Source organism: Catharus ustulatus, assembly GCF_009819885.2.
Source record: "Catharus ustulatus isolate bCatUst1 chromosome Z unlocalized genomic scaffold, bCatUst1.pri.v2 scaffold_26_arrow_ctg1, whole genome shotgun sequence".
Classification (NCBI taxonomy): Eukaryota; Metazoa; Chordata; class Aves; order Passeriformes; family Turdidae; genus Catharus; species Catharus ustulatus.
Genome location: NW_024879445.1, coordinates 2,777,031 through 2,849,119, shown reverse-complemented (window position 1 = coordinate 2,849,119; position 72,089 = coordinate 2,777,031). Strand labels below are relative to the sequence as shown.

The following is a 72,089-nucleotide window of genomic DNA, read 5'->3' as shown; positions in this document are numbered from 1 at the left end:
ATATTAACTTACTAAAGTGATGATTGTGTATTACCTGATGAAATCTCAGCATGGAAATTGAAAGATTGTCCTTGCAACTTGTAATCAACGCAACATTGTGCCAAAATGTGAAACCTCTTCTTTATTTTTTGTATAGTGAAGAAATAGTTTCCAAGCTGCTCACAGAAAGAGTAATGGATTTACCTTATAGGTAATTATATTTTTCTTTCTGACAATATCTAAGTTTCTTATCCTCTTATTAGCATACTTTCTGATCAGTTTGTGCTAAATAATATTCTGAGATTAGCTAGTTGGTCATCATCCTTGTCCTCCTGACAGTAAGCCCATGGGTGAGAATTTACATTGAGAAATGAAAATTTGAGGGGCTGCTAAATTTTTATTTTTAAATGTTTTTCTTTTTTTCAATAAGGAAAATAACCCTAATTACATCATGCTTTCTGCACTGCTTCCATTGCTGGAGCAGTGACTTTGTCTCCCATACAAAAATTTTGTCTACATTTTTAGTAGCTTATTCCTGAGACAAAGTATCTAAAAGAATCCCCAAGATAAAGTGCTCTGCTATAGCTTCAGTCTTCCCCCCATTTTGGTTTTGTAACACCTAAAGCTCTTATGAGGAGAACAGAACTAATGCAGAAGTCCCCCAAAGGTGAGTTGTACCTCAATATTTATTTCAGTTATTTATGGTAATAGTGCCATTTTCCTTTTCTTTTGTTTCCAAGAGGCTAGCTTTAATATTTCAGAACTGCTGGATGAAAAAATCAATTGACATCTCATGATGCTGCAAGTTACAGAAAAATAAAATGTGAGATGAGAAGAAGAAACCCAGACTGATGTTTCAGGGTGTTACCTATGCCAAATCAGGAAATTCACTGCTTCTGGGGAAAAAGTAAATATGTTTCTATGTGCTGAGCCAGCAGCAGAAATTTGCATGGTGAAACAACAGGTTTTTGATCATGCAGATCAGACCAAGCTTCTTCTGTCCAATTAGGAATGTTTATAGCCCTTAAAAATACTACTACTACTACTACTAATAATAATAACAATACTAATAATATATGACATTTATTTTTGTCTTTCTGATATCCTGATGATCTGGGACATATTTTGTTGTTTGGAACTCTGTTAGTGAATAAAATAAGAAGACTCCACAAAGTCTTTTCCATCAAGTGCATGTTTTTCATGTAACAAGTATTTATGACCTCTCCCTTTCAGATCTAAGCTAATGTGGTTATTGTGGGTAACCAGAATAATTTTTCAACAAAAATTGGCATATCAAAGACCAGTCATACCACTTAAAAAAATCTTCAAGGAGGCAAAGCTTGCCCTGCTATTTGATGGGAGCTGAGCAGGGATTTAGAAGCAGCCACTGGTAGGTTATACTTGATTTTCCATTTAATCAGATTGTACTGGAAAAAAAATGAAAAAAAGATGAGCACAAATAAATCCAGGCCATTAAAGAAGCAGCGTGCAGTCTTACCAAGGAATCTGGTTCTTTAATGCTTTTCTCAAAGGGTGGTCTTACCCTAAATAGATACATAATTATCATTTTTCATGTCCTTTATGCTGCTACAGACTCTCAAAAAAAGTGTATTTTTTCTGTGAACAGTGCCACTATGAATGAGCTAATCTGCTTGATGTCAGCAGCTATCAGGGCCTCCTTCTACACTGAAAAGGAAACCAAGTTGTTTTCCAAGGTCCTCTTCACTGCCTCTTTTACCTGATCAAAGAAAAGTGGCCCTTGGGTCTTGCTTTAACAGTGTGTCCTCTCGAGTAATCTCAGACTCAGTAATCTCCAACTTCAAGGTTTTCTTGCTGCCTAAAGCACTTTTATTGGTACTTAACCTAAACAAGTTCACATGGGCTGTGTAATCCCTCTGTTAGTGGTTATGTATGTCAAGTTACTGATATGAAAGTCTCTGGTTTCAAGTAAAACTGCCAATTCTGAAAGGAGTTGAAAGAAGTCAGTGGCACAATTGCATAAAAATACTAAATTAATTACAAAATTTTGCATCATCAACACTGAAAATTTTTACCTTAATATCCATGAATATTTAATTGCTTCTTGTGAATGATTATTCAGAAATTAAAGTGATAGCTACACTCTGGACTGGGTGTTTTAAAAGTGTGAGAAGAATCCAGTCAAAGCCTTGAGATCTTGACAGAACATTAGGGAATGTTCTGGAGGAACCTGGGAGAAGTGAGGAGGATGTTGGTGCTGCCATCATGGAGTGCAGAGAATTTACATTTTTGATTCATAACTGATGTCACCAAAGGAGAAAAAAACCCCTTTAATTTCTGTAGAGCTTAGTTTATTGTAAAAAGAGGTAAAATGGACTGGAGGACTCTGTTGAAGGGGATAATTTGTAATTGTGCTTTACTGGCTATTATGATTACAAGTCTAATTAAAACACTTAAATATGACACGTGCAATTTATTAGTGAGGCTTGAGAAAGTCAGGTAACAATGCTACTGAGTGAAATACAGGGCACAGCATAACTGCATGCTATGAAGGGGAATGGGGATGGAATTTAGTAGAAACCCTTTTGATTTGTATACATTAGATTGAAGTTAAAGGGCGTTTTTTTCTCAGATAATTTTGTTTTTTATTTTCTTCATGTCTTCAATCAGTATTTTGCTGCTGCACTTGGCAAGCACTCTATTTTAGAATGTAAGACTAGAGTCATGTGGAAATGGGGAACCAGTGTTGTCCTTCAGGCTTTGTACTTTCAATTTATTTTTCCTCGTGTTTTTAAAAAAAATATTTGTAGAACCTGGAGTGTAGTGTTCTTTCAAAGGCTCAAAACAGTGATATTGACTAATTACAAAGGAGATTATTTGGGTAGTGTTCCATTCTGCCTTGGAGCAGGAAGCTCTGGAAACCTCTTGAGGAATTGTTGAGTGTGAGTGGTGTGGAAAAAAGAAAAAAAAAGGAAAGATTTTGTTGTTGCTTATCTCAGCTGAACTGAACTGAGGCTCTGCAACTTCTGAGATTTGTTTTTGTTTTCTGCAGGTCCTCTTGGCATTTGGCTGTACCTGTGGAAAGAGCAGTGCAGGCCTTTTAGAGGACTCATTAAAGCTTAATCCAAGGAAAGTTCTCATTAAACAGAATTCTAAAGAAAGCTCCTGCCCCTGAAGTGAGCATGTTTCTCCAGGACTGTTCATCATGCCCAGAAAACCTTAGCTCTGAAGCAGTGCTGTCCTAAACACTTGGGTTCAGCTAACAATTTCAGCTATGGAGTTCCTCAATTCTGTTTTTTTTTTTTTTTTTTTTACCTTGCTGAGGGCCCTTGCTTTTCAGCAGAGGAGAGATTGCTCCTTGCTGGGAAGTGCTGGGCTGTGTTTGCTGTGTTCTCCCCTGTGCTGCATCTGGGCTCTAATTGCCTACACTCCGTTTTTGTTCAGCCTTTCCATTATTCATTAATACTTTGTTTACTCTGTAATGACTCTTTTAGGGTCCTCCGTGCATCTGGGATGCATTTGCCAACACAATGACAGTTGTTGAGATTTTGTGAGAGCGTTCCACACAGATTTTTGTCTTCTTTGGTTGCCTAAGAAGGTTATCTGCTAATTCAGTAAAGCAACAAAATAAGAAGATCTTGGATAAAGCCAGGTATGGGACTATGAGAAGATTTCTGGTTTGCTGGCATGTTACCTTCACTTCAAAATTGGTAATTTTACTTTGTTTGTGGAAGAGCAGGAGTAATCAGGGAGATAAATGATGACAAGTGTGTAACTGCAGGACAGTAGTATATCTTGTGATGAGGTGCTCTAGTCCATCTGAAGTTTATAGCTTTTGTTGTCTGTTCTTATTTTGTTTTGTTCTGTTCAAAGAAAGGCCTTAAAAATTCATCCAAAATGAGAGGGGGAAGAAGGGGATATGAATTAGTGATGGGGAATAACACATGAATTTTTCACAATATTTGTGGAACACTGTTCAAGGAGTTTTTATAAATATTGCAGTACTGGTAAAACTTTAGTGGAAAGTAATCCATGGGTTTTCAGAAGGCTGTGACATGGAAATGTTTCCTGTCAGACTTCTGTTTGCTGGGTTTTATTTCAACTTTTATCAGTGTAATTCACTTTCATGCATGCACTTTTATTTTATTAAGTTTTCTGGAACCTGTGGTGCACCTGTTGTCCTGGAAGTGTATTTGTTTTTACAGTTATCTTTCTTTTTGGATAAAAAGGGTTCCTGTCATTTTCACACTCTTAGAATGTGGTGAGAATTGCAGGCCACCTAAAGAGAATGCACCTTCTGCTTGTTCAAATGTGTTATTAATAATCAGGTCACTGTCTTTGGAACAGACCAAATGCAACCAAAACAATAAACTCAAAATAGCTTCTGAGTGCCTACAGTGTGAAGAGCAGCTTTGCATTGTTACACAGCTACAGGGACATTATTTCCTCATCTTTCATCTAATTTTCTTCCCATCTGCAGATTAAACATCTGCCAGTTGCTGTTTAAATGACATGGGTAATATCCTGACTCTTGAAATCAAAATTCCCATTAATTACTGTGGGACCAGGAAAGCTCTGTAAATGCATCTCCCCTCTTCCTGTGCTCTCCCTTCCCTACTTCAGCACATTTCCCATTCCACTGTCGCTTCCTTGCAGACAGTTCATCTCCTTTCTGCCTTTGATTGATTGATTTACCTCAATCAATGTTAATTTTGCTTCCTTCACATGTTCAGCTGTGCTCCTTGTCTACGCTTTTCACTTTCTCAACGCTCTCACTGCTCTGTGTCTGAGAAAAAGGAAGGGGGGATAAAAGAAAGGCTGAGAGAAGGAAGAGGAAAGGGCACAGTAAACTCTGTTTCCCTGCTATTTGATCTGTCCTGACTCATAAGGCTGTGTCTGGTTTGGAAAATCAGAGGAGTTTTCTCGCCTAAAAAAGCAGATTTTTTCATGAAAACAACATATATAGCCTTGCCAACACACTTGAAAAAGTAGAACCTTCAAAGCAGAGTCATTTTGATACTATCAAAGCCATTATGAGATAAATTTCTATAATAAATGAACTTTTATAAATAATTCTTGCCTGATGTTATGTTTGTTTAGCTCATAACAGAGGAGGGATTCTCAGCCCGAGAGCTGTGATCCTGCAGAATGCTCCAGCAAGTGGGGAAAATTCAGTTTGGAACATGGATTTGGAAACTCTGCAGTCATTTAAGTTCTGAAAACCCAGCTGACAGGGTGTGAGTGTTTCTGGGGGGCTGCATGGATTGATCAATTAGGGACAGATGAGATCAGTCTTTCCAAATGGATGCCTCAGGAATGTGTGTGATAGAATACCACTGTGATTAAAGCATCCAGGGATATAATCACCTAACCAGCTTCCAGAAATTTATCACAGATGGTTTGAAGTCAAGAGGGATTCCTATCTTGTCTCTTTATATTCATGTCTCATTCAGACATCTCTCAGAAGCGTTAGGGTATTTTAGCAAAAACCACTGTGAGATTAAAACCAACAAGTTTCACTGCTTTCTGTGGCTTTTTCTTTTTTTTTTTTTTAATATATGAAATTCAATTAAGTTTTCAACAGACTTGCAGCATGCTACCACATCATGTGGGCTGCTTCACTTTTACAACTCGAGGAGGAAGCTCAGTTTGGGTTTTTACATGGAGATTGTTTCTCTGTGTAAGACTTTCACATGTCAGGTGTGAAAGCAAGGTCAGTTACATCTCATTTTCATAGGTTATTTCTGGCATTACTGACAGAATCTGGTAATTTCTAAGAGATCTGGAAAGCAGAGAGTTTTGTATATTTTAAGTCTTTGTGTCCTTAAAATTACATATTCTTTACACAGGAATTCTTCCTTGTAAGATTTCATTGGAAGATGCAACCAATTTTATATTCTCAGAAGCAGGAAGAAAAGAGGAACTCCTTGCTGGTTATGTGCCAGCAATTTCCATTCCTTTGTGTTCCCTGATAAAAGGGATCAAGCTGCTGTGGAATTCCAGCTTTAGCAGGTATTAGCACTATTAGTGGTCTATATGCTGCCTGTTGTACAGCCCTACATCAAAATGCCATCTGATAAAGAGAAATAACTTGTGCCACAGAGGCTCTGCACCACATTTTTTAGTGGAGAAACTGAAATATTTGCCTATATTAGCTGAAGGTTTTATAAACGTGTGGGGCAATCTGAATTCATACATTCAAGTTAAAACAGAGAAAGTGTAAAAAAAAAATGTTAAGAAGTCTGAATTTGGTAAAAAATAAGGGGGATAAAACAGAAAAATTAATATTTTTTAAAAATTCGGTAATGTGGGAGGGGATTTGGTGATAAAATTGGTCTGTTGTCTCCTCTCCATCCCCTTGTAACTCCAACCAAGGCAGTTCATTTTCCAGGACAGTTTGGAATGTACAGGGCAGTGCCAGCCTCTAAAGATCAAATGCATGGATTAACATTTGGCTGGACCTTTGAAAACATAAAAAGATGTAGGTATTATCCTGTACCTTCTGGTAGCAGCTGCATAAAAGGGGAGGCAACAGAAGCTGAGCCCCTGAGCTGCTTTGCAAAGGCAGGTGAGCAGAAGAGGTTCAAAACCCAGGGCAGAGCCCAGGCTCTCTGGAGGAGGGATCTGGTATTTGAAAAGAGCAGGATCAGCCTTGATCACCCTGGGAACTCCTTTTCTACACCCAGGGTGTGCAAGCCACGTTCCCCCCTGGCTGTGAGGATGGATTCCCTCCCTGCCAGCCCTCTCCGACCTTTCCAGCATCGCTGGCTCTTCCACTGGTAGGAATCATCCCCTGTGAAGCACATGAAATGTTAAACGAAATGAAATGTGAGTGGCAGGTGGCAGACTGAGCTGGGGAAGGGCAGAGCAGGCACAGAGCAGAAGAGATGTTCTCAGAGCCTTCACTTGGTTGCTAAGGAAACTGTTCAAAGAGTCATTCCTAGCTAGACTGGCATCGAGATATTTGCTGGCAGACATGCCATCATTTTCAACTTATCTCCATCTGTGTTTGCTTTCTTCTAAGGGGAAAAGAAAAAGGAAAAGAAGGCACACAACAAAATTCACTTGGTTTTCTTGGACGTGTGTTTTTTCATGGATGTGATCTCAGTGTGGGGGAACTCTGGTGCTGCTTCAGAGGGACCTGAATCTTTATTTGACTCTGATTAACCTATCTTCTATGATATTTTGCATCCTATTAAGAGATAAATTACCTTAATGCCACATGAAATTTGAGTCTTAAACAAGATGCCGCCTTCATGCAAGCATGAAATCTCCCTCTGGGTCCAGAGAACTGGTCAGCAACTTGCAGTAAACATGTGCCTATTGATTTATGGCACACTGGAAAGTTTTCTGGGGGCCCAGACCATCCAAAATAAAGTTTTATGATGGAATTATCAGTATCTTGTCAGCCAACAAGGCCACCACCACTACTGCAGAATGAGGACTGTGTTGTTGCAGTGCCTAAATTTATGTCCTGCTCTTGGTGCATTTTCTCTGCATTTTTCATAGTGATATTTGCTTTCCTCTTTCTGCTTATCCTTAAAATGTCTGTTTGAAACATTTGAAATGGAGGTATAAAAATAACTAGGGTAATGTATTTTGTTCTTCCTACTGAAAATGCACCTTATAAATGCAGTGATTGGCAGGGGGTGGTAGTTTCCTGAGGATTTTGTGCTTACTGAGGTAAATGGCAAAACTCTAGTGCACAATATTTGGCATTCAACTACTTTTAAGTGTTGGTATTTTTGGCTGGAGTTTGCTTAGGAAGGAACCTCAGCTGGGCCTCTCTGAAAATCTCAGCTTACATGAACAGTGTTGAATAGTTCTTTCATTATTTGAAGCAATAAAGAAGACATCAACTCGCTAACAGAAATGTGGACCTTTTCCAACAACTCCTCTCCTTGGCTTCCCTTGGAATAGCTGTCAGAGCTGGGTCTGTGGTTTTAAACCAACCTAAGCTGGCTTTCTCTGCTTATATCTGTATGGTGTGCAGTCATGTCCTTGTGAATGAATATTTAGTGTCCTGAATGGAAGTACAAATGTTAGAAAAACAAGTTTTTAATGTGTGTTGCTTACGTAGAGAATTTAGACGCTGTCAGGAATTTTTTTACGTGCGTGCTACTGGCAAGAAACAGTGAGTGGTGAAGCCAAACATTTCCTGAAAATGCAAATACCTTGGGTGAAGCTTTCTGGGAAGGCCTTTCAGGGCTGCAGAGAGAAAAAAAATGGAAAGGTTCAGTTCAGAGATTTGTGCTGCCCCTGGCCCAGTGATTCAGCTCAGGTGGGGAAAACTTGTGTTCATTGTAGTGTTCTGTCTGATGACAGGTTTAAGAGTATGCAATCCTTCTTTTCTAATTCTGTGAAAGCAGTGAGTTGGAAACAGATGTTCTACCCTGCTGATTCCTGCCATTTTATAGATCTCTTTCATCTTAACTGGGAAACCCTCATTTTGTTGTGGGATTTACACACAGAAGAAAATTCAGAAGGAGAAAGAGATAGGGACTAAAATATCGGTGCTAGGGGGCAGAATTCTTCTTTGTGTTTCTATTTTGGCAGTTCAGTTGCACTTCTGCCTGGCTGGCAATTTTATAAGGAGTCAGGTGTGGGAGTATTTCTCATCTCCCAGGTCTAAATATATGGAATCTTCATGTCATGAATGTAAACTTCCTGGGCATTTGATCATTTTTGTTGATTTTCTTCCACCCTTTTAATATAATGAAATCTAGATGCCTGCCTAGGGAGAGACAGAGTGTGCAAAATCCATGATATGCTCAAATTATTCAGGACCTGAGCACTGACAGCACCTGTGGAGTCCTTAACTTTTTGTCTGTGCTTTGTTGAGATCAGGATGCATAACTCAAGTTTAAGACAGTGTCAGACCAGTTATAGACACTGCAATAACTAACCCTGAAGTCCATTTATGGATTTATTGCTAAGACAGTTAGGACTCTTGGAAATGCCACTGCATCTTTCAAATCAATCTAAAATTACATTCCCATGACATTTCATGGATCTGGTAACATTTACAATGTTATAAAGCATAAAGAACTTTACCTTTGCAAGTATGGAATCTTCCAGAATTGTTTTATTGTATTACAGACAGAGAGACAGAGATTTTCCTGTTTAAAAGCAATTTTTTGGGGGGACTATGCATTTCCTAGCTCTTCTTCTAATTAATCTTCTTAATAATCATTTCAGCTTTGAGGCATTTCACTATGTTTACCAATAACTTGGAAGTGTTCATTCACAATAAATAGAGTCTATAATTTGAGTTGTCTTCCACACTGAATCTCTTTACGTGTCAAATAAATGCTGCACAAACGTGGAATCCATGGGCATGGCTCTCTCCTTGGGCACAGCAGTTGTCATTTATCTGGCACACAAGAGCACAAGCCAAAAGGGGATTTTACTGAAGGCCAGCTGGTGGTCACAGCAGCTCACAGCTCCCAATGTTTGGCTGTGGTCACTTCAGCAGATACAGATCCACCCTCCTTTTCATTCCCTGAGGAGTTAAATTCTGGTCAAGGATCTAATATCTGCAATTTAATATTTCATATTGCACGTGCTTAAAAATCCCAGTCAGGAAGGGTATTTTGATTTTCATCTCATTCTCCTCCTTCCAACGCTGAAACCTCCTTGATGCTGGCATGTTTTGTTTGACTGCCTGTCTGCTGCTCCTGTCAGTAATTGGGTGGGGGACACCAGAAAATGAAGAGATGCAATTGTAAAGCAATCTGCAAAGCAAACTATGCAGTGGGACGTGTGTGTGAATGATTATATATTTACATTATTCCAGAGCTAATGCTTTAGCTGCTGCCTTGTTTTCTCAGTACCTGAGTGTTCCATGGCTGTTAATAACACAAGAAGAAAAATCCTGTCAATATGCAGAATTGTAGCATTTGAACTCAGGAGGACTAATGAAGTGCCAAGCCAAACATGCTGTTGCAGATAGATTGACGGTGTGCAGTTATTTTACACATTTTTGAACGGAGATCTCTAACCAGCAGAAGCTGTATAAAAACTCTCAACTCTATTTGCATGTTCACGTTTGGTTATGTAAGTAAATAGACTTTGTTACCCCTTAATTCAAAACCAGTCATTCCTCATGTTTGCTCTCCTTTCCTCTGTTTAGTCACTTACTTGACTTTATTTAAAACATGGAATTTCTGAAATCCCAGAGGGAGACACTGTTGTTTGTAAGTGCATAATAAAAAGTGACTCTCCTTTTTTTGAAGCAAAGAATTGTCAGTCAAAAGCAGAGGCGGAGGAGTCCACTTTGCCTCAATGAAATTTCCTTTTCTTTTTAACACAACAGATTTAAAACTAATCAATATTTTAACTTCAGTGAAAATTTGAGGAGCTGGAGAACATTATTTTTAAATTTAATTTTTTTTTTTTTCCTGTTTCAGACAAAATAGAGAACATGTTTAGGGGAACATCAGCAGGGAGGTGACACACCATCTGGATTTTAGGGTCAGGAATTACTTCTGCTTTTACACACCACAGACAGCAGCTTCACTGTGTCTTGAATCCCAACAGGAACGGAGCAAGCACTAAAGGGAGGTCTGGTAGAAAGGCTGTGGAGAAAGGAAAGAGAAGGTTTTGTGTCAAGCAGAAAATAAAACCAGACTGGAGGAGTTTATGGAGTAGGAGAGAACAGAGATGTATCCTTGTGTGTGGGGACAAAATCCAGCTGCAGATCCAGAGGATGGCAGCTGATTGTCCTTGTGACAACCACAAAACCTGTGGAGGAACTGGAGAATTTAAAGAAATTGATATAACTGAAGGTGACAATATCATGTTCTTTCCCTTTCCTTACCCCAGGACATGCCAGCATTTGCCTCAACCCCAAATTTATTTGATAAAATGTAGGATTTTCAAGAATCCAGCAGCTCTCTTGGCACCCCCCACATCCTGAATTCCTGAGCAGTGATATTCTGGAGATCAGCTCTGCAGTTCATTGCCTGAGCCCTGCACAGCTGCATGTCAGACACACTGTGCAGTCAGCTTGTGTATGAGCAGCAAACCTGATGCATTCTCCAAGGAATTGCTCCACTGCCATATGTTCACACCTATTTGTCAAAAAAGAAAAAAAATCATGAATAACCCATGGATTGAGAGTCATTCAGGAGAGATCCCAATGCAGAGGAGAGGATTAGTAATGGACTTGTTAGCCAGAGTCTGAAGAAGGGGGCAGTGTATGAAGAAAAGAGTTCAACTGGTCTGTTTCACTTTGCTTCCAGGAATTATTGATTGAGAAGGAGAGGGGGACAGTGAGGATGAATTTGTTTGGGAATTTATTTGTTTTTGGTTTTTTGGTTATTTTTTCATGGTGGATTTTTTAATTTGTACCTATCTATCTGTCTCTGTATCTATAGTCTCTCTATCTGTATCTGTATCTGTATCTGTATCTGTATCTGTATCTGTATCTGTATCTATCTCTATCTCTATCATCTCTATCTCTATCTCTATCTCTATCTATCTCTATCTCTATCTCTATCTCTCTCTATCTCTATCTCTATCTCTATCTCTATCTCTATCTCTATCTCTATCTCTATCTATCTCTATCTCTATCTCTATCTCTATCTATCTCTATCTCTATCTCTATCTCTCTATCATCTATCTCTATTATCTATATCTATATAATCTATGTATATATACATCTTTATTAAGATAAATGCAAGAAGTAAGTTTTCTGTGTTGAGTGAGGTATTTACAAATCTAACACTTCAATGAAGCATTAAAAACCACACTCCTAGTTTGAGAGAAAGGGCAGATTTGGAGATGTGGAGGCACAGGAAGAGTGCAGGGATTAGGTTATAGAGGAAGGGGAAGAGGGTTTGGGGACCCCAAATGTGGAGAAACTCACATGTGGAAGCATGAAAATGTCATGAGGAAAAAGTTTGAGAAATCAAAGAATGTAGCAATTGAAAATACATCATTATTTCCTTCCCTGTAAGGCTTTGACCTGGACTGATAATTGGCAGACTGTTAATATTTCAGTTATTTTTACAATTCTTTCCTGGTTTTAAAATTATTTATGTGAATTACCACTGCTCCCCAATTCAGTCCTAATTCCTAAAATCAGTCCTAATTTTTCTTCAGGGAGATTGAATGCAGGAGATTTTCTCTACAGCTCTCCTTCCAGGATGTGAGATTTGGTTTACTTTACCACTTCTACCAAAACAAATGGTCCCTATGTGTTGCTAGAATGAAAAGGTGTTAAACTCTCTATTTGGGGAGAAAAATAGAACTTTTTGATATGGGAGGTTGATTCTGCTCAGGTTTTGCCAGGACCAAAGCTTTCCTTGTCCTGTCTCAAATAAATTTTTTTAAATTAAGGTCATTCAAAACGGCAGAGGGCTGTCAGAACCAGATTGTCCCATCAGTATTTTACTGCCATAGGCTCTAGTGTGAGAGAAAATATATCTGCCAATGAAGCTGATTGGATTTAAACAAACCAACATGCTCACATGCTTTTTTAGATCTGCTTTTATTTTTTCTGGATCTAAATCTCTGAGGAAATATAGTCCAGCTTCTGCTCTGATGTCAATCAGTCCCCAAACCTCTTCTTGAGATCTGCAGCCATGGAGCAGCTTTTTCCCATTTATTCCAGTGCTTTTCTTTATACTACAATTCAGAAACTTCTGTGCTGCAACATTGGGCCAATACTTTCCAGCCCATTTGCTGCAGACATGGAAGAAAAACTGTTCTCTTTTTTTAATTCTGCTTCTTAAACTCTTGAAGATTTTATCTTATCTTTACACCCCCCTCAATCCTGGAAGCTTTTTCATGTTGAAATTCTTCTTGGCAAACTTTGCCTGAAAATAGGGCTTTCTGTAAGGTCTGCAGGCAGAAAAATCTCTTTGGTTTTGCCCAGAACTGGAACTGCAGCTCCCTCATCTGCCACGACCGCTGATAAAAGTTTCTGTGCTGGAGTTCTGCACTTCTGCAACTACGGTGTTCAATTCAATTCAGAGAGTTAGATTGGATATAAATAAATCACAATTACAGCTTCAATTCTGCCTCTTTTCAATTGGAAAAGTTCTAGTGGTCTCATCTGGTTGATGGAAACATATTGGATTACGAGGCAATTCTCCCACTTTCCTGGAAACATGTTGTCCTCGATTAAATAATGAATTGTTTTATCAAATGTTTTCAGCCTAATAGCTTTGACATTCCTTGTACCCACTTCAAAAACCTTTTAAAAATGAACTCCTAGATCGAAATTGCTTTGTGGTCTTCAAATAAATTACATTTTGATGATGATACGCACCTGGTGGGTCTCTATGACTCATGTGCAGAAGAGATGAGGAATAAAGGGATTTTAAAGAGCAAACAAGTTCGAGATGGAACTTTAATGTTAGTCTATAACTCATACGAATAATTGAATTTAATGGGCATAACATACCTTTGTTATAAAGAACTCTGAAGTACTAACCAATCAGTAGAAATTCCTGGAATCAGTGCCAAGGCTGGAAAACGAGAGGAAACTGTTCTAGCTAGCAGAATTGGACTGTAATTTGTCTTTGATGGTTAAACATGCTCATGGACGATGCTTTTTTACCCTTTAAGAAATTGTAGTGTCATTGTGTTCTGCAGAAACTTCCCCCTGATTCAAAGTATAAGTAAAACCTAAAATCTGACCATTAAAAATAGATAATTGTGATCTGAAATGGAAGTTTTCAGAAAGAAACCAATATTAAAGCCATGTTCCAAATAATAATACTGAAAGAGGATAAATATCTTTACCACAGGATGTGCCCATAGCTTCAGCTTGAACTCTCCAGCAATAACTCCATTGGCATTCTGCAAAAGTTGAGCTTTTAAATGCATTTTTTGTGTGGGGAAACTTAAGGACTCATTTCAAACCCCCTCTGAAGTTGACTGTATTACAGTCTATCTTCATTTAATGGAAAATTAAATTGAAATTCAAGAAAATCCCAAAGTCCAAGGCCATGGTTTGTTTATTTCTCAGTGCATTTCCTAGTTATTTGTCATCTGGAAATCAATGGGAAAGAGCATGTCAAATGAAAGGACACATTTCCTTTTATGACAAATCCATCTGATGAGGATCAGGAAAGGCCATCTGCCATTTCAGCTTTCAGAAATGGGATTTCTGTCAATCATCACTGCAACAGATGGGTGTTCTCCCTTGCTTTAAAATATGATTTTTATGTTTCTTGTGTTGGGGTAAAGAGGGTGCACTGAGGATCGACGAGTTTGATTTGATCTTTAATAAAATGGCAAGAAACACTCTGAAACAGGTTATTTCCCCACCATATTTTGCACTGCTGATTTGTCAGAGTGGCATTGATATTGTTTCTTTCATCACTTCAGAGGAGGAGGAGGAACATTTCCTGAAGATTTGGTGCAGCTGAACAGCTCTGTGTCCTGTCAAGCTTGATATTGGTTTGGGATCATGCACTGTTGGCTGTTGGGCTCTCCTCTGGAAGGAAGAAGAGTGTAATACTTCGTGTCTGGGATGAATTTTAAAATTTTGTTTAGTATCTCAAATTCACAGAGAAGTAAGTGTTTATTTTTCCCCTTCATTAATCACATTTTATTCTGGTAAATATAACATGGAGTGAGTTTCTAAAGGCAAGTGAAGAAAATACAAAGAAGCAACATAAGAAATTTCTTTTTCCTGATTTAATTTCTTTTTTTCTCATGTCCACCTGTGGGGAAAATATGTTAACATCTCTTAATTAACTCTGAAACACGCTAGTGCCAAAGTAATTAAATGTATTACTGACCACTCATTTCTCCCACAGTCCACAGTCAAGAAATGAGGAACAAACTTGTGGCATAGGAAAAAAAAAAATCTAGGTCAGAACATTTCTCAGTGTTTCATATATATACATATTCATAAAATATATAAAATTATGAAAATTGTGTCTATAATTTTATCATCCTGTTTAGAGTTAATAAAAATGTATGAATACCTTAGTGCAAAACTGTTATTCAATATTTAAGAATTTTAAAAAATCATTGAAGTACATAATGTAATATGAAGAAGTTTAGTTGCCTAGATCTATGATAAGGTTTTAATAACAATAGAGATTATAATTTGACGGCTTATTTTCAGGAAGGGTATGTAGCTCAGTTGCCTCGAGTGGCAAACTTGATAAATTCTGTTTAATTTTCTCATTGTCACGATTTCCCTAAAAATGACACAACCACAGTGAAAGCCACCTGGATTGTCCACAAACAGAGCAAAGGTTCAAACTTGTTGTGAAATTTAAATCTGGGTTCCTGAAAGCTCCTAAAGAGACTTCTTCAGCTGTCCAGGGATTTCCATCTGGAACAGAAATCCTATTTGAAGCAGCTTCCTTCCTGTTTTAGTGGAGTGGTAGGGCAGAGAAAAAGCAGTTTCCATAAGGAGAAACTTAGGACAACCTGGTAAATACCTTGTGTGCCCACACAAGAGACAATTAGGGAAGAGCTATCAGTGAAAGGACAGATGGTGACACAGATTTCCACAGGAAGCTGAAGGAAAAGGCATGAGGAATGCCAAGTCTGTGCAAGTAAATTAAATATACCTTGGAAAATCTGTTTCTAAGGAGAAAAGTTGTGGAATTGCTCACATCATGGCTAGGCAATTGTTTTAGTCTCCAAGGCAGGCAGTATTTCCTTTGTGGTTTCCTGTAGTTCGCAGCCCTAAACAGGTCCTATGGTATTGTTTAATTGAATTTTTATTGTTCCTGTAACTGAAAAGGGGAAGAGAGGGAAAATGGGTGGCTACAAGCATGATTTACATGACATTTTAATTATAGATGTCAATGGACTTTCTGGAATTCAGACCTTTTATCTGTTTTTTAACATCATGAAGGCAGGTGATGTCATTAAGTAATGCTTATTATATTGCCATTATCTTAGGGACTTCAATGCATCTCTTTGGACTGTCAAATTTGAATGATCCATTTCAGTAATGAAATTCAGTAATACCCTTAAACCAGCAATTGCTTGTGTTGCAAGTGATGGAGTCTTTGGAAATTGTTAATTAATAATTTTGCTCATTTAGCTCTCTATTGTCTTCTTTTTACAGGCTAGAAATACTCAAAGGTAGAAGAGAATAAATTTCTCCTTTTGTAGCTTAATCCTGAATTTCAGACAGGATTTGGCACTTTGAGACACTTATTTCTGGAAAATATCCTTAGACACACGTCTGTTCTTCTAAAGTTATATTTTACACAGGCATAGAAACAGCATCAGGTAAAGACAAAATTCTTTATTCCCTTAACAAAAGAAACATAGCTTCCTTGCTAGTCTTAATTAAAACAAAGGGGAATTCATGATATAACTCCCTCCTTCTTTAGAAGTTAATTTTCACACCTTTCCAACAGTGTAATTAAATACCTATTTTTTTAAATTCATGTTTTAAAAATAAAATAATCAGATTGGTTTCTTAATAATCTGTTGTTCCCTGAGTCTCGGGCTGATATTTATCAAACAATTCTTATAGCTTTGATTTCACTGAATGAAATGCTTTCAGTGCTTTGACACTCCTAAACTGTAAAGAAGATTAAAAAGCTGAGTAGTATAAATTATTATAGCTTTTTACTAATAAAATATGCACACTCCATCTTTTCACTTTATGGATTACATATATTTCTATATCTATCTATCTATCTATCTATCTATCTATCTTTCTATCTATCTATCTATCTATCTATCTATCTATTTATCTATCTATCTATCTATCTATCTAACTTTTATATATATAAAAATAGATATAATATACTTACATGCATATATAAATACATAAAATGAATGTAATTTCCTCAGAAAAATTGATTGTATCTTATCCCCAAAAGGCTGAAAAATGAGTAAACTACCCTTAATTCAGAGTGATTACCATTATTATTTTTTGCAAATTAGAGATTAACATATTTAGAGTGAATGCTTTTTCTACCCTTATATTTTTTTAAGATTCCTTTTGTTCTTAGCAATTTGGAGTAAGGTCAAAATAACCATACTTTGTAAAATTGAGAAGATAATTTTTAAAAGAGTAAACTAAGATTTTTGGGCTCCCCTGCTTCTCGTATTTGATTATTTTAAATTCTATACGCTATGAAATAGTTACAAACTGTTGCTGGTCTGTTCAGTATGTGTAAGTAGGTGTCAGCACTTGTTCATAAAAACTGAACTTGTGTTGGCAGTTTTTGATTAGATTCCATGCATGCTGTTGAAGCAAATTTCAGTGTGTAATTTCAAAGTTAGATCAACACTCAGCCCTCTGGAGAATCCCTCTCACAGCAGAGATCATCTGCTGTGATCATCAGCTCACTAGGAAAATACAACTGCTAGAATCAAATTTCTACTGAGGCTGTGATCTTCACAGAATCTGGAATTCATTCCCATGAATATCATCTGCTTAAAATTTAGTATTTGCCAGTATTGTCTCTTGTAGAGTAAGAAATGCACGTGTAGGATGTTCATATGAAAAGAACAAGCACATGTAAGTAAACAATTGACAGGAATTTATGTGTTCATTTGTGCAAAGGTTGAAGAAATTGTAAGACAATCACCCAGCCTTTCCTTTTTGCTGAATATTTATTATGCTGAAAAAATTTTTTTAGAGTAAAGTCTGCTCTGGGTAACGTATATTTAATAGATTCTCAAAGTCTGAAGAGGTCATTAACTCATATATTATTACCTTTTGTGAGTTTTATGCATTTCTTGTTCTTCTCTAAATTGAATGATGAAATTGAAAATTTGGGTAAGGTGTCTTTCAGAGACATTAAATTTTGAACTAGGAACACCTGGAGGAGGAGACGTTCTGACTCCAGCTTGGAGCTGAACACCAGTTCCTGAAAAATGTTTCCAGAAGGACACACATTGTAAGGTTTTTCTAAATTGTATTATTCAATTGTCACTTTCCTGAGGCTCTTGCAGCCCTTTCTGCCACAGTTACAGGGACTGGTATCCAATTTGGAATCCAATTGCTGTTCTGCCTAGGTACTTCCTCTTTTGGAAAGCTGGCACAGATTTTCCCCAGGAAACCAAGATTTCAGTAACAATTGATCTGACAGAGCTTTTCCCAGGATTAAAAGTTTGGGCAATCTATTAGGTAATATCTAATGAGAGCTCATGGATTAATAATGATCTTGTATTTAACATGATATCAGTAATTTTGGTAAAGAAATGGGGTGTGGTATTATATTTGTTGCTGCCTGAATATTGTGGTGTGACCTTCTGCTTCCTGTAGCCATGAAGGTTTTTGAAATGAAAGATTTTTTCCCCTGGTCTGATCTGACATTCTTAAGGTGTACATCCCACTCCCTCAAAAACCCAACCCTACCAACCAATCAACTCTAACAAACCCTGCTACCTCCCTGAAAAACCTCAAAACTCCAACAAACAGCAAGAGAGAAAGAGAGAAGGAGGGAAAGATGGAGAAAAAGAAAGGGAGAAAGAGAGAAAGGAAGGAAGGAAGGAGGGAAGGATTCCAGGAAGGAAGGAAGGATTCCAGGAAGGAAGGATTCCAGGAAGGAAGGAAGGATTCCAGGAAGGAAGGAAGGAAGGATTCCAGGAAGGAAGGATTCCAGGAAGGAAGGATTCCAGGAAGGAAGGAAGGAAGGATTCCAGGAAGGAAAGAAAAGAAAGGATTTTCCAACCCTCCATAGAAAAATCCCCAAACAAAACCTAAGCTAAAATTATTTCCTGTGTGTGGTACTATTCCTCTGTGAGCAATGAAATAGAAAGAAATGTGATCCTCCAGTGCAAACAGCGTATTTGCACTTGATGTCTGACTCAGGGACTTAAACCATCAGCACAGCATCTGAGACCTGACTTGAAAGACATTCAAGCTATAATTTCCTGCACTAGAAAATTAGATATGCCACCTGTACATGGCTATTCAAACACTTTAATGGGTTTACCAAGATGTTATTTGAAGCCTGAAGATATTCTTTATGTATCTTGATGTGAAGTTCATCACCTTTCAAGCAATATGTGCCTCCTGTATGATTTATTTCAGTATTCTGCTACCTTTGTCAGATTAATGCTTCACCTTCCTTTTTTTCCCCACCATATTAAGTAGCTATAGAGTCAAAAAGAATCCTCTCCATTGCAGTGGTTATGTTGGAGAACATTTGTTTGTTTTCCTCAAACGCAAATAAATTCATATGTAGATTTTAGTACACTTTTTAAAATTCTAAGGTCAACTGCAAGCAAGCTAGATGAAAAATACCAAAAGTATCTTTCTGTAAAAAAACCCCAAAAAACAAACAAACAAACAAAACAACAACAACAACAACAACAACAACAAAAAACCACAAAAAAACCAAACAAAAAAACCCCAAAAAAACCCCAAAAAAAACCCAAAAAAATGCAACCTTGCTGGGAGAAAGAAGGGTTCAGAAAGAAGGAGAGCTTGCAATAAAATTTATTTATTTTAGCAGGTGTCACCCTGGACCTCTCTGAAACATGTTGGTGAATATGTAGGAACTAATTTACACATCGTAAATGAGATTGAAGGAAGCACTTTATTATAAAGGTAAACATAATTCCCCACAGCTGCTCAAGAACAAACCTCACAGATTCTTTCTATAGATTCTCAATCCTGCTGCTGCTCAGAAAAATCACAAATTTCAGCTTGATATGCTTTTCTTCTTAAAATAAAATTACAGAAAATTGACATTATCTCAGACTGCAATTTAATAATTGCCATAATAAATATCCAATTTTGGTTGCCAGAGGATGATTATTGATCTCTTATGATACACTTCAGTCTAATATTTTTGTGTATCTTTAATGCTCAAAATACCCTTGAATGATTGAAGCACATCCCCTTGTTAATGAGCTTCCAGTTAAGAGCAAATTTTCAGATTTAACTGAAACCTTGTTAGATTGTAAGGAAAGAATAAATGTGTTACCAAAGGAAGCAAAAGTGCAAACCTTCCCACCTCCTGGAAGGAACACCAACACACCAGGTGTCTGATAAAGTGAGAAAATTGGCCATTAAACACTTGCCTCAATTATTCCTCCATGGCTCTAATAACCACAGAAAAATTATTAACCTACAATGATTTTTCAAGAAGTGCACATAGTTATAATTAAACAAATATTTCATTTTCCAGGATCTTGTCAGAAGACACAGTTCACAGCAATCATTGGGTTTAATCATCTCATCCATGACTCCTGCTCTGAGCAGCAGAAACGATTAGATAATTTCTGTTTTGTTATTCCTTGTTTTTTGTACACTGTTTTCTGAATAATGAAAAACTGACGTCATAACTGTGCAGGATTGATCAGGAGAAGATTCTCTTTGTCCAGATTGTCCAAAGTAGTTTCCCATGTATGCCAATTTTCATTAAAGCTGTTTTAGAAGTCCCTGGAAGTCAGAGAAATTCCTCACTTTCTTGCCAAAGTGATTTTCTTAAACATTTGCATTCTATGAGTAATACTTGAAACCTTAGGCAAAATGTTACTGAAATATTTACAATAATTCAACTTTGAGCAGGATAGGACTTGTTTTCTATTCACATTTCTTTTGTTGCAAAGGGTTGTTTCTCTCTCCTTTCTCCTTTTTTTCCCCTAATTTATTTATGGTAAAAAGGATCACATTGTTAATTGTCTATCCTTGGTGTATTCCTGAGAGCTGTTTAAACCTGCATAAATCTGCTTGGTTTGAAGAATTGAATTAAATTGATTTAAATACAGGCTGTGGTAAGACACTCCATTGGAATGGTGCTCTTTCAGGAATCTTGAAAAGCGATTTAGTAGACCCCAGATGTGTGTTAATGAGAAATTAAGGGTAAAAGAAAGAAGGGATTCCATGAAAGGGTTACTTAGAACATGGCAGCTCACACTGTACACACTTTGATAATTATCTCAGAAAGGTTTGAATGACCTTGATGTTTGTTAGCAGGAAGAATAAACACACAGTATTTTGTTATATTGCAGTGCTCCTGGTTAAAAATACCACTTAATGTTAAGTTTCAAGAATATAAACTTGGTAATGGGATAATGCTTGCTGAGAAAGGTTTTGCCAACTGATTTCAGCAGCTAATAAGAATTAAATTTTAATGTGCTAATTAATGTGGCAACGAGCAACTTAGCAAGTAAATAGTCAAAGTAGAGAAAATGCAGAGTTTTTTTGTTCTGGAGGATCTCTCACGTTATGTTTCTGAATACCAGGCCTCACACTTTAGCTAGCTGGCTTAACAAAACAACATCAGTACCTGAATAAAGAGAAGAAACTTTAGAATGACTCCAAGATTTTTTGTTTATGATTTTTGCCTGGCCTATTTTTGTTAATCCTTGCTGATAGAAATGTACCTGTTTGATTTTTATTTAGTAAAATTGTACTATTCAGTAAAAATTCTGATTTACAATATATACAGGAGGCTGTGTTTGGCCAAATTTGTTCCTCCCCAGGGAAAAGTCCTGGTAGACACTGATGGTCACCCTGGTTGTGTCTGAGAAGAGACTGCAAGAGAGAAATGTTCAAAATTGGGTAACACCATAGTCTGATCTTCCTCAGAGTAAGTAAAGAACAAGTACAGAAACACTGCTGCAACAAAACCTGCAGTTAAATTTGAGCAAAACTCATCACTTCGAGGTCTAATCTGTTACAAATATTTTGTAACTTTCTTTGACAATTCGGTAAACTTAGAAAAAAAACCCCAAAAAGCTTTAAGCTTTCAGTCAGCAAAATCTCCCTTTGATTATTTATATCTGAAGAAAGCTCCCTGAATCTTAAAAATTGCCTTGTGATGGCTAGGCCTCAAAAAAAAAACCCCAAAAAACATGTGTAGGAGGCACAGAGGTGCAATAGCTTACACACCTAATGTTGTGCTGTCAAGTGAATATTATCAAGAGCAACCCTTTAGCCATTTAGAGGGTGGAGGAAATGCTTCAAAGGCAAATAGCTGTCAGGCTGGGTGCAATATTAGTCAGAATATGAAACTGCAGCAGCAGTCACGGTCTTACTTACCAGTGTGGAAGCAGGGCAAGCTCCCCTCAGTATCCTGGGGAGTGAATTATGTCCCTTTTCCATCTCCCTGAACCCTCTGGCCCCAGCTCCTGCAGATGACAATGCATGTGAATATGAAAAACCTAAAATCCAGGTTCAAAATTCACCCCACGTTTCTTCAGAAGAGGATATGCGTTTGATAAACTACTGCAAGAAGTGGTTGGATTTTTTGTTTATCCTGGTTTATCTTTCCTTTTGTCCCCACTTTAGCAGCTTTACCTGTGCCAGGGCTGCACATTCTGGTAGATTGATTATCTCCACAACACAGCAGCACATCTGTTCAATCCCTTTCTCCTAATTTCAGCTCAAGTGAGCGAGGAGAGCACTTTAATTCCAGCAGCAATCCAGTTTTAATTGAGAATGGCTGACTTGTGGCAAAGTTTGGTTTTTTTATCCCCTCTTATGATCCTCCTCATGCTCTATTCTTACTCTCACATGTGAAGATTTATGAGGGGCTTTGGTGTCTGCCTGGGTCCACCACGCTCCATCACCTGTTGAAGGCGGTGCTGTCTGATAGGGCATGATGTATGTTTGTATTGAAAACCCAGCAGCTGCACTCAGACAGATAAAAAGGGTAGAGAGGAGGAAGTTTTAGCTAAGAATCAATATGGATATGCAAAGGGAAAGGAAAAAAAAAAATCTTATTGCTGCTTTTGTGTCCCTAGTAGCTGCCTTGCTTTGTCCTTTCTTTAAGTCCTGAGAGCTCTGCTGTGAGGTGTTAGCATATTCCTGGCTTTATGGATTCTATGAGAATTTTGAATATTTCCTTTCCCCCTTTACCCACTGTATTTGGGAAATCTTATTCAATTGCTTGGTGTAAAAAGGAGCAGATTTTCTCCACCAGTAGGTGATTTTCCAAACTACATTCCTGAGTTTTCTCACAAGAAGTTTCATTTGTTATGTGTCAGTTCTGAGGTGAAAAAAGCAATGATAAGTAAGTTAAAAATATTTTATTAACCAAAATGTTAAAAACAAAATGTTTCTGGTTACTCAGCAGATTGCTGACACAGTGTGAGGTGTGAGGGAGGTATGACCTGGATGCAGGAGGGCTTGAGTACAAGCCTCACTAATCAGAAATGTTGGTATTAATAATTTATATCACTGTTAATAAGTCTTATTTTCTTATTTTTGTAGACTTAGTTATGGACTGAAAACTGACAGTGTGTGAGGGGTCTGTAAAACATGCTATTAGGAAGTTCTTGAGAGAGCTGTCTCCACCAATTTTTGTTCCATTCAAGGACAAGAAGTGGTAAATATCTGCAAAGAGACAGGTGGAGACCCACAAAATCAATGAGACAGCATTTGTGAGAATTAGAGATGATGGTCTTAAAAGCTTCATGCCTCTCTATTTAAACAAAAAAGGAAAGTTTTAATCTAAAGGAGCTTGATGTTTCTGGAGTACAAGATAAAAGACTTGAGAGGAAGAAGAGAAGATCTTTTAGAACAATCTGTCTCACTTGGGCATTGAAATCTGTTATCAAGAGTAGCTTGCAGGCCATAATCAATAGCAGGAGAAAATAAGAGGTAAAGAGCCTTGAATATCAGAGCAGGTAAAAATATATTAGCTTAGACATGGAGAGCAGGTTCACCGGTAGAAACTGAGATGAGAAATAAAGCTGAAATTCCAAACGGCAGCAGAGGATATTCAATCAACTTAAAAGCAAAAGGAAATGAGATGGTAATTGAAATGGCACAGGAATTATCTGCTTGATAGAGTCTATTTGGATTTCCAAAAAGACTTTACACAGAGCCCTTGATCAAAGACTTTAGGAAAACTAAGAAGCCTCGGTGTAAGAAAGAAGGTCCATGAATAGATGGGTAAATGCTAAAAAGGTAAGAAACAAAGTGCAGGGAGAAATAACCAGTTCTTTCAGCAGAGAGAGGTCATCTGAGCTCTCCAGAGCTCTGCACTGGAAGATTTTTTTATTTATAAGAAATTACCTGCAAAAGGAGAAGAGCAGTGAAGGAACCAAATTTTGTGATGGTATTGTTAGCTGGAAATGTGAAGACAGGGCAGAGCACGAAACATTACAGGAAAACCTTATAAAACAGTGTGACTGGTAATAAAGTGTCTGGTAATTCCATGCACATAAATATAAAACACTGTGAATGGTGACAAAGACACCTAATTTCACATGCAGAAAGAGAGTTGTTACTGCTTGGTAGCAATATTTTGGGATTATGATAGACAGCTCCATGAATGCTAAAGCAGTGATGAGGGGAAAAACAAATCTAGTGCTAAGAGACATTAGGAGAGGAATAGAGAGCACACCAGCATCACTTGGCATTACAGGAATGGGATGGGCTTACAAATCCAATACACGTTGACCTGGAGCACATAGAAGAACTTGGAAAGTTTTTATTGCTGGTGACCAGAACGATTAAATGTTCATTTTCAGGTAATGGCTGAGTAGCCTAGGGTTCTCCAATCTGAAAAATTAACAAATGCAGAGAGATTTACCCGGCCCATAAAAGTTTGTGTGGCACTGAGAAAGCTGTGTGTGATTTGACCATTTTGTCCACTCCAAGTGCCATCTGACCCAGTGTGCTTCCAACAGGAGCCAGTAGGAGAAAATTAGGGAAGGCCATAAAAATAAACCAAATGTAATGATGTTAATTTTGCAGTCTCCAGACCTGTGGCTGCAAATCTGGAGCCAGAGATGACATCTGTGCAGTTCAAAGCACTGTGGGAGAGAAGAAAAAGTAGAAGGGAGTGAGGGAAAAAAAAAATTCTCACTTGAATAATTCTAAAGAATCAGATGAACAAATCCCTTTGTACCCACAGATTCTACATTTTTTTTTTAATTTTTGGAAATGTGCATAATTTAGTAAAATTCAAATACTGAAGCATGCATAATTTGGTTCAGAGTAATGACAACTTTTTCCTACATAGACCAGAGGAGAATTCACTCTATGGCAGGAATGTGAAGGAGGAAAAACCTTTGCAAAACTTTGGCTGAGTTTGGGGATACCCTTCAGAGCCTTCAAATTGTTTGTTTCTTTTGGGGCACATGTGAAGGCTGCTTTCAGCAAAATCAGCTTTTCCACGGGATGACAGCCTTTTTTTTTCATGGGATAAATTTCTGCAGCCAATACTAGGATTATTCCTTCTTTCTGGCCCTCACTTTGGCCCAGACTTAATTAAGATGCATTTCAGTGGATACTGGTTTACTACATAAATGCAAAAATCCTGAATATATCGAGTGACCCCTAAAATTTATATTTTAATGGCTTTATGAATGATGCTCCAAGGAAATCAGTGTTCTGAATTGTTAGTAAAATGCCAAAACCTGAGTGGGCACTGCTAAATTTATCTTCAGAAAATCCACCACAACTTTTCCACAGAGACCTTACCTGTGTTTCTTTTCACAAGGAAAATATGTATATATAATTTATTATCATTTCATTATGAACCTAAAATGTGTCTGCAAGCTGAATGGTTCCACTCAGACATCCACAATTCATGTAAGTTACCATATATCTCCATTCTACACAGAAGCACAAATCTTACAGTCTCAAATGCTTTTAGAAAAGCATCCTTTAAATATTGTTTTGAGCAAATAAAACTTAATTTCAAACTGTTGAACCTGCATGTGCTGTAAACATATGAGGTGAGATCTTATATATTTGTAATTGTAGCAGTTTTGGTTTGCTAATTTGAGTTTCCTGGCCAACACGCCAAGTGTGTAGTGGGTTTAGTGCTGGCCGAATGCCACTGCACCCACCAGAAATTATTTACTCATTTCCTGCTGTAAGATATGGATTGGGAGAAAGAGGGGAAAACAGGCTCAAAATTTTAAAGGGTATAAAGAAAAATTTCATTAACAAAATTAAAAGATAAATGATAAGAAAATCAGAATAAACCTTCAGAACACTCCTCTTCCCCCCACACCCCCTTTTCCTTCCCAGTGACAACATAATGAGACAAAACCTGGAACTTTTAGTCAGTTTACTACCTGTAAAATAATCTCTCTTCAGTCTACTTAGAGAGAAGAGTCTGTCTTGCCATGCCATGGAGACTTCTTCACAAGAATCACTTCTCTCATGGCTTTTAATTTCCATGACCAGCACTCCCATCTTTTGCAGCCTTCCCACAGCTGCATTCATGGACCATGTCAAACTTATGGGGTACTACTTTAAGCTGTTCTAGCATAAAAACAAAAAAATCTTTTTATCCATCTCTGGGAACAGAGGTTTTCTTCATTTATTCCTGGTGTGAAGTTTCTCATCTATCTCTGTTTAAATTTCTCATTGGTTCATAGCAACATCTACTTGCCTCAACACTGGTGTCTTGTGTTAGAATGCTACATCCCCCCAATGCATTTTTATGAGTTCCAGAGGAAAAAGAAGGTCTGATATATCAAATATATCTTCACCATAGCCTCACAAAAAAGAATTTGAGGTATCTAAGGCATCTCCTAAATCCCCTCCCATCTAGAATCTGATGCCTTCTGCACTGACTTGAGTCCCGTGTTGTTGTCTTTATGTGTCTTCACCCTTTCTTTTTTTCTGATTTGGGAGATAATTGGTGATCATAAGTCGCCTTGGGACAGCTCTTGTTCCCTGCACTCGTCCCAGTCAGGGACTGCTGGGGAATGCTTAACCTTTTTTTGGGAGGGCTCTGGCTCTGTGAGTTCTTCTAAGTTGGAGAAATCCCGGTAGCTCCCAGAATCTTCTTGGGACAGCTCTTTCTCAAGACTTTAATCCCAATCACAGAGCTCCTGGGAGCTCCTGGCATCTCCTGGGGACAGCTGTGGCTCAGCACAGGCTTCCCCTTGGGACATTTCCTGGTGGCCACCCACGTGTCCTGGGGACAGCACTTGGTAACTGCAGCCTTCCCCTGGGGACAATTCCTGGGAGCTGCCAGAATCTCCCGGGGACAGCTGTGGGTCAGCACAGGCTTCCCCTGGAGTCCCCTGCAGGTCTTGATACATTTCTCTTTGGGAGAACTCCAGCTCTTCCTCAATGTCAAAGCTGACAAACAAAATGTCGCCATGCAAGGCCCCCCTCCTCCCTCTCCTTGCCTCAACCGAGTCCCTCTCGGCCTCCTCCTGCTGCTCACAACAGCCATGGGCTCTCAGTGGGCTGGGCGAGGGCCTGGGGCCCTGGGAGTTGGGGTTTGCCTGGTTCTGCTCCATGTCTGATGTTCTGTGGCACACACAGGTCTTGGGACACAGCCACTGTCCTGGCACTGGGCAGCTCAGGGCTCTGCAGTGGCCCTGAAATCCCCTGAGCTGGGCCAGGGACAAGGGACTTTGGGTGTCCTGTGTCACCAAGGGCCTTGACACAACGGGCCTTTGTCACCAAGGACCCTGACATGACGGGCCTGTGTCACCAAGGGCCCTGACACAATGGGTGTGTATTACCAAGGGCCCTGACATGATGGACTTGTGTCACCAAGGGCCTTGGCACAACGGGCCTGTGTCACCAAGGGCCCTGACACAATGTCCTGTGTCACCAAGGGCCCTGACATGACGGGCCTGTGTCACCAAGGGCCCTGACACAATGTCCTGTGTCACCAAGGGCCCTGACATGACGGGCCTGTGTCACCAAGGGCCCTGACAAACAACGGGCCTGTGTCACCAAGGGCCCTGACAAAATGTCCTGTGTCACCAAGGGCCCTGACATGACGGGCCTGTGTCACCAAGGACCTTGACACAACGGGCCTGTGTCACCAAGGGCCCTGACACAACGGGCCTGTGTCACCAAGGGCCACCCCAGCAGCCCTTTAGCAGCCAAAGCCACTGGGAGCGGCCTGGAGCAGCTCCTGAGGGCCCTGGGGGCTGCAGCTCCTTGTTGTGAAATGATCAGGAATGGCTGTTCCAGGGAAGGGACAAAGGACACCATGTGTCAGTCGTGTGGGGTTTATTGAACTGTTCATGTCAAAGACAAGGGGGGAGAGAGAGAGACAAAGAAAAGACAGAAAGAAAGATGAGGATGTCTAGTCACTGCTGACTCTGGGCAGATTAATCCTGACTGGAAGTGAAAGCCAAGAAATTCGATTGTGCAGCTAATCTTAGGATAGGCTCCTATAATATCCAAGGAACATTGTAAAGAAAATATACTATTTGGAAAAACCGTATCTATATATTCAGTTATCTTGAGATACAGTTCAGCAGTGCTGTTTCCTAAAATGATTTGATAGCTGCACTGATTTCCTTTATTCCTACTGATGTCATTAAGGAAAAGAGGTAAAACCATAATTTTTTCTGACTTTCGTGTATAGATCACTCAAATATATTTTCCTATTGGACCAGTAACTGTGAAGACCTTAACATGGAATATATTTCCAGTTTTGGGTGCTGCCCTCAGGAATGAGATGAAACCAAATAGTGAAATTTTAGAAGGAGCAAATGAAAGGATCAAAAAATCCGAATTTTGATGTAAGGTTGAGGTTAGACAGAAAAATTTTCACATCTGTCAGAAGGAAGAGAAAGGAATGTGTTGTTTTTCCTGTCCCTGCTAACATAGGAAGCAAGGAACTGTGACTTGGAGAAGGAGAGTTTAATACAGACACTCAAAAATTAATGAAAAACTGCAGCAGACTGATTAAGAAATGTTGTTTATGTTTCAGTTTCAGAAGTCTTTATTTACACATTAAATTGAGCAATAACTGAGGGGAAGTGGATGATCTTCACAACCTCAGCAAGGTGTGCTCTACCTTTTCCTCTGTGTTATTTTTGGGTTATGCTGCATTATTCTCTTCTGGTTTTTCACCTTTCGTGACAGTCTAAAATCTAAAGTCAAATTGCCTCTTCCTCCACAGGGCAAACATGTATTGATTTAGTTAAGCTTGGTTTGAAATAGTTATTGGTTTACGTTTTTAGCTGAACCGTGTTCCAGACCTCTTATCACCTATTGTTTTTTCCTTTTTTTCTTTTTTTTTTAAAGAAGGAATTCAGACTAATTAGGTCAAGTCCTTCAGGTCTGTTTCCACTGAGCTTTTCAGTTTTTTAAGTGGAAGAGCTCTCTACTTCTGGCTTTTCATATTGAAAGCTTGTTGAGTTTTTTTGAAGAACAAATTCAGATGCCCTGAGAGACAAATATGGGATTACAAAACTGTCCTGGTTAGACCTCTAATGCTTCAAGCATGCTTAATTTCCATTTCTAGGTGATTTAGTCTTGCATCAGATTCTTCAAAGGAATCCTATTTGATTTTCAGCTTGGACATAGAGATTATATTTCATCTTTATACCATTACTAGCCACCCTTTATGTAAAATAAGGAAAACACTACTGATATATGAACATGTTTCAAGAAAATGAGATTTTAAAAAAAGCTGTAATTTAGAACTTCTGATCTTTGAATATTTTTTTGGATATTTATACTTAAAAGCAAATAATTTAATAAAATAAGCCTTGGCAGGCAAAGCTTATTCCTAACAGCAGTACTCCAAAGATGGAGCTTTAAAAAAGGAGGAGAAAGAGCATAAAAAATTGCCCCTGACAATACTTTTCTAAGTCTCCTTTTAGATATTCCACCTTCAACTCGGTGCTGATACATGTATTCTAACAATAACAGCAAACCTTTACTCTCAGAATGGTATTTTTATTTTTTGGCTCCCCAGTGCGGTTCAAAAAATAAAGATCCTTATAAACTTTAAGATTTGTTGGTTGCATTTTGTCAACCTGAAAGGAGTTTAACAGCCCATTCCTGGAAAAAAATGGTCGTGTCAAGGATTCCCGGGGCACATGGAAATAAGAAACTTATTCCATATTTGTCATCCACATTCCTTCAAATAACTGACTGTTGTTTCTCCAAAATGATGTGAGAGTACAGGGAGAAGATGCAGTGAATTATGTTCAGGTGTTCACTGTGCTAATATCCAAACACAGAACATTATATTTCATTTCCATTGTGTTGGATCTAACCTAAAGCTCTGAAGTAGTTGCAGTAAATAATCTATTTTCCTTTTATCTCTCAAGTACTAAAAATTTATTTGGAAATGTGATGTACAAATCTTTGCAAACTTAATCTGTGGCTAACATTATCTGGCACTCAAAATCAGAACAAAACTGTTTATTTCCGCTGAACAGATTGCCCAATCTGAATTGTTACTTACAAAGAGCATCATAAGAAACTTCCAGAAATGTGGAACTGCTTTCTAATTTACACAGAACTCTTCACAACCTCCAAAAATAATGTCACTTGCTGTATTGACTTTTAAAAATTCCTATTCTCCAAAATTAACCTCCTCTGAACCAACATTGGTGGTAAATAGAATGAAATTTACTCAAATCCTTAAGTTAGGCTGCAGAAAGAAATAAATTAAGAGTAAATAACACGGGCTAATAGAACTCTTAACAGAGGAATGACATTACTGCCACCCTTTCCTTAGTAAAATAACCTGTGAAGTAGTATCTCCTAGAGGTAACTGGAAATATCCAATGTTTGAAACTTGCTGAAATAAAATTTCAGTTTTGCTCTAGGGTTCAAATTTTCCATTAGAAAAGCTTAAATAATTTGCTTAAGGAGAATTGAACATATTTTCATCAGTGTTTATTATTCTTTCAAGACCTGATGGTATTTAGTAAGGATGCAGTTTAAGGATATATTTACAGTCTGCTGATTTATATCTAAGTTTTGTTGGACTTACAAAGCATACTTTTAACTCTTCAATTAACTAGCAAAAAGAGAAAATGGAGTGGGCTTTCTGTGCAAAGTTGAGACATATTAAAAGAAGTAGGGGTGAGATTTGCAAATTACAACTTCCATAAGGCTCAACTTCCGCACAGAAAAGGAAAACTGGTTCTCAGCAAAGCAGCAGCAAACCAGACTTAGTTAAGCAAGTCACATTTCTGGAACTTCATGCAAATTTTGAAGAATTTATGAACTCCTTCTGTTGACATTACAAAATCAAAACAATGTCTATGGAATTATGGTCTTTCCTGGGAAGAAAATTCATTTTTGTGAGCCCCCTTCTCCCTTTCTCTCTCCTTGCTCTGCACCCAAACTGGGTTATTTTTTCACCTTCTCTCTGTGGTTTATGATTCTGATGCCATGAATTGTCCAGAAGAATGTATTCCTTGGAAAGAAGAGCCCTATTCTGACATGAGGGAGATGAATTTAAATTTAAATGCTACAAACTTGGTAGGACTGAAATAAAGGCAATATGAATGGGAGAAATTAAATGCCAGTTTTCATCTCCGTGCATGCCTCAAAACATCTAAATGCAGCTTATGTAGGGAGGCTTATTGCCTTTGTTTTAATTGTCTCCTCTTCCACCACTCTTATTTTGGGTATTTTTCCCCTCATTAATATAAACAAATTGCTAATCAAGTGGCCACCAGCAATCTTTTATTATATCACTCATCAAGCCCAGGAAAATTGGTTCCCTTGATGACGTGACATAATCACCTAAAAAACAATCTGGAGGAAGTTTTGTAGTTATCTGTTCCCATAGCTAAGAAATGTATTTCTTTCAGAGAGCAGAGCTTCGCACCTGTTTACTTTCTCAATTTTTATTTCTTAGAGTACTCCCTCCAGCATTGTCCTCCAGCTTGCTCACAGGCTTCTGTGCACCTACAAACCCATTTTCCTCCCATATTCCCCACCATGGTTATTTTTAAGAGTTAATTAAACCCTGTGAGATCAGGCTTTGGTGGGGTTTTGCAGAGAGGCTCCACGCAGAGGAGCTTTTTAGGGAGAAGATGCAGGAGGTGAGTGCAGAGAGCTTTCAGATCCCTGTTATCCTGCCTATGGAATGCTCTGGGAGTGTTTCTGTTTTTCTGGTGATATGGTTGTTTACCCTGCAGTGCCCTGCAGTCCCTGGGCAGTTTGTGGCTGCTGCTAAAACAAAGGTGGGAGAAGTTTGTGAGCTGCTCAGGTGTGATAACAGGATGGGAGTGAAAAGAAAGGTGATCTGTATTTACATTTGTTTTGCTGCTGTTTAAGACTCTTCTAATCCTTACTCATAGGAATAGTGCAAGTGTTAGAAATATTTGCTGCATGATATTTGTTGGCTATAGAAAGTTTCATAATGAAAATATTGTCTAGTAACAATATTTCTCACCACATCATTAATTTTAGGCTGAAATATGCATTGATCTCAAAAGGGATAAAATTTCTTTTCAATCTGTGAATGTACAGAGCAGGTATAAGTGATTATGACTTCAAAGTGGAATTCAGAATTATTTATTTCTGTGATGTCTATAATAAATACCACTACAAAAAGAATATTTTTTTCTATAAGTGAAAGAAGAGGAAAGTTTGCCTCTCTTCTAGCCATTTTCTTCAATCAGTGCACAGAATATTCAGTGAAATTACAATTAATTAATTTACAGACAATTCTTATCAAACAACACATTTTTAACAACTCCAGGGACTACTATGACATAGACAGGTCTTCCCTTCTAACTTGTTGTGCTGTTTTTAACTTTTCCAGGATAAAATAAAATTCTTCTGATAAACTAAAATTCTTCTGTCAGAGTAACAGGCATTTGATTATCTTCAGCCAGGGCGATTTGCCAGCTGCTCTTTCCCTGGATGATTTTTTTTCAATTGTCCTTTCAAACTGTCTTAGAAGCCAGGGAAAGAAAACCTCAAAAATTGTCATAAATGAAATTAATGGCTTTATTCCCTTGTCAGTAGAAATTGGAACATGAATAGTTGGGATCTCTAGGGTGAAATCCAACATTCACTGTGAAAACAAAAGCATTTTACAATTTAATGTACAATGTGGGCAGGAGTCAGGACAATTCACTTTTTTCTTTGGGTCTGCAAAGAAAATCAGGAGAAAATTTCAACATACAGTTTGTTTTTTTGTTCTTTTCGGTGGAGAATCCCTTCTGCAGCAGGAGAATGGAGGAGAAAGATGGTGTTGAAAATAAAATTTTGGCAAAACTAGTAGCAAAACCATTGTGGAGCTGGTGGCCTCAAAGATAGTCTTATAGGAGAAGCAGGAAATTTATATTAGAGAGGCTGCTATGCATTTTACATCTTCAGCTGGAGTTGAACTAGTTGCTGATTAAATACTGTTATTGCCAACACCATCCTTGCCTTACTATATATGTGACAAAATCTGACTTCTTGCTATTGGAAATAGTCCACTTGTCAGAGGAAGGACCACTTACCACAATGCATGAATATTTTTACATGTTTTGAGACCCTATAAATGAAAATTCCAGCTCAAATCTACTTTGATGTTTCTCAAGCAGAGTGGAATAATTGGGGAAAAAATATTCATGAACAGTTCTTTATTCATGACATCTCTGGGATCTTACTGATGTTAACATTCAAAGTAAATATTGAGTGGAAGTGTTAAAATTTATGTTCATAAATGTTTACCTTTCTGAGGAAAGGATCTGAGGTTCTCATCATCTCACATGAACATTAATGATGGTCTAAATGACCCAGGTTTTTAATCCCCATCTGTCAGCTCATAGTTTCAATGTAGGGCTAAAAAAGAAAGAAAATTAAAAGAAAAGAAATTTGGTGCAGAGTGTTATTTCAGTATATAAAATAAAGTAAATTCTAAGTAGAAATTTTCAAAAGACAATTGTATTGTTGCTTCATATACTTTATTTTTTTAAAGTTTTCCTTAGACACTGAAAGTTTAATTTTTTGAGGATTTAACCTCAAAGCTAAGTGTATACTGATCAAAAAGGAAGTGCATTTTTTGGGAAGAACTAACTTTGTTAATACAGAAATGATGAAACAGAACAAATAGCAAGAAACACAGACCCACAGAATGTTTTGGGTTGGAAGGAACATTAAAGACCATCTAGTGCCACCCCTCTAAATCCTGAAATGAGCTGATTTTCTCTTTATATCTGGTCCTGTTGTATGAATTAGTTTAGACACAAACTGTATTTAGCCTGAAAGATGTGAGAAGAAGAAGATTACAGAGCAGAAGAGAGGGAAGGTGATGTTTCATTCCTAGGTTTGCTGTCTAAGGAAGCAAAAGATAACTGAACTACCTCAGCAAGGAGTGGAAATGCCCAAGAATGAGATTAGTAGGAATTAATGTGTCTTGGGAGTTATCAGATTACCAACTCCCCACTGGAAAACAAAACAATCCCCAAAAATCTCAGGCAATATGTCTGGATGGAGACAACTCTGTGTTTCAGATGGTGGAGGACTGTGGCATCTCCCTGTCAGGTCAGAGCTGATGGAAAATGGGAAAGAGGGAGAGGAATTTGTGTGGGAGTGAGGATGAAACACAAGCACTTGTTTATTTTCAGGAAAGGTACTTTGTGGTTACAGTGGGATACAGGAAAAATGGCATTCAGTGCAGCTAAATTAGTAGGAGGAATCTCACAAAAAAATAGTGAAAATGTGGCATTTCAGATGAGATGGAAGATGTTTGAAATATGCACAATTCCAAAAGTTCCCTGTACAATTGAAAATTAAGTTGCATAATCATCCTGGCTGCATCGAGATTGCTTTAGTGAAGGCCAGAGAGAGACATAAATATGTTTATAAATATATTAAGAGAAGAAATATATTGACATTATTTTTATCTCCCAGCACTTTGGATTTGCCTAAATTGTGAAGAAGTCAAGAATTCCTCATAGTTTAAACACTAAAATTTAAAACAGGACACTTTCATTTTTTTTTTGTTTTGTTTTGTTCTGTTTTTTCCTTTCCCCTGAAGATTTTTCAAGTACATTACCTATGCATTCAGAGTGGGTTTATTTACAACCACTTTATTTAAATATCATATGGGAGTCCAACAAAATTTAAATTGCATTACAGTTGTTGTGTTACTTTTATGGTAGATTAAATGACCTTTTCAAAGAGATACATGAAAGTGGTTTGATATCATGTGGTATGGATAGATCCATGCTCTAATCCCCAAAGTATTTACACATCAATTTTTAGTCATTTGCTGAGATATCTCCCTGGGTATTAAACTTAGGACAGTTTGTCCTCTTTTAAACCATTTTTTTAAAGACAAAGAGTATCTATGCCCTTTTTCAATTTTCCAGGCTCATTCGTTTCCCATTACTTCTCACATATGATCATCAATAATTCAGAAATTGTGTCAAAATAAATATCACCAGATCCTCTGACCTGAGTGAGTTCAATCTAACCACATATCCTTTGATCTGTGTTTTCCTTTTTCTGATTTAAAAAAAAACAACCCTAAGCTGCTAAGAGGGTCCTGAATACACTTGACTTTTTTCAGTGTCCTTTTTTTTTCTCATTTTCCCAAGCAGTTCACCATTGTTTTCCTTTCTCTTTCTTTCTTGCCTCTGCTATTTCTTGGTATTTGTCCTTGATTTTCTGAGCCTTCTCTCCATTCCATCATAGTCTTTCAGATTAAACCCAGTGTGACTGTGCTGTAATCTCAATTTTCATTCATTGCCTTTTTGAGATCCATTTTAGATTTTTGGAGGGACAAAAATGAACAATTTTCAAAATTCTTATAAGATTGATTTCTATTTACATCCTAAGGTGGTATCATTTGTGGACCAATGACTGTGAACCTTGTAGACTGCCTGATTATTTTTATATATACGTACATATAATATACAAACACACAGAACAATCTGGTACACCTATTTTTTACTCTTCTTATTTTATCTGAAGCGTCTTTGTTGCAATTTTCTTTTTAATGAGATAGCAGCTGAGAGATGCCTTTTTCCCTTCATTTTAATTTAACTGCACATTAGCCAGGCTAGGGGTAGGAAGGGGAATCTCAAAAAGCAGAGTAAATTCTGGAGTTAGTGCCCTTTTACAATTTTAGGATAACTTAAAATAGGAGATATTTAGAAGATTCTGAGCTATGTGGACTGAAATTTTCAATTTTTCCAGGCTAGGATGCCACATGCCTTATCACTTAATGATCACTGCCCTCAAAGGTGAAAATCCAGAGCTATATTTTAGTCAAAAACTGATGCCAGCATTAATCTAATGCAGAAAATTAAATCCATTCTGGCCCTAGGATGCAGAAATATGTCAATAGTTGAAGTGCTTTACAAGAACAGCATTTTAAGTTTAAGTGTGCAGCCTATGATGAGTTTTGCCTTGTGTATGCTTGTGGCAGAATACAGTGAAGAAATATGACAGTGACACAGAGCAGCAGCAGTGTCTGGGGCCAATTTCTGTCTTTTTTTAAATTTTTATTTTTTTTCCTTTCCCCCCAGGAAATGGAATGTGGCATCTGATATAATGCATGCAAATTATACCCTCAAACCATATTGTCTGGTTCTTCTGCTCCTGCAATAAAAATTTGCTAAAGAAAGACTAACTTCCAATCTGGTTTGGTAAAACAGGCAATTACATTCAAGTTACATTAAGAATTGAATGTGTAGGAGTATGATAAGAAGATTTAATGACCTACAGCATATAATTAAAAGGAAAAAAATAAAGGAGCATCTCTACACGCTCCTTATTCTCAAAGGTAGTTATCCAACAGCGCTTAATTCCGTCCCATGCCACTTACCAAGATAAATGTTTGTTATCTTTGCATTCAAATCATCCAGCCTTCTCAGGCATGCAGAGAGCAGCTCTTCCCTTCTTATCCCCAGTGCCTTTGCCTGCAAACTGCATGTTCCACAAACGCTTCCAGCTTCATTTGAGAAGAAAACCTTATTTGAATCTTCACCACTTGTAGGACGGATTTTTTTTTTCTTTTCTCTGCAGCTGTGTGAACTATGATTTTTGATTTAAAAAATAAAAATTAAATTATTTTTAAGAAGGAATTCAGTGGAGAGTTCCAAGTGCCTGAGGTGTTTTAATTGCTCTGGAATATCAGGTACCTTGCACAGGAAGGAACAGAGGGAAAGCCTCAGGCGAACCATGCCACTGAGGAGCAGAAGGTGAAGTTCAAGTCAAACATACTACATAATAAAAAATAAAATTTAATCCCTGTATCCAGAAGGCACTGTCTTCACCAAAACACAATTTCTGTCAGAATTTCAATGTTATCAGTAGCACCAACTGCACCTGCTGACAATTTTTGCATTCATAAACAAGCAAGAAAAATGAGACAATGTTTTTTGAGTTCCTGTCCTATTTCCTGAATATTTTTTTAAAAAATTCTGACCTCAATTAGAATGAAGAGGGTGGCAAAAGGTTCTGTGTCTTTTTGGTCATGTCTGGCATGAGCTTCTGTCTCCACTTGGGGCTAAATAATCAGCCCTGAAATTGGGAGGAGGGTGAGATCAGTCTCAACAGAAAACTGAGATAAATCTTGGAAAATTTCCATGTGTGTGTCAATTCTCAGCCCCCTCAGTTAACCTGGCAGCCAACACCTGACAAGACCCTGAACCACAGTTTGGGGAAGGATTTTCAGGTCCCTTTAAAATGGCCATTTGCTTATTTTTCACTTTCAAGTTTTCTTTTTTTTACCAGCTCTGTTTCCAGTCTTTCATCGAGATCCTGGCTGTTTATGTGATGAACCTGCTTTCATTTTAATTCTGTCTCCTTAAACCCCTGTGATTTTCACACACATAAGGTAATCACATTTACTAAAGAGGAACACTGAAAATCAAGGGATAGCTCTTTGTGTTATAATCCTAGATAAATGAGATCTTCCAGAGAAATGTTAGAGGTCAGCTATTACAATGTACTAGGCAAAGCAGCATATTATTTCCCAGCCTTTATTTCAGAAGTGACTGAATTATTTTGATTAGTTTTCTCTAGTAAGGCACAGTCTTGAAATGTCATGTTAAAGGTCTTGACATAAGCAGGAGGGAAAAGAAAAAGACCTGTAAACTAGAATCTGTAACTACAAGCTTTTATGTTAGGCAACCTTTATTTTGAAACATTTTGCATTGTTACTCAAATATGAATAAAATTTTGGATGAGTCATTTTCTGATGTCTTTGAGTTCTTTTTATCCTTGTATTTGAACCAGTGTTATGCATTTGTTTTGTTCCCTATGCCTAGAGAAAGAAAAATCTTTTTGCTCTAAGTAAAGAAATCAGAATCATACAATGTTCATATGAAGATTTAAGGATACTTGACTTGGTGAAGAAATTTTTTCAGAAGGGATTTTTCAAAAAATTGATTGTGAATGTAGGAGCAGCAGGTAGTAGACAATATTAATGTACTTCAGATTTACCATAATAAGGAAAATATTGCAAGAACCTGTGTGTTTTTTCAATTTAGATTGTACCTGAGATTCCTGCACCCCTTTACTATCTGCTGATGAATGAAGCTGGATACTAACTCAGAGAGGTTCACTGGTCACAGCTTTCCAGCAGGAAAACAGGAACCTCTCTGCTCATCCTTTTCTCATTTTCCAAATAGGAAGAAGAAAGAAAGTGGAAAAGCATCAATATGTGAAGCTGTAACATTTCCCTTCTTCTTTTTTTTTTCTTTTTTTTTTTTTCCTGTACTACTGCTCTAGATAACCAGAGGTTATCTTGAATCTCAGTTTTATTTTCATCCCTGTCCACTGCCACCACCACCCCCCTAAAAAAACCCAAAAAACTTTCAAAAACTTACATGAAATTAAAGTTAACGGAGAGGAACTGATATCATGTACATGACCATGTACTTTTACAAGTACAGAATGCTTCTAAAATTAAATGACTGTACTAATTAAAGGTGTTTTACAGACATGCAGCTAATTCTGTAGTTTGGAAGACTAGCATATGCTTCAAGCCCTTATCTCTCAAAAATGTTGTTCAGTTGTGTATTTTTAATGAATTTTTTCTTTTTGCTCTAGTTATATATTGTTATATATTGTTATATTCTATGCAGAAGGTGATATGTTCCTGACCTTGTTTATTGCTGTTATTTGTGTAAACATTTGGTGATCTACAAGCATCAGAATTACTGAAGTGTAATGAAAAATAAGGATCTGTTTCTTACTATAATTGACTGCAATCTACTAAACTAATTTTTTTTTTAATATTCCTTTATCCAGCCTCTAATTTATTTATCAAATTTATTTATTCTGTTCCTTTCTGGCACTTTCAGCTGAGCAGTACTCTATTGTGTAAATCTTTTTTTAGTTTAGCCCACATTGGGCACAGGTGACAAGTGACAATTTTTTGCCTCTGAAATCCAGAAATGCTGTCTTCTGCTAATGATAGCATTCTGAAAAATCCAAAACTTCCTAAGTGCTGTGATTTAAAATGCAGTAACCCTAATTTACCATCTGTATATTTTTGTTATTAAATCATGCAGGTGTAAAACTTTTTCAGTCCCATGCCACTTGTGGAAACAAAACTCTGTGTAACCTTTCAGGATTTGCACAGATTGAAAGCAAGAAATACTAGCCATGCTGAAATTTGTAGGAAGCAAAGAATTTAATTCCACTTGGAACTCCAAACTGTGGTTTAGGGAGCATAAAGGTAAAGCATTTTTTTCTGTCTAAAGTAGGGATTGGAAACTCCTTGACTATGCAGAAATGGATTATTAAGAGGAACAAGCCATGGGCACCATAAATAGCCAGGGGCTCTTGGGGAACTGGGGAACCCTACACACCCTGTTTGCCTGTTGAAAATGAGATGGGGCTCAAAAAGAGTGGCCAGGAGGTGAGACAGGTGTCAATACAGCATTGACTGTAAGTGCAAGGCCTGGAAAAAGAGCTTTAGGTTCAGATTTATGTGGGGAAGAAATCAAAGCTGAATATGATTAATGGAATCCCAGTTCAAATTTCCCTGTCTGAAAGGAGCAGGGCATGACTTGGGGCTAGCCATACTGGAAGTGTTTGTTTGTTAAGTCTACAATGTACGTGCTTATGAGATAATTACTTAATAATGTGCTGTCATTTAATTTAGCAATTTCTGCAAACAAAGCTGCTGATATCTTGATAAAGAACAAAAAAAAAAAATAAAAGCCCACCAAAGAAGTACAAGCCCCCTGAAGGGAGTAGAAATTAGTCAACAGGAATTAGTGAAGAGAGACAATGCTAAATGACAGTGAGGATATATCTGACATACCAGCTTTTTATGTTTTCCTCCCTTGTCACTTTTTTTTTTCCCCTCATGTCTTCCTCATGCTGCTCTGTCACCACCTTGCACTTGAATGCTGGCAGTGAGGTGTCATTATCTTTTCTAGCTCTATTCTCATTCTCAAGTCCTTCCCTTTATTCCCATTGTTCCAGGGAATTTCAAAATTACTGACAAAAAAAAAAAAAAAGAAAGAAAGAAAGTAAAAAAAGAATCTAGCTATAAGAAGCTGTTAATAAAAAAGAATGGCAAAAAAAAAATCTCAAACATGTTACTCTTGAGCAGAGTGAAAAGGTATGTTTGAAAATACAATGTGAAATAAAGAATTTCTGGTTCTTCTAAATGAACACAATTACTAGAAAAAAAATTTTAAATTTGCCTCAAAAAACTCAGAGAGAATTCTGTGCAGTTTTTAGATTTATTTTCATTTTTGGGTGATAGATCTAAAGACACGAACTCAGAAAAAACCAAATGCCTTTGAGGGAAAAGAGGTTGCACAGCTAAAAATTGAGTGCTTTGGGGTTCACAAAATCGCTCCTGTAAACCCAAAGATAAAAATGTGTATTTTTGTTAGTTTTACAGTAAAGGAGAATTCTCTACAGGTTTTAAATAAAATATGAGTGACTCATTTTCCTCCTTAGTTACTGCAGCTTTAAAGGAATGTGGTGCCAGTGATCAGCCTTGTGCCTGGAAATGCTGGGAATACAATGCAAGTTGTAAGGATTCCACAATTCTCCAATTCTGTGCCTTCATGATTCTTTGATTCTAGGGTTCTACGATGCTCTGTAATTTAATGATTCCATAATTCTCTTATTATATGCCTCTATTATTCTATGACACTATGACTCCCTCATTCTGTGATTGAATTACTCAATTTTTCTACCATTCTCTGATATTATTATTCTATTCTTCAATCATCCTGTGATTCAATATTTCTGCGTCCACAATTCCATGACTCCGAGCTACTGCAATTCTATGATTCCCTGATTCTATTATTTAATTATTCAATTATTCTATGATTCTATAATTGTATGGTTTTTTTGGATCTATTGATTCCATGACTTTATTACTGAATTATTCTATTTATCTGAGTGTAGGTTTCCTTGCTTCTATGCCGCAATTTTTCTATGGTTTCCTCATTCTTTGATTGCATTATTCTTTGATGTAATGATTTTGTCACTCCACAATTCCATGATCCCATGACTCTATGATTCCATTGTTTTTATGATTGATTGTATGATGCATGATTCCATGATTCTTTGATCCCATGACTCTATGATGCACTGATTCTATAAATCTGTACGTGTTGCAATGAATCCATGACTCTGTGACCCTTAAATTCCCTGAGTCTGTGATTCCTTGCATCCATGATTCCGTGATTCTGTATGTCTGTGATACAATGATTACATGTTTTCATGACTCCACAATTCCCTGATTGTATATTGGGTTATTTTCTGATTTTGTGATTGTGTGATCCAATAATTCTTTGATTCCCTGACTTAATGATGCAAATATTCCACGATTCTATGGTTACATGAGTACGTGGCTCAGAGACTCCATGATTTTATGATTTTTTGACTAAATGATTCCACAATCCTCTGATACCATGATTCTATGATTGCTTGATTTTATGGTTTCATGTTTCTGCGACTTTTATGATTCCCTGAGTCTATGATTCCAAGATTCTCTGATTCCATCACCCCTTAACTGATCCTGTACAGTTTCAGCACTTTACCTGATAAATCCTGCAAATTTAAAAAAAATCAAAGTCTGTGTTTTTCACCACATTAAAAAGTTGTTCTGAAAAGAAAAATGTCATTAGAAAGAATGTATGTACATCTATATTTTTTTTTCAGGTGAAATCTGCTTCTGTGCTGCTGCTGACCCTGAGAAACTCTTAAAAACGAACAAAGCTGATGTAACTCCCTGTAACATGCAGGGGAAGTTTAAGTTCAAGCAGAGTTGAGAAATAGTGTTAGCTCGCTTTGATGGCTACATCCTGAAAGGTGAAATCCAGTTTTGAAAAATTTATATGGCACTTTGATGCTGCAATCCTGGAAAGGTGGGGGTTACAGAGGCACAATGAAAACACATTTTCTTCAGTGTCTGGCAGTTTGTTCCAGGGCTTGGGAGTCAGGGTGTGAGCACAGTGGAGGTTTAACATGAATGTGGAGAATCCATGGTCAGAAAAGAGAGTCCAAAATGATTTATGGGAACATTGCCCCTCTGTGGGGAGCCCAAAGGTAAAGGAGCAAAGGTGCTGTGTGAACACTGTCCTTGCAAAACTCATTTCTGGAACTGGGGGAAGCAGGAACTATAACACCACAGACTAAAAACAGAGATGATTTTTAACTTTTCCCCACTTTTAACATAAAAATGTTCTCCTAAAGCACATGGTCTGCCTGGGCAAAGTCCTGAACGGTTGGAAAAGAATGGGCTTCCCTAAATCAGAAAAGGACATAGAGCTCATTACAAATTACTGTAATTTCACGATTATAAGCCGCACCTGATTATAAGTCGCACATCTGGGTGTCGGCAACTGTCTTGGGTTACAATACAGAGTGTGATAAAAGGTATCTGTTCTATCACCATCTGTTGAGGGTGGGGCAGTGATCCTTATCTCTGTGGGAGATATTCTGCTAATGGGCATCCATTGAAACCAGGCAGGGCATTGTTCTTTATCTTTTCACAGCCCATCCTTCCTCCAGCCAGTCATTTTCTGCTCATGGCCATTGAGTCCCACTGTGGCACTGATAAAATTACTGCATCCCATTGGGAGTTGCTCCAGCCAGGGGGAAGAGCCCAACATTTCTTACCAAGATAAAAACAGAGGGTTTGGGACACTAAGGGAGCCCCTTTCTCCACTGGATTTTCAAAGGAAAACCGGATTTCTCCACATCACCACTGGAGCTCTGGAGGGAAACTGCACCTTGTACAGGAGCACTGCTCCAGCTGAGCCACATCTGTCACTGCAGGAGGATGCAGCCACCATGGAATGGGACTGCTGCCAACACCCTGCCTGACGGGTGTCAGGCTGTACTCTGACTGTGTCAGGGTGTGGGGTTTGTTCTTTGTAGTACTGTATTTCTATTTTAATTTCCCTAGTAAAGAACTGTTATTCCTAATTCCCATATCTTTGCCTGAGAGCCCCTTGATTTCAAAATTATAATAACTTGGAGGGAGGGGGGTTTACATTCTCCATTTCAAAGAGAAGCTCCTGCCTTTCTCAGCAGACACCTGTCCTCCAAACTAAAACAGCAACTTTTCGTTCTTTGTCCATACATAAGCCGCACCTGATTATAAGCCGCACTTTGGGTTCGGACCAAAATTTTAGTCAAAATGGTGGTCAAAAGCAAGCAGGAGATACTTTGCAAACCTGAGCCTCAGGGCTTTAAAAAAAAAAAAAAAAAGAAAAAAAATCCATTTAATGAATGTAGACACCTTCAGAGCTTTGTAAAAGCTGACCTGAAGATGTGAACGGTTGTGTATAATGCACAAATATTTTTTTTACAAAACAGAGGTACACACGCTTGCAACAGAATGAGGTTAAAATTAAAAAAAAAATACACAAATGTGGGTGCTAAATATCTCTAAGTGACTGGTTGAAAACCCTCTGGTCCATTATTTGAAAACTATTATAGTTAGAGGTTTTTTTATTATAAGTTTGAAATACATTATTTTCTTTGATAATTTTCATGGAAGATGTTATCATGCTGCTCATGAGGAGTCCATACTCACATTCCCCCAGGGTGATTTTTTGGCTCACAGAAATCATATTTTCTCGTGGAAATGTAAGATATCCAAGAAATATATATTTATTTTTATATTTATTATATTTATATATATCCAAGTAATATATATATTTGGCCTGTTATAATGGATTCTAGAATGTATTACTGTTCTAAAGCAAATGCAAGATGTTTAAGGCTACATTTTACACCATCTCATGCCATAATAAGACAGTGTCCCAATCTGATGTCCTTGGTGTTATGTTCACTTCACTTTATGAACCTCACTTTAAACACTAACTCTGCCCTGCCAGCTTCTCTCCTGATTGCTCCTCTGGAGTTTTTCTTTAATAATTTTTTGAATTTTACTGTACTTTCTCATCTATGGAATGTTTTTCTCCTTGGTTTGCACATTTAAGTTCTGTTTGAAAAGCTGCCTGGGACAAAAAAAAATAAAATTAATTAAAAGAAATTTTAAAAGTTTTACCAATCTCTCCTGTAATGGCCAAAAAAAAAATAAAAAAAAAATAAACAACAACAGGAGGAAAGTAGCTAAGTCCAACAATACCTTTATAAAACTGGTTTAAGAGCCAGTCTGAGCTTCCATTTATTTTAGTAGGAATGGAAGAGGAAACTTGTTCCCTGTTTACTGCTTCCTGTTGAGTTCCATCAGCCATTCAGGCACTAATAACATTAGGTCAGTGACAATATTTTTGTGAGATGTGCTTTGACTCACAGAGGAAAAAAGAACATCTTCATAACAGTAGAGAGTCACAGCTAGTAAAAGCCAATTTTGCCCATTAGTAACAGTGAACAAGTGAAGATAAATGAGGTGTAATGCACAGCTTTGAAGCCTAAAAAATTGTTGTAATGCTCACATTTAATTATAATTTATCTGCATTCATTTCTCTTTAGATACCTGACAAGGCACTGTTTCATTTTCCTAACACTTGCCACAATAGTTAGCTTTTTATTTCCTGCAATAATTTCATCACTGCACTTCAAAAGCACATCTATTCCTTTTGGACCCAAGACAAATGTGTTTGTTGACTTTCAAGCTGTTAAAATTAGCCATAGCAGTGGATTAATATTCATTTGGAGCTGTGACTCCTTTCATCTATCTGAGTCTAGGCAGGCACAGCCTAATGTATCGTCTGACTTTTATGTAAATAAATATGCCTCCTGCCTGCAGAGTTTGATGGCAGCTGCAGACCTTCCTGAACTTTATGGAGTTCTCCTAATGCTGCAGCATCCTTCCCCTCCTGTCCTCTGATTGCATAAATAGCCCTTCTTACAATATTTATCAGGAATTTTGTTCAGCACAGGCTGGGTTCTACTCTCCAGCACTTTCAGATCACATCTCTGAAAGGCCCCTAAAATGCTGCAAAAAGTTCTGGTTTGCTGAAAGATTGTGGGTTTATTTTCCCTCCTCACCTTTTCCTATCTCTGATGCTGGCATCTAAATCTTTCAAAAGTCAATTTTTAAAATGCTGTTTTATCCTGTGTGTCCATAGTTCTGTAATTTTCCTCTCCTTCATAGCTCTGCCACTTTCATCCTTCGTGCATAAGCAAGAAGGATTTGATTGGAAAGGACTTTTCCCTGATGGAATTATTGTAAAGTATCAGTAATTTCAAACTTTTGAGATCCACTGGGAATGTGAAAGTTCTTCCTGTACAATTACAGCAACAAACAACCTCAAAAACGTGAAATTGTATTGGATTCTCCTTTTATAATTACAATTCTTTTCTCAGCACCTAGAACATTAATCTAAGTGCTGATGTGGCTTTGTTCAGTAATGATGGTCCTTAGAATTCAAAATGTGTATTTTAAAGTGACATATCCTTGTGTATTAACTTGAACAGAAATATTCCTTCACAGGTTTACTCCTAAAGTTTTTCTTCCACTATGAATCTGAAACTGATGATGCCTTGCAGATACTTGCTCAGAAATATTGTTATTGTCTAATCTTCCAGTCTGATGGTTGTTTAAAGAAAGAAAAACATAGGAATGCTTTTGAACCTTGGAGAACTTGTTTAGGGAAATGCAGTGTTATATCAGCTGGTGATCTGGTCCTTAAATTTTTTTCCCCTGCACCTCTATGATTACAAAATGCATTTGTGCAAGTAACATCTGCCTTTATTCTGACGTATTTAGGTTTTTTCCTTTGTGGATTTGCAAATCTGTACAACTCAGCGTTTCACACACTAAATTCAGGGATAAATTCCAAAATTTGGTTCAAATCCTGGCCAGCCCCCAGACCCAGGCAGCTGCTCACACTGCCCCACCAGAGGGGATGGGGAGAGGATTGGGTGGAGAATTCATGAATTGAGACAAGGACAGTTTAACAGAGAAAGCAAAAACCTGTTGTCTTGGGTTGCAATACAGCATGTAACCAAAAGTTTGTATTCTGTCACCATCAGTTAAACCAGGTGGGGCAGTGATCCTGATCCCTGTGGGATATCTCCTGTTAATGGCCAGCTGTTAAACCAGCTGGGGCAGTGTTCTTTATCTTTCCACAGCCCATCCTCCCTCCAGGAGATCTCTCCTGTTCATGACCACTGAGTCCCAGGGTATGGCTGATAAAATTCCATCATCCCATGGGGAGATGCTCCAGCCAGGGGAGGAGCCAAGCATTTCCTACCCTGATAAAATCTGAGATTTGGAACATCAGAGCAGCCTTTTCCACCGGATCCCAGAGGAAAACCAGACCCTTCCACATCATCCCTGGAGCTTGGGAGGAAACTGCACCTTGTACAGGAGCACTGCTCCAACTGAGCCACATCTGGCACTGCAGGAGGATGCAGCCACCATGGGATGGGACTGCTGCCAACACCCTGCCTGACGGGTGTCAGGTTGTACTCTGACTGTGTCAGGGTTTGGGGTTTGTTTGTATTACTGTGTTTTTATTTTAATTTTCCTAGTAAAGAACTGTTATTCCTATTCCCATATCTTTGCCTGAGAGCCCGTTGATTTCAAAATGATACTAATTTGGAGGGAGGGGGTTTACATTTTTCCATTTCAAGAGAAGATCCTGCATTTCTTAACAAATACCTGTCTTTCAAACCGAAACACCCGTGCACTAGCAGTGAAACCCCAAGGAATCAATTCCCTGTTTCCCATGGACAAGCAGTTGTTCAGCACCTGCAGCAGAGCAGGGCCACATCCTGGAGAACAATGACTTGGAAAACAAACACCATCATTCTAAACATTCCCTTCCTCCTTTTCTCCTCAATTTCCATGCTAAGCATGCTGCCACATGGCCTGGAACATCCCTTGGGTCAGTTTGGGTCCCCTGCTCTGGTTGTGCCCCCTCCAAACCTCCCAGGCACCCTCTCTCCAGCACAGCAATGTTGGAAACAATAAAACTTTTTAATCATTTCAGGTAATGGTTTTAATTACCTCCTAAATTATTTTTTAAAATGAATAATAACCAATATATATATTAATTATAAGTTGTGCATTATTCTTAAATTACTCTTAGCCAGCATTTATCAAAGCTGTCATGAGCTGCTTTTCTAGGAGCACAGCTTGGGAAAATTACTGAAATACAAGTTTTGATAAACTAACTCTGATTTGCTTCAATGAACAAAGAGAAATGTGTTGTTGAGGTGGGACATCTGGAATGAAGAATTTGGGGGCCACAGGGGCATTTTGCAGAAACCAGAAGATAAAGAAGAGACCAAAAATGACTCAGTATATGCATTGGGAAACCCCAACCAAGGAAAAAGATGCTCAAAAGACTAAAAAGGACTAATTAGCACGAGAAGTGAGAAAACTATAACTGATAGAGGAGAGAGTAGTGATTAATGAGGGGATTATGCAATTTAGACCACCAAACATTGGTTATTTTATTTGAGAAACATATAAATAAGTGACAGAGTTTTGTGTCTGCATCTGTTTGGAGGCCAGGATTCTGTAAGCCCTGGCCAGGAACAAAGAAATGTCTGTCTTGATGGCACTAAAAAGACTGTTAAAGGGATTTGTTTAACCCAGTAATTTTGGAGGATTTGGTACCACCAGAAAGAGGAGCAGAACAGGCTTTGGCTCTGTGCAATCCCTGCTGAGCAGCAGCAAAAATATTTCTAAATTACCAGCTCTGTGTTCATCACAAATCTGAAACAGAACCCCATTAGAGGAAGAATTTTAAACTCCACCCCAGGCAAAACCAGCACAGTTCCTAATCCAGTGTTTAATTTTGGTCAGTTCTCCAGACTTCACTACCAGATTTGCAGAAACCCATGAAAAGTAGATTTTGTACTAACAATTTTGGAAATAATTGCCAGAACTGAAAAGGGGCAATATGCAAGCTGATTATTGTTTCAAAGCATCCTGGTAAGTAGAAAAATTATTTTTACTATAGTAGTAGTAATAATAATAATAATAATAATAATAATAATAATAATAATAATAATAGTAGTAGTAGTTCATTATAGGTCAATAACCTCTTCACAAAAATCTACATTTCTCAAACTTTCCCAAACAAGAGTGACGCTCTGTGGTAGGAATATAATTAAGTTTACACCAGCAGGAATACCACCCTGATACCCACAACAAATCTATGAAAACCTTGGATAGATCCTAGTCAGTCTGATTTTTAAATAATTGCTGGACAGTGGAGGGGGAAAAAAAAAAACCACACTGCTTTAGACTGTGGAGTTGTGAATAGATTTTCTTTATACAGAATTCTTTTTGCAGCATAATTTGACTTCAGTGCTCTCCAATGAGTATAATTTCTATAGAAAGACTAAACTCCCACTTTTGCAATTGACAACACAGCTGGGTTGTTTATAACAGATCAGAAAAAAACAAAATATGAAAGACCTAGTAAGTGCTGAACAAAATCAAAGAGCAGCAAAGGCTGGTAGCAGGAAAAGTGAGGAACAGAACAAGCTATGGAAAAAGAGAGAAAATGGATGTTAAAACAATATAAAATTCCTACCCCACTCCTTCAAATGCACATGCTTTTCAGTTTTTTGGCATCTCTGTGCTTGCCCAGAGATAGCCTTTTCACCTTTGGTTAGTTTAGCACCTGCTCTATTTCTACTCACTATCAAAATCTGTGGTGTGGAGAACCCTTTTTCTGCCTCACTTGAAAGGCCTTAATCGGATCTGTCTGCATTATTTATAGAAAAAATGGTGAAATATGGGGAGGAGGAAGAATTTATTCCTTCCACCTCCGTCAGGTCCAGTGGAACATGGTTTGGAGCTATTTTGGGGGAGTATTTGCTGTAAAGGAAGAGAGTAGATGACAATTTTTCAGTTCCCAAGTGCAGTAGGAAAATGCTGCCACTTTCACCAAGGTTTTGAGCCCTGGTTCAAGGAGCAGAAGGATCAGACACAATTATCTTCCTGCCATTAGGTTATTGAAACCATAACTCTTGCTCCCAGGATTCTGCAGGCTGTGAGTCCCTGCTATAACAGGGACTGGGGATGGAATAATAACAAAAAACAAGCCAAAAAAACCCCAAAGCTTGGTAAAGTTTTTAATTCAACAGAAGGGCAAAAAGGAACCAGTGGGAGTAGGAGTTTGTGAGATGGGTTTTAACACCTTCCCCTGGGAAAGGGCATTTCAGGTTTTAATTTCAAGGAGGGATTATGTAATTGGCTTAGTGTTTGACATGATGAAATGCAGAGGAATTCTCAAGGAATTCTTCCTTGAGAAGAGGAAATGGATGCACTTGGCCCTTTAGGTATGCACCCATCCTCCTCTTCCTCCTTAAAAAGAACCCTGGGAGGTAATCCTGAAAAGCAGGAAAGGTTTCCCTGCAGAGGCTTTAAAAAATTCTTGGAAATCCCCCAATGCAAAAAATCAAATCTGTTTCTGAGGCACCAGCCATATTCACGTCACCACCATTATTCCAAAACATCCCAGATTTGCACACTAAGTGTGCAATGACCTGTAGTCCATTTCAAGCACTGACATTCTTTATTTCCTCAAAGCACAGTGCTCTGTTTGTGTGTATATGTGTTTCTGTATATATTTATACATATATATTTTGTAAATATAATTACTTTAGGAACAGAATCAGAAGTGAAGTTGGTCTCTAAGAACACTCCAAGAAGTCAGCACAAAAAACACATAAATAAAAATAAAATAGAAAACACAATGAGATTATACAGAAGGGTGTAAAAAAAGTGCTAAGATTTGGAAAGAAGTAAATAAAATGGCACAGGACTGAGAAAAACAGCAGAACAAAAATAACCAGAGAAACATAAAAATAAAGGGAAGAACACAAAGGAAATCTCTTCATAGGGATCAGAAAATATCATAAGCTAGTCACAAACACACAGACATACACACAGACAGAAAGGGAAAAGCACAGAAAATGACAGCCCAATATACAGAAGAGAAAGATCAAAAGAGATTAAAAGAAAAAATGGCTTGCTGAAGATAAGGATGCAGCAACCTGACCAAAGTAAAAAATGACAAAAACCAGAGATAAGGAAAAGCCAGCACAGAAAAAAACATAAGAAATGGAGTGCTGGAGATCACTGCACAAACAAGTAATCAGTGTGAAAGGAGGTTTTAAGGAAAAAAAAAAACAACCAACAAAACAACAAAAAGAAATTGCAGTAAACGAAAAGACAAAATAGTCTGTCCAAACTGTCTGCCTAGGCTTCAGAAAAACTTCAAGAGTCAGATCTGAAGATGCCTCTGTGTGCCTTAAGAAGCACCTCACTGTAATTTCTCCTTAAAGAGCTTTAGATGCCTGTGATACCTTTTTGCTCTGTAGCTCAAGGAGGATGACACCAAAGTCAAGAGACAGAGGCTGAAATAAATTGTGGGGGTCTATTAATCTGGCTAATTCTATAAAAAACTCATTAAAAAGAACACAAGTGTGAGGTTTTGCTGCCCACTTTTTCCACAGTGACCTCTCCATCTTGCCTTTTTTTTGTGGTTTTCTGCAGCTTTAGAATTTTGCAGCAGGAAAACCCTTATGTTATGATCCTTGCAATACTCTTAGCAAAAGAGTCTTGGTCTCTTTTCAAGGGGAAAAATTTCTCTCCTAAAGCAGAGATCTCCAAACACAATTTGTACAATTTTATACATGCTTTGCATCATTGTTTTTGCAGTTTTGTACAATTTTATTGCTTTTTCAACACCTTATATCTTACTATTGCTATAAGAATGGAGATCTACAAAATTAAAATGAAACACAGGATCCATTTCAATTGTCTTGGAATTTTTATTCATCAAAGAAATAGATGTAAATGAAACCATAGATTTTTCTTCAGGTTTTAATTTTATTTCTAAGTTGATTTTTAGCAACCAGGACTTAACACTTGTCACATTTCTTCACTTGGTGAGAGTTCACTTGGTTTGATAAGAGAAAGTTAGTCATTCAGCTCTCAGATTTCTACAGTCTGGTACCTTTGCAGTTATGACCTTCACAAACAAAAGAAAAAAGAAAAAAGAGAGAAAAAAAAGAGAGAAAAGAAAAAAGAAAAAAGAAAAAAGAAAAAAGAAAAAAAGAAAAAAGGGAAAAAACAAAAAAGGAAAAAAAGAAAAAAGAAAAAAGAAGAAAAAAGAAAAAAGAAAAAGGAAAAAAGAAAAAAGAAAAAGGAAAAAAGAAAAAAGAATAAAGAAAAAAGAATAAAGAAAAAATAAAAAAGAAAAAACGAAAAAAGCAAAAAGAAAGAAAAAGAAAAAGAAAAAAGAAAAAAGAAGAAAAAAAAGAAAAAAGAAAAAGGAAAAAAGAAAAAATAAAAAAAATTAAAAAGAAAAAAGAAAAAATAAGAAAAAAAGAAAAAAGAAAAAGAAAAAAAGAAAAAAGAATAAAGAAAAAATAAAAAAGAAAAAAGGAAAAAAGTAAAAAGAAAGAAAAAGAAAAAGAAAAAAGAAAAGAGAAGAAAAAAAGAAAAAAGAAAAAAAGGAAAAAAGAAAGAAAAAAGAAAAAAAGAAAAAAGAAAAAAGAAAAAAAGAAAAAAAGAAAAAAGAAGAAAGAAAATAATAAAAAGAAGAAAAAAGAATAAAAAAGAAAAAAGTAATAGTTTTTATTGCAAATTTATAAGGTAAACAATCTGTGTATTTGAAGAGCACAATTCTGTCTCTCTTTTTCTTATAAAGATCATAGATATGCTGCTTTATCATTCCAAGACTGCATTATCTTGTATTCAGAAAGAAGCTTTTAAGAGCCCTAAATGTTGCAGAAATGTTAAAAAAATGCTTCATTTATATTCTGACATCTTCCTCTCTTGAAGTTTAGAGGGTAAATTGTGCCTTAACTTCATGGCTGTCTGGACAGAGCCAATCTCTCATGAAAGCTAACAGAATTCTTTCTTTTGGCCTTACTTGAGGCTCATGGAATCATAAAGAATCAGCCACAGTGATGAAAAACTGTTGCTGGAAGAGGCAGCAAAAAAAATGTATAAATTCAGAGCTGTCTAATCACAGTGACAAAAAAATAGGTTACCTCAGCCTAAAGCATCTGGTGCTGGGCTCTGGCTTCCTCTTTGACTGCAGATTATCCTGGATATGCAAATGCTTGGCAAAAAGATAGTATTTACAGCTTTCTGAAGCTCTGCAACTGTGACATACTTTTTAATTAAACAGCAACAATTGTAGCCTGTGGCATTTCCTGAGATTAATGAGTGGCTGGAAAACATTGTGGCCTGGAGCAAATTAGCCCATCATTAATTAATCATAACAAACCCTTGCTCTTGGCTTTGGCTGTAATCTATTTGGACTCGGAATCAAATGAAAAGAATTAGTTTTCTTTTCTGTAGTGCTGTCTCTTTTACACAAACTGCTGGGAGTTTCAATTAACTCTCTCACTCAATATTGCTGTAATGCACTGTGAACTTACTGGGCTTTGTATATGCTGATTTTTTTTCAGCAAACAGAACACCTCTGAGTCCTTTTCCCACTGTAACAGGTGCATGATGACTGAGACAGAGTTTTCCTGGGATCCAGAGAAAAAACAGGGATATTTTCTATTTTATTTTTTTTTCTCTACCTCTCTGTCCTCATGAAAGTTGCTTTCCCCAGTATTTCCTAAGCCTGTGCATATTTAAAAATCATTCCACAATTTTGTTGACCCTGTGAAACTGTTTATTTAGAAACCCAAATTAATTTGCCCTTGCCTCCAACATTTATGATGATTTTAGGAAAAGCCTAAAAAGTAAATCTGAAGAGATTAAAACCACAAATGGACACTATTAATCCAACCTAGGCTTCAAAGTTTTTCCATTTCTGATTTTGTCTTAGTCTTATGCTGTGAGATAAGAAATAAAAAACTCATTGAAGTGTCTCATTGAAACTCATTTTAATGGCTTTTGTACAAATAAAAGAAAGAAAAGGAAGGAAGGAAGAAAGAAAGAAAGAAAGAAAGAAAGAGAAAAAGAAAGAAAGAAAGAAAGAGAAAAAGAAAGAAAGAAAGAAAGAAAGAAAGAAAAAAAAAGAAAGAAAGGCAGAAAATTAAAATTAATTCAGAGCACAATATTAAGAGCCATAAGTGGTCAAGGGAAAATGCAGAGAAATAACAAATCTGATGCATCCATGGAGAAGCAGCAAATGAATTCTCAAAGAGAACAGTGAAGTGAGATAATCCAGTTACCAAACCCAGGTAAGTGAGAACAAATGTTGATGAAACAGAAACTTTTCTTCTTTCAGGAAACCCCAAAACCAAATACTCAAGAGAAGTACAGGTGGAAAAAAAAATTAGAAAAAACTCTCCTAGAACTGTTTATCTGTGCATCAAAGGACTTTTCAAGCCAGCAGTGGTTAAAAAAAATGGCCATAAAAAATCCTTTTTATGATAACGGTACAGTTATGGGTGAGAGAGTTAATTTCTTCATAATGAACGTGGCCTTCCTGTTCATCCTGCAGAAAAACAATTAATTTCCTTCAGTTCTGAAAGAGTTTCTCCTCACCATCATTTTCTCTTAATCTTCAGAACCCAAGTGAGGGCTTTTATTGAAACAGTGTGATTACTCACAGTGCACAAGGAAAATATTTTCTCAAGGCTTTGAAGGAATATGCACCCAGAATTCACTGATTTAATAACAACAGAACATGCATGATAAAAATTATAAAGGGGCCTCTTTCCTTGGAATGATTAAGCAGGCTGGGACTTTTTAGTGTAAAAATTAAATGAATAAGAGTTCTGGTAGATATGTATGAAAGCATGAGCAGCATGAAGAAGGCATTACTTGTTCATTCTTTCCTCTGATGGAAAACCTGAAGGGTATCAGAGCTGTCAGCAGGCAGCTTCAAACACATAATTTTCTGTAGTTTAATCAGCAATACTTGCAGAACATTGCAAACAGCAGTGGCCTGGTTGTGTTCAAGGTTAGAACAGGAGAATTAACAGATTAAAATTCTATGGAAGAGCATTAAACACATGATATTTTCTGTTTCAGGGAGACCCCAGGATACAAATTCTGAGGGACAGGAGGCCTTAGGCAAAAAAAAAAAACCTCCAAAAAAAACCCAAAAAACCCCAAAACAAAACAAAAAAAAAACAAAAAAAAGAACAACCAACCACCACCACCAAAAAACCAAAACAACAACAAAAAAAACCAAATGAAAAACGCCATCCAAAAAAAATCCCCCAAACACAAAAAAAACTCAAAACACCTCCCCAATATTATTATTATTATTATTATTATTATTATTATTATTACTATTATTATAAAACCCCAAAACAAAACAAAAAAAAACCCACCAAAAAAAAAAACCCCACCAGAAAAACTGTGGTACATTATATTTATTTTATAATTTATTATTTTATTTGCTCATGGTCACTTGGAGCTGGGGCAGTGGGATTGGCCTGGGGTTTGTCCTTCCTCACTGCTGTATTCTTATTAGAATTACAGAATTATTTCCATGAATCACCTAAATAACTGAATTTTTTACAAGGCAGAGTGTGCATTGCTGCTGACAAATGTGATCATGATGTAAATATGAGCTTTGCTGACCATGTGAAAAGTGTGGTTCTCTGTCTATTAATGCAGACAGGAACTTGTTATAAATATTTAAATAGGTAAACAAACAGAAAGAGATACAGTGAAGGCCAAAGTCAAAGAACCACTTGCAATTTATGCACCACAAGTGCTTCCAGAGTGGAATTGCTCCTTTTGGAATGCCTTTCCCTCCCTATAATCTAAGATTCAAGTGTATTATCCTCATCTAGTGTGAGATAGAATGACATTTCAGGGTTTTTTTTATAATCATCTATAAAATCAACTGATCAAAAAAAAAAAAAATCCCACTGTGTGATATATTAACATTGGGCCTCATTTATTGAAGATATCATAGAGAATTTTTCAAAGCACAAGTGACATTTCTTTCCTTAAGGGATCCAAATCTTTATGGTCCATTCATCAAACTCTCAAGAGACACCTTTCCATTCTCTCCCACATCTCTCTGGAGTTTTACACATTTTTTTTGGGTGCAGTTACCCAAAGATATTTTAAAGTTTCTGTTTACAACGTGCCCACAAAGCATTTTATAATTAACTGGCTGATCCTTAACACCCTAATTATTTTCTCCTTCTTAAGTATCTAACAGCTTTTAGGGTTTTTTGGGAGTTTTGATTTTTAAATTTGTACTAGAACCTTTATTATAACGATATTAGGACTGGAATTAGTAGGTACTAAGCTTTATTTTTTTTTTAATATCTTGTTTACCATCATGTTGTTTACCAGGACTAGGAAATCTTAATTTCTCCACACTGAAATTATCCTAATCTAAGGAATGACCTGGAGCAGTTAATCACGAATTCACACAAAGAACCATGGGAATTCTATGTTTTACAAACTAAATTTTTGTTAAACTGAATCTACCTGGAGCAAAATACTTATGATTCAATGGAATCATACTTTGAAGAGAAACTTTTAACTTCTTTGTCTCCTAGAAAAAAACACCCCCAAGACATTAAACTTTGAATATGCATAAATATGAACTTTTGCTAAAATTCCTTAAGGCCACAAATCTCCCACTGATTTGTTGTACAAGGTTATGGACCAAATCCTTTGAATCCTGTGACACAAACCCAGGTTTAAATATCTCATCTTTGACAGCTGGGGTCAGATGTTGAGATGGTCACAGACCCTGACTTCATTGTTGCTATGACAATTCACCTCATCAGAAAATCCATCCCTTCTTTTAGTAAAATATCCAGCCTGTGCATGGTGAAGTGATATCCATAATAATTTGAAAAAAATCCCAAACCCATTTAATTTTTTCAATGCTAATTTGTGCTGTAATGAAATGAATAGGTGGCAATAATTATTGTAATCAATACTATGATTGTAAATCAATATTATTAATATTGTATGTATTAATTGTATCTAATATTGTATTGTATTAATATTATGATTGCAAATCAATATTATTAATCAATTGAGAGTGAGCATATTGGTTTGGTCCAGACACTGCAACAGCAGTGTAATGATAAAGAGCAAATGTGCATAAAATACTGTCTTAAAAAAATATAAGGAAGATTTAAAAATGGATTTGGGAAGCAACAAATGTAACTGAAATGAACTTTGAATACTGTACTAATTAGTAAAATAGTTATGACTGTAGAGGGAACAGAGGAAAAAGTATTGGGCTCTTTCTAAATGAGCTCAACATTTCAATTATTCTAAAAATATTCTACACAGGGCCCAATTTCCTTCACTCACAACCTTCTTACAGCACTTTGTGAAGACTAAAAGAGGATTAGGAAAATGTGGGGGTAAAAACCTGTCTAAAATAGGTATGACAGGGCTGTTAGCAGCCCATATTTAATTAGAGAATTAATGAACAGAGAGTCAGTACTCACTTTTTCATTAATTGTGTGTAAGTACCAAAATGCCCACAGGTCTGAGCTGCTGCAGATCAGCACAGCTTGTTGTTTCAATTAATTTTTGGGTTTTTTAGGTGTTGCACCTTTCTGGTAAAAATAATGAACCTGAATTATTTTCGTGGGCTGATACTGGAGTGCACTGTGAGATTTGGAAAATTTTGTTTCCACGCGAGAAAAACTTGGTGAAAATGGTCGTAAACATGGAAAAGGTGTGGAAAAAAATGGTACTGTAGGCAAGAAACTTCATCCAAGGGCTGAGCAGAGTTTCAGACGCTGTGCATCTTATCAGACAGGTGTTTATTTTACTGGGTGCTGATAATCAATTAATGGACACTGTGGTTCTGATACCAACAGTTGCTGGATATCCAATTTATCCTTGTCTGCTCAGTCAATAGGATGGCATAAACACAAGCTGGGTCACTCTGGAGATTAATTACCATGTACATGGCTCCTGGAAAATTCCCATTTAAGGGAATTCACGTCATGAATACACCACTGATAAATCATTCTGATCAATCAGCCACAATTCCTGATTTGCTGTGCTGGGTTGGCTCTGCTGGACTGGGGGAATTTTCCAGCAGCTTCTCACAGCAGCCTCAACAGCAAAACCTGGCCACACAAACTCAGTGCAGTTGTATCTGGTATTTTTTTGGTGCAATTCCACTACAGACCTGGGGGAATCTTAAAAAAAAAGAAACCCAGTGTATCAAAATTCGCTGTTGTATATGAGTCAGATGCTTTCTTACAGTAATGGATTTCCTTTCTGACTTACAGCAATGTTATTTCCTTAACCAAATTGCCAATAGTTCATTGAATTTGCTGTTAAATATTGTATTTCATACCCTGCTTAGTCTTCAGGGTTGCAGATTTTTTTTTGGCATTGTTCAGAAAGATTCAGTAAACAGCTGTAAATAATGTGACTTGCCCTGCAGTGTTTATGTTGGTAACAGCTTCCTCTCTTTTCTCTGACATATGTGAGTATTTCCCAGAAACAGAATCAATCCTTGGCAGGGGGGTGATGGGGAAAGATGATATTTAAGGTAATAAATATCTTATTTCCAGCCCTAACCAGTCTGTGACTCTCTAACTCCTTCTCACCAGGATGGACTTGTTAGGCTGCTGATATTTCCAATATCCTATATTCTACCTAAGACTCTTTTTTTTTGGTTGTGGATTTCTCAGGAATAATTCATTAAACCCAAGGATAGGCCCAGCTGAAACCCTACAAATTGGAAATCTTGTATGCATGCCATATTTGAATTCAGTGCTACATTTATGAGACAGCCTATTCCAGTATGCAAGTCTTGTGTGTAATGCTTACTTTGATAAATGAGCAATTTAAATTTGTCTTACTCTCTCAGATGTTAAGTTATGCAGAAAAATAGCAAAGCAGAGTTCAGGACATGTCTCTGCATTTTTTAATGAGGCTGATGACTTCCTTCAGCACCAAAGCTCTGGTTTTGAAATTTACCTTTTTTTTTTTTTTTTAAAATGATTTTTGTAGATAAATAAACATAAAAAAAATCTGGTGGAAACCACTGCTCTTCAAAAACACATTTGTATTTGCATTTGAAATGGAGATTCAAGCTCCAGGCCATTTTTCTTAACATGAGAGTACGGTTTTTACAAATGAAGTTTTCTAGAATTAATGCAGTTAAAATATGAGTTTCTTCCAGGAAATGGAAAGAAGACAATGAATCTATGTGTGGTGTTATGAGATGAATAAATGCTTGGAAAATGAAAACAATTTCTGACTTGAATATGGATGAAAAATATCTTGCAAATGATATGGTGAAATTTATCAGGTACTTTCATCCTGTTTGCTTGATAGGCTCTGACCCTGGAGTTGAAAACAACACCCAAATAATTCTGAAACATGTTTTATGAGCATTGTGAGATGCTTGTGTTGTAGCAAAAATGATTAAAGTGATTTACATATATATAGCTTTTACACTGAGAAAGGGCCTTCAGAATTTTATAAACTGAATGCTGAGATCAGTGCAAGCAAAATGGGGAGTCTTTGTCTCCAAAATATTTTATTTCAATACCACATTGCAACATTATTTTGTATTTTGGACAGAATATTGTGATCACTTAAAAAAAAAGAATCATGGAGAAGTGACTTGACCACAAAAATTAAGATAATTCACCCCAATTTTCTATTCTGTGTTTTGTTCACCTGCCCAGTCACAGAGATCTCAGCTGCAAGGGCAGCACTTACATCCTGGGATTTCTGTTTGATTTGTTGTTTTCACAGCATATTAGGCTCTTTCCACCTTGATATCCCTTTTTTCCCCCCGGCTTTGTTATTTTTGTTATATTCCAGGACTCTGGGGAAGTTGAAAATAGACAAAGTTTCAATAAAACTGAGATATCCTTTAAAGCTGTTGCTCAGAAAAGTTGTATATTCCTCTGAAAATGCTGCAGATATTATTTATATTAATGTAAATTATTACTGAAATAGATGAGGAGCATCTTTTGCAACCAAAGAGATGACATTGGGATTTTCAAAGTTTTCCTGAGAGGAAGAATGGGAAGCACAGAGTGTTCTCATAAATCCCATGGTGCAGATAACCAGATTATGGAGTTTCTTCAGCGCAGGAAAACATCCCTAGGAGACCCAGCACTGAAAACTTAGGATTGTTTTAAAAATAAAAACCATAAATCTCTCTGATTTTAGTTTTGGCATGTATTGAAGTGCTGTATGTTAAGCTGTCTCCCATTTCAGATAGTGGCTATTCTTAAATTGATTTCCATAACACAATAGCTGTCTTGTAGACTCCTTTGGACAGGCAATTAATTTTAAAATCTGACAAGGCAGAAATAAAGTCAATTTTAATTACTGTACAGTATGCTTCTGTCAGTTGACTTTTACAAGTGCGTTAATTATTATTTTTAAATTTGTATGTATTAATTAATTTATTATTTTTTATTTCTAGATGCAGGACATAGCTAATGAAGTTTTGAAATTTGTGGTCTCCAGAGAAGATTTAGACTCAGCATCCAAGGGATTGTGTGTCAGCTTCTCACAGCCTCACATAAAACCTCAGTGTGGGCCCACTAGAAAAATATAAAAGATGTTCTTATGATTATAACCCCAGAAATACAGCTTCAGTCCTCTGCCATTTATAGATTTTTCTGTCTGATTTGGACAAGTGATTAATTTCTGTGCTATTCCATCTTTCTTTCCTAAAATTAGGATAATATTCCATGGCTGTATGGAGTGATGGTCTCCCCATGTGTAAAAATGCCAGTGGTGGTATAAATAATGCAGAGAGAAGAATGTAAAGATGATAAAATTATGAATTATGTGCAAGCTGTGGGGAGGAAGTGTAGGTGTAGAAAGTGTGCAGAGGGTGTGGAAGGAATGCAAACTCTTGTCTCTGCAGGAGAGTTTGGGTTTCTCTTTTATTGGAGCATAGAACATTTACATTCTAATTCACCTGCTCTAATGCTCAGAAAATCAACCCTCCAAAAGTTGTTTGTCCCATTAATGTGACTTGGCCCTGAGCAGGAAATAATTACAATTTATCAGAAAACCAAGAGTCATGAAATGTTTGTGGGTATGGTATAAATTTTTCACTATTTGCTATATTCTGCTACTGCTAAAATAGATGTGGTGGTGTTAAAACCCCATTATTGGTAAATGCCAAATGACTTTAGGACTTACACACCTATTAAAGAAATCCCACAGAAACCTCAGGACATGTCTGTGTTACTCAGAGTCCACACAGTGCTGTGGTGTCTGTTCCTAAATCCTATTTTAAACATTTAAATACTGTTTTTAGCATTTAACACTAAAAAAACCTTTCCTGAGTGGTAGGAAATAGGTGCTGTCAGTCTTTTTCAGGGTTAGAATCAAGGTTTGTCATGCAAGGAAGAGTTCTACTCTTGGGACATCACCACAGTAATTTTTTTGATAACACAGGTCACAGATAATTTATTAATTTAATAATTTAGATGTAAATTCCAGAGCAGAGAGAATGAGGAATTGGGTGGTTGCGTCTGCCACATGACAATACTGGGAGTTTAATGGGAATATTTGATCTGTGGAAAGGGGGCTTGTACTCAAAAGAAATAAAGGAAAACAGATTAGAACTGAATGAGAGTTAGGGCTTTGAATTATGTTTGATATTATGTGAGTTTGATATTGTTTTGCTCACCAGTAAGAGGAAATTAAACAAATTGCTGATTTGCCTGGCAGCTGGGTAAGAGATTCTGAGATACAAATTCTGGTATTTTTATATGTAGCGGCTTTCTTAATATAATGCCTTCATTATTGGTGTCTAACATTGTGTAATATGATATCACTGAGGTTATACCATGCCTAAGTTTTGTGAGTTAATTTTTTTCTTTTTTTGGGGTTTTTTTTTTTTTGGTTGGTTTTTTTGTTTGGTTTTTTTTTTGGTTTTTTTTTGGTTTTTTCGTGTCTGTTCTCCTGGTCTTGACCCAGAGAACAAGAACAGGAATTTGGCGGAAAAGGAAATGTAATCCAAACAAATCATTCTGCTGATCTGACTTTTTAGAAGTAGCAAAACTATTGGACTTGGAGTGCTGACATGCAGAGCCAAATTTCTCTTTTTTTCTTTAACAGAATGCTCCATCTTCTCTGCATTTACCTTCCATGCTAATAACTGGGTTGTTAGGGAAATATTTGCTTTTCAGCAACATGATTGGAAAGCAAATAATGATATTAAAACCCCAAACTAGCCTGAAAACACTTATTCTTAATTCACCCCCATATGTATATATATATATATATATATATATATATATGTATGTATATATATATATATTTTTTTTTTTTTTTAAACCACAAAAAATGATTAAATTGCCACAAACATTCTAAGGTAGCAATAAAGCAGAAGAAAGGCTGGAAATAACTGTGGGTTCTAGGTAATCCTCTTCTCTGGGATTATTGATCTAATTGAGGTCTTCACTGTCATTTCTATCAGCTGATAGGACATAAGAAGAACAGCAGGATCAATAAATAACCCCAACTCTTTTCCAGAAGTTCTACCACTAGATTTGCAATTTTAATTTTTTCCACCTCTCAGTTTTCATTAGATTTGGCTCTTAATTGCACCTTTTTTTTTTAGTTGCACATTACAAATTGTTGAGTTTTTGAAAAGAAATGAGATTATTTTTATAACGTTGAGGTTGCAGGATGACTTTCCTAAGTTTATAAACATACCCATGACACAAAAATATGTAGAGTTTGTTTTTCTTGGACACCTTTCGCTGCTGCTGGCTGCCCAATGTCATTGTGTCTGCTTTTTGAAGTCCAGTGGATTCATCACTAATTATGCAATAAAGCAGTTTTTCCCTGCAGTGATTCCACATAGAAGAATGGGTTTAAATTCTACATCAATATTCCTGTCAGATGTCTGTCAAAAGCATGATGCATTTTGGAGAAAGTAAATGTTGGTTAGAGACATAAAATCACAAAATTCACATCAAAAATAGGGTCTGAATATGGAGACTTTTATTTTCCTCATTAGAGTCCCTCTATAAATGCATTGGTTGGAAATAAAGAATTTCTATTTTAATGCAAAGGAGGTAAATTTTTGAAAAAGCAAATTCGTTGTAGCTATGCACAAATTTATTTTTTTTCTGGACTTGCAGCATGAATTTATTTCTAGGTGAAAGATAAAACACAACTTTCTCCCCTTTTGCAAGGTATAACCCCATGCTTACAGAAAAAAAAAAAAAAAAAAGAAAAAGAAAGAAAATTATGTCTCTAATGCTTCGCGATGCTCTGTGAGAGATCTTGTGAAAAAACCTTGAGGAATTTTTGGCTGAATTTGACCTGATTTGACCTGGACCACGAGGGGAAAACCACGGGGAATTCAGGCAGCAAAGCTTATAATGTAGTCTTGAACAAATATTTGCTGCTCTTGGCAGATCAAGCAGCAGAAAATGTAACATTTACTTTTGCTTAGGAGAAGAAAATTCACTATCAAACCAACATGCTTGAAAACTGGAAACATCTTGAACTCCTTGACTCCTGAAAGTGGAATTGCCTAAAATCCCTGAAACTGTCAGGGAAAAAAGCATTGCCTTTCCCTGCTGTGTTTATGTTTTTATTAATTCTCCAGACCCAACCACTCTAGAAATTCAGGAACATTAAACTCCACAAGCAAAGGAATTCTTTGTTCTGACCAGAACATTTCAAAAATGAAATTTGCACTGATGAATTCTCTGGTACTCAGTGCACAGGGAAGGAAGTGCAGTAGAAATTAATTTTTAAAAAATTTTAAATATGAAGGAATTTTATTTGAACCTTCAGTTCCAGACCAAAAGATAATTTCCCATAAGAAGATCACAGATTATATGGAGGGGGCAGGATGTCCTGCCTGTAAACTCATTTTGGCCACAGATCAAAATGCTGCTCATTTGCAATATATGACACATTCTGTATTTTTGTTTGTAAATTATGCATTTTAATATTTTCCTGACCTATGTTTTTTGTAGCATTAAATCTGGAACCTGGACAACTTCCCCCCCCTTTCATTTTTCATTTATTTTAATGAAAATTTCAGGACAGCTTGCTATGGAGGAAAACCTGGGCAAGTTCTTTATGATCTCAATATTTGCAAATTAATATTTGCTCTTTATGTTTGCTATGTAAACAAAAATATCTTGTCCCCAGTGAGAGTATTGCCTGTTAATTTGCCAGTGATTGCTAGCTAATGTGTATTATTATATTATCAACTACTAAAAACTATTAACTAAATAACTCTTAACAACTTAAAATGTTTGTTCTCCTAGTTAATGTGGGTCAGAGTAGAAAATTGTCTTCATAGCAGAGTTAAAAATGCAATTAAAAGGCAAGACTTGGTCCAAAGGGCCTGTTTTTCATATTTATGTCATAAAGAAGCAAAATCTCTGAGCTGGCAAAGATGGTCTGGGGAGGGAAAAAATACACAAAATGAGGAATTATTCTTTTTAAATGCAAAAGAAGGTTGGTTCTTTTCCCCCATTGAAAAGTAAGTATGCATTTCTTAGTGGTGCAAGGAAGGGAGAAGCTTTCTTGTTGGTTAGTTTTAATTTGCCATAAATAACCTGGGAGGAGGATGCTGCCACTGAACAGGTGATTATGCAAAGCTGTGTTTGGAAATAAACCAAGTTTAGGGGGTGTTTATTCATTTCAAGCAGTGCAGTTCGTGTTGTGGCCCAAGTTGCAGATAAATTACCTCATGTGGTGCTCTGTCTCCTTAAATTCTAAGCAAGTTTTGTATATATCCACATTCAATTGACATTTTCACAGGATTATCTAATTAAATTCCATTTTATATTTCATTAGGAGCACTAGGTCACTCAGATCCTTTAACTGCCTAAAAATTTGGGGTTTCCCTATGTAAATAATTTTAAATTATGAACAAAGAATTTAGTCAGATTTAATTCAATCAGAATCTTAAAATCCCTCTGTAATTACTTTGTAGCCAACTTTTATTTTGCTGATGGTGGCAACTAAAAATTTCCTCTCCAAATCACTTTTGAGTAGAAGTTTCAGAGAATGCTGAAGTTCAATTTTCAGAAGAGTTATTTTATTTATTTAATTGCCTTAAAGTTCCTAACACTTAAATTTTTGCTTGGGATCTGTCTTTTTCTGCTTAATTAAAAAAAATATATATTTTCCTGTTATTTTGGAATTATTTTCTGGTTATAGAAATGTATCATCTGCCATTAGGTTTATTGGCACTGTGAGGCTTAACAGCAAAAATTGATTTTAAATTTGTGTTGCAAAGCAACAGATTAGAAACTTCGTATGACATAGCCAAGAAATTAAAACTCAGAGCAGAATAATTAGAGACAGATGGAAAATTTCAGAGCACAAAAGATACAAGGGAGGAGACTTGCAGGATTTTAATTTTTTTTTCCTCAATCAGGCGAAGCAAGAAATGTCAGAAAAAAATGAATACAGAGATTTAATATATTTTAAAATAAATGGTGACAGCTCAGTTATTACACATATCTCTACAGCATCAGATTCAGTGATATTACATTGTCTTACCTGTTTCATTTGAAAGCAATGATTCCTTCATTTTCAGGCATCTCCCCTGCCTGACATGCATCAAAAGTGTATTAAAACTTTAGTAAAAATATTTCTAAATATTTCTCACCTTTTTATTTATTTATTTATTTATTTATTTATTTATTTATTTATTTTTATTTTTTCTGAGAAATTACAGCAGTGGTTAAAAAGTGCAGTAATCTGTCAGGATGGCTGCAGATTTTTGGGAAGCTTGGAGGGAATCGAGGATGATCTACATGATTAAAAGTGATTAAAGGTATATATAATATATAGTATATAATATATAATATATAAAGTATAATATATAATATATAATATATAATATATGATATATTAGAATTAAGTATATATATTATATATTATATATTATATATTATATATTATATATTATATATTATATATTATATATTATATATTATATATCATATATTATGTATTATATATTATATATGCAATGTATATATTATACATTGCATATTATATATTGCATATTATATATTATATTAAATACAACATATTATATATTATATACTATATACTATATAATATTAATTATATATTATAATATTATTATATAGTATATTACAATATAATGTAATAATATAATATAATAAATATATAATATAATATAATAATATATAATATGAAATAATATAATAATATATAATATAATAATATATAATATGATATAATAATATAATATATAATATAATATAATAATATATAATACAATAATATATTTTCCTCAGGGAAGCACTAAACCCTGGAAATTAAAAATAACAGATGTGTAAAAGGAATTCCAGTGAGTCTGTGACCAGCAGCTGAAATCACTAAATTAATTTACCTTCACATTTCTCAAAAACTCATGTTAAGTGTGAGAAAAAGAATGAATTTTATTGCAAGATGCATTTCAAATATTTTGAGATAATCTCCAAAAATTTGACAGAACAATTTTAATTATGATGACATTTTTAGTATGAAGATCCATGGCTGGTTTTCATCCTCAAAACATTAATTGGTATTAAAAAAACCAAAAGTATTCAACTGAACCAAAATGTGTTGCTTTTACAGAATCACAAATATTCAGTAAATGTAAAAATAATTATATTCTGGCAAAAAAACCCCATTTTATTATTTTTTGTCAGATTGAGAGTGAAAAGAAGTTGAAACACTGAGTAGTTTCCAAATACATAGAAAATAAAAGAGTGTGAAAAAAAGATTTTTTCATGAGGCACAGGTGGAGAATAAGTGTTTATATGACACAAAAAAACAATTGGCAGGGATTCCCTCCTTTTTTATCACTTGCCCATCATTCCAAAGACACTTGGGTCCTCTCTTTTTTCACAATTTACAATAACAAATTCCTTTCTACACATTCTTACAGTCGTGATCAAACAACAGCTCAGTTGTTTTGGAATTAAGAGAGATTTAATACATACTAATTTGCTGTGGTGTAATCATATAAAACACAATTACCATCGAGAATGAGTTTTAAATTAGTTATAAGCAAATGGAAATAATTTAGGATCATTTAAAATAACTGCATCTGGCAAAGTTTTGCTGTAGCAGCTCCACCAAAGGATTTCTGATTCAGCCTGCTCTTTCTGACTGACACAGTCTTTTTTCCTTAGCATGAATCCTTGGGTGGTGGATTATTATTGCAGTTGAGTACATTTTAATTAAAATTAAAACATCACACGAGGTTGTTTGGAGTGGAGAATGGCAGTGCAATCAAAACCTGTATTTAAATAAAAAAATAATTATGTCACAGGTGATCAAGTGCTGGAAAATTTCATTTGCAGTCTGAAGCAAGGAAACTTTTGATTTTTTTCCTTCCTCCTGTGGATATGTGACATTTCTGTGCCATCTCATCACTGCTCCAGGACTTGGGCCAGTATTGCTGCAGTGTATTTTAGCTGTAAGGGCACAGGATTGATTCATGTGCTTTAGGAGAGAGGAAAACCAGTGAAACTTGTCATTATTTTGAGATTTTCCACCAGCTGGAGAATTTCTGCTCTGTGATATGTTGTCCTTTTGCCCAAGATCCTGTTGTTCCTATAGCGTGTGGGGGTATAATTTCAGAATTGAAATTATTATATATATATAAAAAAATATAAAAATATAAAAATATAAAAATATAAAAACATGAAATATCTAAAACATAAAATATAATCTATAAAATATAAAATAAGATATACAATAAACAATATACAATATACAATATACAATATATAATATACAATACATATTATATAATATATAATATAATACATATATTATATATACTATATATTATATAATATATAATATACAATATATAATATATAATATATAATGTATAATATATAATATATAACATATTATATGTTATATATTATATATTATACATTATATATTATATATAACATAATATATATAATGTATACTATATAATGTATAATATATAATAAATATATAATATGATATATAATATATAATAGATAATAGATAATATATAATATGTGATATGTAATACATCATATGTAATATGTGATATGTAATATATTACATATAATACATATATTATATTATATTATATTATATTATATTATATTATATTATATTATATTATATTATATTATATTATATGTAATATATGTAATTATATCTATATAAATTTAGAATGTTTGCTCAAATTTTCCTCCAACCTTTTACCCATGTATTTATATACTGAAAATGGATAATAGAAGGCTTTTTTTCATTTTTTAAAATAAATTATCTGTAGGCATTAGTTCTCATAAATAAATAGCTCTGGTGTACCAGAGGCATTTTGCTTTACCTTCTGCCTCATTGTCTTCCTGAGGTATGTACAGATCTGCTCTGTGCCATGATTTGTCATGTCTTACTGCTTAATTAACCTTTAGTGTGGTGGCATTTCCCAGATTGCCTGCAGAGTTATTTCAGATGAATATGTCTGTGTGGATAGGCAATGTCAAATATTGCAGCTTTCTGCTTAAAATATTGTTATTTGCCATCACTAGGGGAATTATTCATTGGAAGAGAGGCTGCTGAGGCTCCCAAACTTTTCTAGTGGCTTACTTTTAACCCCAGCTTTGAGCATTCCAAATCAATGCCAGTTTTGTTTTGCTTTATGGGGAGAAATTTTGAAATATTTAACCAGCTGCAACTTGAAAGAAAAGCTGTTTTCAGTGCTAGTTTGTCTATTCTGCACTGGCCAAGAACCTGCTTGCCCCTTTGGTGTAGCCATGACTGCTCTGCAGTGACAAAGTGCTTTAATGACAGAAGAATGTGAAGTTTCCTTTCTTAGTCTTGAAGTGGTGACAAGAAACTATTTCTTACAAAAAGAAAGGAAACTTGAAAATTTTCTTTATTGTCCCCTGTGAGAAAATGTTATTTTATTTATTGAAACAGAATGGATTGGGAGCCATTTTAAATAAGGTTTTTTAATTGAACCCTAAATTTTCTTAAAGGACAAAAAAATGCAAATTTAACTGGTTGCTTCAAATGGTTCCTTTTTCTTGGTTTCTTTGTCTGTTCAATAAATCTCTTAATTATCTCCAAGTTCTTTCAGCCTTTTCCTGTATTTTTTAAATTCACCATTGCTGCTGTGATAACCTGCTGCATTCATAACCTGGACTTTAATTTTCAGTGAAAGGAGAATAAATTCTTCATTTTGTCATTTGAACCCTAACTTCAACAAAATTAAAGTGGAAACGTTCATGGCTTCAAAAAAGGGGCACAATGGACACATGTAAAGAAAAACTTAAAGCAGTTTTCCCTTCTGTAACCTTGAACCCCCACAAAAAAAGATATTGAAAACACCCTGGAAATAGCATTAATTTAGGTAATCCCATCAAACATGGCAGCTGTTTAAAACCTCTAAAATAAAAGCTGACAGACTTAAGCAGTGGAAAACACAAATCAATGTTTCACACCTTTTCAGCATAAAAGAAGTGAAGGTTGACATATTTTTAATACCTAAGGATTAAAATTTAAATTTAAAAAAGGTCAGAGAACTTTCAGTAAAACATGATAGGTTATGAAATATCTACAAAAGTTTTAAAAAATATATATTTACTGAAGGTGAGTGAGAGAGTTAATGACAGTAGTGGTACTGCTTAAAATAATGTGAGAATCATAAAGATAATAACTTCTGGTGAAGAGCAGTTCTGGGAAATAAAATGATTATATGGGAGGTAAGTATTAAGGATTTAGTAAAAGATAAACCACTAAATCTTCATAATGACGAGGTTAAAGAAGGTTAGGATTATTTATTTCAGTAGTTGTAAGATGAGGAGGAGTATTCCTCAAATTTTAATGCTTGATTTACAAACTTGAATATTCCCAACTTTAAAGAGAATATTTCCCTATTCAAATGGCTTTACTCCCTTATAAGTATTTAAAAACCTTTGCAAAGCTTCTGCTTTAAATGTTTTACCCACATTTTCAAATTAATGTAGTGGTAATAATATGTAAGTTAATCTTAGATTTAATAATAAATCTTTGTGGGTACGTGAGCCAAGCGCATCAATTAGCACAAATTAACATACAGTAATATAGATTGCTTACTTAATTGCTTATTGTGATAGAATTGCTTACAATTATCAGTGTAGAACACCCACTGAAGTAACAGAACATGTGTGCTAATTAATATAATCACCAATAATAAAATAATAATCCACTGGATTCATCCAATAAATCCTCCCAGTTCACCACAGCAAACAAAGCCACATTCTGCCCTGGATTTGGATCAAAAGGATTTGCCCCAAGGCAGATCTCTTCATTTTGTCAGTTTGCCAGAAAAGTGGAGTTTTCAGACAAGACAGAATTTGGCTTTCCATCTCTAAAGGTTTTTCATCCTTCAACCATTACTGGTTACCCCTCAAAGTATCCTGATCCCATTAAAAATTTCTTCTAGTATTCTGCACTCAAAAGGTTGTGATTTTTTGCCAAAAGTGCAAAAACTGGTGGAAGAAAAAGAGATGTGGGATCTATGCTTAGCTTGCCCATTTTTGCTGTTGATAAAACTATTAGAGAATTCTAAGGATGTCTAAATATTTCTGAGCATGTTTGGGTACAGCCACCTGTCATGGAGAGGTGTCTTTTTACCTCCTTATTTTAAAGATTTTAAAGATGAAAGACCTTCTACTTTCCCCTCTTAATTTACTTTTCAGAATATATAATGTGGAATCTTAATAGAAAAGTAAAGTCTCTTAATAGAAAAGTAAAGTCTCCTAATAGAAAAGTAAATTGTTTTTACTGTAGAGCCATTAGAGAGTTAAGTGGTGGAATCTGTCATTGTCTTAACTCTCTTATTTTTCACTCTATCTTTACCTGAGAAATTAACTTCACAGTTATCTCATTATCCTTTGTGACCAGGCAGTATAAATAAAAATATTCTGAGTCAGACCTCAGGTGAGTAAAGCTGTTTTTTTTAATTTTCACTCTGGATGAAGTAGAGGTGCCTTCACCAAGATGTCTGGGTTGAGTTGAGTGATCTGTTGTTAAAAATTAAATATTGTTAAAATTCATGCTTAAAATAGCTCTCAGTGTTTTTCAAAGTGAGCATGCAGTGTTTGTTCTCCAAGGGTGGGTGTATGCACCTTGGTAAAAGGTGATTTAAAAAATCCAAAAAAATAAATACTCTATTTTGCTAGATTTGACATAAAATGCAAGGGGTTTTATCTTATGGCCTGCAGACTCTCTGGCAATCTAAAATTCCCTTCAAATTTTCCTGAATAATGAGTTTTTGAGAAACTCTGTGCTCACTTGCACACAGGGTCATAACTACTCTGTTAATTTTTGCTCTGTAATGTAAATATGGTTTGAGGGACTTTTGTGTGATAACAGTGGAGAGCAAATGCCTGATTCTTTTGCTAAAGAAAGAAAAAACTCTACATATTCTGTCCTCCACCAATCACAGCTAAATCTGTGCCTGAGACAAAATCCCGCATTCTCAGAATGCCCTGTGTTCTCTCTCTTCCCTTGTGCTCTGAGTGCAATAAAAACATTGTTTAACAATCAAATTTAATGTTAATATTGACTTTTGCATGAAAAAAAGAGCATAAATCTCATTAATCTGTGAATTCACTATTGTTGATCCATTGTAATTTATTTTCATGACCTGATAGCAATCAGTCGAAAAATTAAAATGCAAAGAGACAAATATTATTAAAAATTGTGTTTTAAGGGAAGTGTCTCACTGCAGATGGCAAAAAGAATTTTTTAAGCAGTCCATAACTTAGCAGCAAGTTTTATTTTAAAATATCATATAATACATAGAACTATGGGGTGTTTTTATGACACAAGAAAGTGTTTGCTATGAAAATCCTCACTTGAAATTGCTGTAAGTATACAAGAAATGATGGATGGGAATAATTTCAAACCATTCAGAAGTGACATTTAGATGGATATTTATCTTAATGTAGCAGAATTACAGTGGCCTGAGAATCGCTTGAACAAACAGATTCCCTGTACAATTTCCTTAAGGTTTTATTATAAGATTCCCATAAATTTTTATTACCAACAAAAATCTTAATATTTCAGGTAGTATTCGAGTTAGGCATAACTTCATGCATATTTGCTTTTAAATTTGGCTATGAAAATGATTAGATGATACAGAAGTGTCAAAAACAAGTAGAAAGAGAAGAGGAAAAAAAGGAGAAAAAAGGAGAAATTAATTTCCAGCTTTGCATTTTCCCTGCTTGCCTGAGGGATTGGGCAAATGGAGATGCTCTGGTGGTTGGCATCAGCAGAAAACACTGGAAAGAGGATCAGTGTGGACAATTTCCCACTGCTGGGTGGTTTCCAGGTGCTCAGACAGGACCTGGAGGCCACTTCAAATTGCAGCCAGGCATTTCCAGGATGCCTTTATGGAAAAATTTCCTTACTGAATAGCAGCAGATTTAGGTCTTCACCTAAGTAATAATTCTGAAATTCACCTGTTAATAATTCTCAAAGGCAAAGAGGTTTTCCCATGAAAAAGGGATTTTTTTGCATCCAAATTCTCTTTCCATCCTCTCTTGTGAAGTGCTTATTTTACTTTTTCTTTGCTTGGAGAACTTTCACTCAGCAAGAGTCTTGGTGTCCTTGGCTTCTCTCACAAATCAGAAATTGTGTAGGATCAAGTAAATCTTCAAACGGGTCTGGAAGCTGCAGTGGTTGTTGCAAACACCTTGGGACCATTTCAGAGGAGGAAAACAGGGTAATTTTTCTGGGCAGATGAGGTACCTGGGTGTCTGATGTTTGAACTGAATGCAAATGTGATTCCCTGTGTGGATTTCAGTCTATTCCCCAACCCCTGAACAATTCCAGTGCCTTCACAACATTTCTCCACAATTTACCCAAGAAAGCCTGCGACTCCATTTCATCAACTTTAAATGCGAGCCAGAAATAAATTTGGATCTAAGACTCCTTTTATTGTGGCTGCTCTTTTATTTGTCTTTCATGATACATAGATTTGCACTTACTGTGGTCGTGTGATAAATTACATTTGGAAGGAAGTCATGTCTCAGTTTTTATGTTCAGTGCCATATATCTCATTTCATTACTTCACTCTCTGTGGTGGAGGAAAGGAAAGCACAGTTAGACCACCCTTATGCTCAAGCTGATGCTTTGTAATTTTAAACAGGCTCCTGAGACTTGTTTATTCCCTTTTTACAATAATGTTGCTGTAATGTGCTGATATGTGGATTATATAGATTTATATCTTGTATTTTACAGCTGTTGACTCTCAAA

The 72,089-nt window shown here is 36.2% G+C and overlaps 2 long non-coding RNA genes across 2 annotated transcripts; one reads left to right on the top strand and one right to left on the bottom strand.

The window, feature by feature from the left end:
- Positions 1 to 3,045: 3,045 nt before the first annotated feature.
- On the top strand, positions 3,046 to 16,296 carry LOC117011132. Its single transcript, XR_004420869.1, has 3 exons — positions 3,046 to 3,610; positions 14,299 to 14,486; positions 16,007 to 16,296. It is a non-coding gene; the product is annotated as an uncharacterized LOC117011132 (long non-coding RNA).
- A 5,611-nt stretch (positions 16,297 to 21,907) lies between these two features.
- Positions 21,908 to 36,890, bottom strand: LOC117011133. Its single transcript, XR_004420870.1, has 3 exons — positions 36,330 to 36,890; positions 33,227 to 33,337; positions 21,908 to 21,990 (listed from the first exon to the last, which is right to left on the bottom strand). It is a non-coding gene; the product is annotated as an uncharacterized LOC117011133 (long non-coding RNA).
- Positions 36,891 to 72,089: the final 35,199 nt, after the last annotated feature.